The sequence below is a fragment of the Oncorhynchus masou genome, chromosome 24 (genome assembly GCF_036934945.1).
Source record: "Oncorhynchus masou masou isolate Uvic2021 chromosome 24, UVic_Omas_1.1, whole genome shotgun sequence".
NCBI classification, from domain to species: Eukaryota; Metazoa; Chordata; class Actinopteri; order Salmoniformes; family Salmonidae; genus Oncorhynchus; species Oncorhynchus masou.
The window spans coordinates 77,398,377-77,470,465 of NC_088235.1; the positions used below are offsets into that span (position 1 = coordinate 77,398,377).

General features: G+C 40.9%; 2 protein-coding genes and 1 pseudogene across 2 annotated transcripts; 1 reads left to right on the top strand and 2 right to left on the bottom strand.

Moving 5' to 3' along the window:
• The first annotated feature begins 20,567 nt into the window (after positions 1-20,567).
• Positions 20,568-27,587, top strand: LOC135511453 (disintegrin and metalloproteinase domain-containing protein 10-like; annotated as a pseudogene).
• Positions 27,588-30,913: 3,326 nt separating this feature from the next.
• Positions 30,914-37,906, bottom strand: LOC135512706 (lipoprotein lipase-like). The gene is made up of 9 exons (XM_064935004.1): positions 37,674-37,906; positions 35,053-35,249; positions 34,758-34,937; positions 34,500-34,611; positions 34,127-34,360; positions 33,172-33,535; positions 32,704-32,922; positions 32,462-32,557; positions 30,914-32,367 (listed from the first exon to the last, which is right to left on the bottom strand). Exons 1-9 carry the CDS (start codon positions 37,852-37,854, stop codon positions 32,346-32,348), a joined length of 1,605 nt encoding a protein of 534 aa, XP_064791076.1. The 5' UTR covers positions 37,855-37,906; the 3' UTR covers positions 30,914-32,345.
• Positions 37,907-46,629: 8,723 nt separating this feature from the next.
• LOC135512707 (lipoprotein lipase-like) lies at positions 46,630-56,114 on the bottom strand. The gene is made up of 10 exons (XM_064935005.1): positions 55,846-56,114; positions 54,530-54,711; positions 54,046-54,225; positions 53,261-53,372; positions 52,593-52,826; positions 52,001-52,246; positions 48,781-48,901; positions 48,350-48,532; positions 47,989-48,096; positions 46,630-47,872 (listed from the first exon to the last, which is right to left on the bottom strand). Exons 1-10 carry the CDS (start codon positions 55,937-55,939, stop codon positions 47,821-47,823), a joined length of 1,512 nt encoding a protein of 503 aa, XP_064791077.1. The 5' UTR covers positions 55,940-56,114; the 3' UTR covers positions 46,630-47,820.
• Between the last annotated feature and the right edge of the window lie 15,975 nt (positions 56,115-72,089).

The following is a 72,089-nucleotide window of genomic DNA, read 5'->3' on the forward strand; positions in this document are numbered from 1 at the left end:
AGATACAGCCAAGAGGCCCATGATCACTCTGGATGAACTGCAGAGATCTACAGCTGAGGTGGGAGACTCTGTCCATAGGACAACAATCAGTTGTATATTGCACAAATTTGGCCTTTATGGAAGAGTGGCAAGAAGAAAGCCATTTCTTAAAGATATCCATAAAAAGTGTTGTTTAAAGTTTGCCACAAGCCACCTGGGAGACACACCAAACATGTGGAAGAAGGTGCTCTGGTCAGATGAAAACAAAATTGAACTTTTTGGCAACAATGCAAAACATTATGTTTGGTGTAAAAGCAACACAGCTCATCACCCTGAACACACCATCCCCACTGTCAAACATGGTGGTGGTAGCATCATGGTTTGGGCCTGCTTTTCTTCAGCAGGGACAGGGAAGATGGTTAAAATTGATGGGAAGATGGATGGAGCCAAATACAGGACCATTCTGGAAGAAAACCTGATGGAGTCTGCAAAAGACCTGAGACTGGGACGGAGATTTGTCTTCCAACAAGACAATGATCCAAAACATAAAGCAAAATCTACATTGGAATGGTCCAAAAAATAAACATATCCAGGTGTTAGAATGGCCAAGTCAAAGTCCAGACCTGAATCCAATCGAGAATCTGTGGAAAGAACTGAAAACTACTGTTCACAAATGCTCTCCATCCAACCTCACTGAGCTCGAGCTGTTTTGCAAGAAGGAATGGGAAAAAACTTCAGTCTCTCGATGTGCAAAACTGATAGAGACATACCCCAAGCGACTTACAGCTGTAATCGCAGCAAAAGGTGGCGCTACAAAGTATTAACTTAAGGGGGCTGAATAATTTTGCACGCCCAATTTTTCAGTTTTTGATTTGTTAAAAAAGTTTGAAATATCCAATAAATGTCGTTCCACTTCATGATTGTGTCCCACTTGTTGTTGATTCTTCACAAAAAATACAGTTTTATATCTTTATGTTTGAAGCCTGAAATGTGGCAAAAGGTCGCAAAGTTCAAGGGGGCCGAATACTTTCGCAAGGCACTGTATATTGTCTATTGCTGGCAGCACCTTCTCACTTCAGCTAATTCCAGGTATGTGTAAATGTACCTGGCAAATGAAAGTGATTCTGATTCTGACAGAAGCACTCTTGTTGTTATGGGACAGAATCCCCTCAGCAGTTACAACATGGCCATAAAAATAGTCCCCCCACTACCTCTTAAACACCACTGGATTACCCACACACACAAAGCCACCCCTATCTGTGAGTTGTGGGGGGCAGTTCCCATATTTGTAACAGTTGAGCTAGCTCAGCACCTTTCAAGTGGTTGGTATTTGTCCTTTGTCCGTTTCTGGCCAGAGGTCACCCCTGGCCCCTCCCAACACCCACATTGGAAAAGTTTCCATACTAAGTCAAGGTAAATAGGGCTATTGAATATTTGACCTTCACAGCATCAACTGCAGGTGACTTTGGATAAAGAAAGTTAGCACGGCTGTCATAAGGCCGGAAAAGGGTTTAGCATAGTGCTTTTTCAAGTCCATAAACTGGGCTGTGCCAACACTCCTGTGGATGTTTTTAAGATGGTACATGTAGAATAGATATTTTTCCTGCTGGCCTGTGTCCAACGTGTGCTGAATTATTGTACTATGAGTGTGTGAGACCTGTTAGTTCTCTCTCCCTACGGCCAGAGTTCAATCACTGAATTTTGACTACACTCCAATCACAGCTGTGTGTCCAATCATAGGCAAATTACAATTGGCCCAGAACCAAGCGGCATGGCTGGCCCTTAAATTTAAATCAAATCAAATGTTATTGGTCACATACACATGGTTAGCAGATGTTATTGCGAGTGTAGCGAAATGCTTGTGTTTCTAGTTCCGACAGGGCATCAAGCAATATCTAACACGTAATCGAACAATTCCACAACTACCTAGTAGACACAAATCTAAGTAAAGGAATGGAATAAGAATATATACATATAAATATATGGATGAGCAATGACATGCACGGTGGGGTGGGGTGGGGGGAATATCAATAACAAATTGTCAATCTCTCCTGGCTCAAAAGTTGAGGAGAGATTGACTGCATCACTTTGTGAGAGGTGTTGACTTGTCCAGACAAGTCCAGAACAGTATCTGTGAAACATGCAGTACTATATAGTGCAATAACTACATGGAACTCTCTTCCACATCAAGTAACTCAAGCGAGCGGTAAAATTAGATTTTTAAAAAACCCCGGATAAAACAACACAGCACAACGCAGACTGTGAAGAGACACACAAACACGCACACTCTACACAAACACACGTTGTAATGTTGTGGTATTGTGGATTTTATATTGTAAATGTGTAATAATGTAATAATGACATGTATGATGTATTGTGTTATTTCTGATGTAAACTGTTGTTGTGTTTTGTTTTAATGTAATTGTTCTGAACCTGTTTGGAACCCAGGAAGAGTAGCTGCTGTAATGGGGATCCTAATAAATAAATACAAATGACTATATCAAAGTTGCGTGTCCAATGTATTCGCTGGAAGCCAAATTCACATCTGAACTTGTCCACATCTGATATGCATCTTATTTGACCTAACTTGACCTGTGTGAATACCCCAGGTTTGGTGGATAAAGTGTTTTTTTTTTATGGAAACTTATCATCTTTGCAAAATCACCTCCGAAATGTCATCAATAAAACACACAGCGCTGCGATTCTATGGACAATGTGACATTTCTTAATGTCAGCACGGTTTCACAGGCCGGTGACAAAGCCTTCTCTGTCTAATTATTGTTGTTTTGGAGGAAGTGGGACCTGTTCCCACAATGGGTGGAGCACTTTTTCCATCACATTGTCAGCTAGGGCCGCCTTTTGATTGGCTAATCGGAGGGGTGTGAGAGAGAGACTCTCATGGTCACACGTGACCAGAATGCTTTGAACCCTGGCTCCAGCTAACCCCCCTCACCCACCCTGAGACGCTTTAACTTCACTGAACACAGGGTGACTGCATTCCACAGCCCCATGCAGAAGCATAGTTTGGTCACCATGGTGAGGTCTCACATGAGGAGCACGCTTACACATGCAAACACACACACACACAGTCTTGATGACATTGCTGTGACATTGAATGGCTTGAACCACTGACATGTGACAATCCAAAGAATTACCACAATGTGAGAATGTTTGACCTGAGTCTAGATACAAGGCCTAAATCCACAGTATCGCCATCAGCCAAATCTTCCTAATTTATTGGTCAAGGAAGAGAGATTGGGTAACATGAACTATATGGCATGGTGCTATAAATCCAGAGACATTGGTGTCCCTGGTACCACTGGTGTCCCTGGTGTCCCTGGTGCCACTTCCTAGCCCCACACCACTACAATTAATTTTCCTTTTGATAATCTAATTGCAAAAGTATGGGTGTTCATTTTCCAGCAGCAACAATATAGGAGGTTGTTTAAATGTCTCCATAAAGGGCTGTGATAACAAAATGGTTAACTAACTGTTTATGTTTTACTGAACAACAGGGTCAATTCTATTCAGTTCGGTCAATTCAATTCAGTTCAGTCAATTCAGAAAGTAAATTGAAATTCCAATTGAAGAATTGAAAGAACATCATTGAATTTGAATGGCATTTAAAAAAATTATTGAATGGAAAGGTCAATATATCTCAAGTTGAATAAAAATGTATAGAATTCGGCATTCACAAAAAGGGTAGGCAATGGCCTTTACATGAAAACACTTTTGATAACCAGCCATAGGAAGGGAATTTCTTTGGAGTGAGGACACTATGAGCGAATCAAAACACACAAGCCTTACCCCCACTCTCAACCCAAGTCACACACACACACAAAACACTGCCCCAGTTGTTCCTCTGTTGACAATGAACTCAGTGGAAGGGTGTCCATAGTGATGAGGAGCAACAGCTTATTCCATTGGAGCTGCATCAACAATGTTTGGCACACAGAGCCTCACAGAGCTAAAACAGCATTGTCTGAGCTCGGTGAAAAACTAGCCTGACATACAGTAGGAAGCATAGCTCCAGCTTGGAACAGACTGCAACCAAACACACATCCCTGTACAAGGACTCACATGGTACGGTGGCAACTCTCGACAACCTACGCTTTTGCAGCTTAATGTGAAGTGGATAAATGATGGGAAAGTCTTGTTGTTTTGACAGTGCGGTCTAAATATAGCACAAGGTCCACTCATCTCTTTCCCGGGCGTCCTCATTCAAACGAGAGCATCACTTGAGTCAACTCCTCCTTCTACTGTTGTTTGTTTGTTTGTCCAAGACCGTGAAAGTGTAAGTGTGTGTGTGTGTGTGAGAGAGAGAGAGAGAGAGAGAGAGAGAGAGAAGACTGGTTGCCCTCTAGGTTACAGAGAGCTGGTAGTCCCAGCCACCAAACTACAAGGTGTGAAACAGGGAAGAGACTCAGGGGTATGCTAATTTGGTATAGAGCAGACCTAACCCACTCTACTAAATTACTCAAAACAGGACCATTTTACACCTGGCTAGAAATTAATAAGGAAATGATCTCAACAGAGAAAATAGGCTCAGGTGTGCTACCTATATCCCCCCAATAGAATCTCCATACTTTAATGATGACAGCCTCTCCATCCTAGAGAGGGAGATCAACCATTTCCAGGCTCAGGGACATGTACAAGTCTGTGGCAACCTAAATGCCAGAACTAATCATGAGGCATTAAATCCAAAGGAACTGAAAAATATGAAGAAATGCTATAGATGGAAGGAAAATAGTGTGGAAATCTACCAAAAGCAATTAGGAACAACAAATTCAAACCCTTCTAGACAATTTCCTGGACAAAAGGTTTCACTGTAATAGTGAAAGTGTAAACTTGGCAGTATAAAACCTAAACAGTATATTTGACCTCTCAGCTTCCCTATCAAATCTAAAAATGTCAAGCAGACAAACTGACCCTAGCCCCCCGACACATAAACTACTGCAGCATAAATACTGGAGGCTGAGACAGGAGGGGTCAGGAGACACTGTGGCCCCATCCGAGGACACCCCCGGACAGGGCCAAACAGGAAGGATATAACCCCACCCACTTTGCCAAAGCACAGCCCCCACACCACTAGAGGTATATCTTCAACCACCAACTTACCATCCTGAGACAAGCCCACAAAGATCTCCGTCACGGCACAATTTTTCTGCATCATTTTTGGACAGAAAGTTTCTGATTTTTGCAATGTTACGTAGATGGAAAAAATCTGTCCTCGAAATGGTCTTGATATGTTCTTCAAAAGAGAGATCAGGGTCCAGAGTAATGCCGAGGTCCTTCACAGTTTTATTTGAGACAGTTTTAAAACACATACATTACCGTTCAAAAGTTTGGGGTTACTTAGAAATGTCCTTGTTTTGAAAGAAAAACACATTTTTGTCTTTTAAAATAACATCAAATTGATTAGAAATACAGTGTAGACATTGTTAATGTTGTAAATTACTATTGTAGCCAGAAATGGCAGATTTTTTGTAGAATATCTACATTATCAGCAACCATCACTCCTGCGTTCCAATGGCACGTTGTGTTAGCTAATCCAAGTTTATAATTTTAAAAGGATAATTGATCATTAGTCAACCCTTTTGCAATTAAGTTAGTACAGCTGAAAACTGTTGTTCTGATTATAGAAGCAATAAAACTGGCCTTATTTAGACTAGTTGAGTATCTGGAGCATCAGCATTTGTGGGTTTGATTACAGGCTAAAAATGTCCAGAAACAAATAACTTCTGAAACTCGTCAGTCTATTCTTGCTCTGAGAAATTAAGGCTATTCCATGCAAGAAATTGCCAAGAAATTGAAGACTCCCTTCACAGAACAGCACAAACTGGCTCTAACCAGAATAGAAAGAGGAGTGGGAGGCCCGGGTGCACGACTGAGCAAGAGAACAAGAACATTAGAGTGTCTAGTTTGAGAAACAGATGCCTCACAAGTCCTCAACTGGCAGCTTCATTAAATAGTACCCGCAAAACACCAGTCTCGACGTCAACAGTGTAGAGGCGACTCTGGGATGCTGGCCTTCTAGGCAGATTTCCTCTGTCCAGTATCTGTGTTCTTTCGCCCATCTTAAGTTTTTATTTTTATTGACCAGTCTGAGATATGGCTTTTCCTTTGTAACTCTACCTAGAAGGCCAGAACACAGGAGTGATGGTTGCTGATAATGGGCCTCTGTACACATATGTAGATATTCTATAAAAAAATCTGCCGTTTCCAGCTACAATAGTCATTTACAACATTAACAACATGTCTACAATGTATTTCTGATCAATTTTATGTTATTTTAATGGACAAAAAAATGTGCTTTTCTTTCAAAAACGAGGACATTTCTAAGTGGCCACAAACTTTTGAACGGTAGTGTACATGATCAAATACAAATCGTAGAATCAACTACTAAAGACTACCAGAACCCACTGGATTCTTCAATTACATTGAATGAACTACAGGACAAAATACAACCCCTCCAACCCAAATAGGTCTTTGGGGTTGATGTTATTCTAAATTAAATGATAAAATATACCACAAATTCCAATTGGCTATACTTAAACTCTTTAACATCATCCTCAGCTCTGGCATCTTTTCCCCAATATTTGGAACCAAGGACTGATCACCCAAATCCACAAACGTGGAGACAAATTTGACCATGTACACAAACAACAAGTGTGTGGTTAAAATTGCCAAAAAACACACATTTCTTTCCACAGGGCCAGGGGTGAGACAGGGATGCAGCTTAAGCCCCACCGTCTTCAAAGTATATAATCAACGAATTGGCGAGGGCACTAGAACAGTCTGCAGCACATAGAATCTGAAGTCAAATGTCTACTATTTGCTGAGATATGGTACTTCTGTCCTCAACCAAGGAGGGCTTACAGCAGCACCTAGATCTTCTGCACAGATTCTGTCAGACCTGGGCCCTGACAGTAAATCTCAGTAAGAAAAAAATAATGGTGTTCCAAAAAAGGTCCAGTTGCCAGGACCACGAATACAAATTCTGTCTGGATACCGTTGCCCTTGAGCACACAAGAAACTATACATTAAGTTGAAGTTGGAAGTTTATATACACTTTAGCCAAATACATTTAAACTCAGTTTTTCACAATTCTTGACATTTAATCCCAGTAAAAATTCAGTTCTGCCCTTAAAGTTTCTATAGGATTGAGGTTAGGGCTTGTGATGGCCACTCCAATACCTTCACTTGCTGTTCTTAAGCCATTTTGCCACCACTTTGGAAGTATGCTTGGTGTCACTGTCCATTTGGAAGACCCATTTGCGAACATGATTTAACTTCCTGACTGATGTCTTGAGATGTTGCTTCAATATATTCACATAATTTTCCTACCTCATGATGCCATCTATTTTGTGAAGCGCACCAGTCCCTCCTGCAGCAAAACACCCCCATAACCCGATGCTGCCACCCCCGTGTTTCACAGTTGGGATGGTGTTCTTCGGCTTGCAAGCCTCCCCCTTTTTCCTCCAAGCACAACGATGGTAATTAAGAGCAAACAGTTCCGTTTTTGTTTCATCAGACCAGAGGACATTTCTCCAAAAAGTACGATCTTTGTCCCCATGTGCGGACTTTCAGGTTATGTCGATGTAGGACTCGTTTTACTGTAGATATAGATACTTTTGTACCTGTTTCCTCCAGCATCTTCACAAGGTCCTTTGCAGTTGTTCTGGAATTGATTTGCACTTTTCACACCAAAATACGTTCATCTCTAGGAGACAGAACGCATCTCCTTCCTGAGCGGTATGACGGCTGCGTGGTCCCATGGTGTTTATACTTGGGTACTATTGTTTGTACAGATGAACGTGGTACCTTCAGGTGTTTTGAAATTGCTCCCAAGGATGAACCAGACTTGTGGGGGTCTACAATTTTTTTTCTGAGGTCTTGGCTGATTTCTTTTGATTTTCCCATGATGTCAAGGAAAGAGGCACTGAGTTTGAAGGTAGGCCTTGAAATACATCCACAGGCACACCTCCAATTGACTCAAATTATGTCAATTAGCCTATCAGAAGCTTCTAATGCCATGACATAATTTTCTGGAATTGTACAAGCTGTTTAAAGGCACAGTCAACTTAGTGTATGTAAACCTCTGACCCACTGGAATTGTGATGCAGTGAATGATAAGTGAAATAATTTGTATGTAAACAATAGTTGGAAAAATTACTTGTGTCATGCACAATGTAGATGTCCTAACCGACTTGCCAAAACTATAGTTTGTTAACAAGAAATTTGTGGAGTGGTTGAAAAAAAAGAGTTTTAAAGACTCCAACCTAAGTGTATGTAAACTTCTGACTCAATTTGTACCTCTGGCCTAAACATCGGCGCCACAGGTAACTTCCACAAAGCTGTGAATGATCTGAGAGACACGCAAAGAAGGGCCTTTTATGCAATCAAAAGGAACATAAAATTCGACATACCAATTAGGACATGGCTAAAATTAATTGAAGCAGTTGTAGAACCCATTGCCCTTTATGGTTGTGAGGTCTGTGGTCCGCTCACCAACTAAGAATTCACAAAATGGGACAAACACCAACACCAGACAAATACTAACACAGACTAATGCAGAATTCTTGCAAAAATATCCTCAGTGTACAATGTGAAACACCAAATAATGCATGTTAATTATCAAAATCCAGAAAAGTTACATTCTACAACCACCTAAATGGAAGCGGTTCCCAAACCTCCCAAACCTTAACCATAACAAAGCCATCACCTACAGAGATATTAACATGGAGAAGAGCCCTCTAATGAAGCTGGTCCTGGGGCTCTGTTAACAAACACAAACAGACCCCACAGAGCCATAGGACAGCAACACAATTAGACCCAACCAAATCATGAGAAAACATAGAAAATAATTTACAAAAAAACTGAGTGACCTAGAATGCAATTTGGCCCTAAATGAAGAGTAAACAGTAGTAGAATACCTGACCACTGTGACTGACCAAAAATGAAGGAAATATTTGACTATGCACAGACTCAGTGAGCATAGCCTTGCTTTTGATAAAGGCTGTCGAAGGCAGACCTGGCTCTCAAGAGAGGACAGGCTATGTGCACACTGCTCACAAAATGAGATGGAAACTGAGCTGTGCTTCCTAACCTCATGCCAAATGTATGACCATATTAGAGACACATATTTCTCTCAGATTACACAGACCCACAACGAATTTGAAAACAAATCCAATTTTGATAAACTCCCATATGTATTGGGTGAAAAACCACAGTATACAATCACAGCCGCAAGATTTGTGACCTGTTGCCACAAGAAAAGGGCAACCAATGAAGAACAAACACCAACGTAAATACAACCTATATTTATGTTTATTTATTTTCCATTTTGTACTTTAACTATTTGCACATCACTACAACACTGTATATAGACTTAATACGACATTTGAAATGTCTTTATTCTTTTTATTGGTTATTATCTATTTCACTTGCTTTGGCAGAGTAAACATATGTTTCCCATGCTCCTTAAATTGAATTGAGAGAGAGAAAGCGAGAGATAGCGAGATAGAAAGGAGGAGAGAGAGTGCGAGAGAGAGAGCGCGAGAGAGAGAGAGAGAGAGAGAGAGAGAGAGAGAGAGAGAGAGAGAGAGAGAGCGAGAGAGAGAGCGCGAGAGAGAGAGAGAGAGAGAGAGAGAGAGAGAGAGAGAGAGAGAGAGAGAGAGAGAGAGAGAGAGAGAGAGAGAGAGAGAGAGAGAGAGAGAGAGAGAGAGAGAGAGCGAGAGAGAGAGAGAGAGAGAGAGAAGCCAGTCTGGACTGGACAGCTGGCCCTGATAACTAATCTGCCTCTCCCTGGCTTTTTGTAAAACATGAACTGGTCAACCTGATAGCATTCATTAATAAATGAAAAATGTCTCCCAATTCTCCTCCAACACTGAGCTCCCCTGAGAGAGAGAGAGTAACTGCATCAGAGTGTTAGTGTGTGGGGGCTGTGTGTTTGTGGTGAGTCTAGGAGACTAATAATAGGAGGCATTCATCAGGGCTCTTTCTAAGGCGGAAAGGGGGAGGAGGACATGATATAAACAGAGCTGATTGCAGTTGGCCAAACCACAACCTAAGATCACAACACTGGTGCCAAAGCTATGCTCTTTCTAGGAAATCCAGCCCTCTGAATAGCCCCTTTGGGTCCATTCAGTGAGGATGCGCACATCATTCTTGATTAGCCTGGAGATGTTCGTGTTGGCATGCAGCCGGCCCATGTTGTGAATTCCCCAAGCGAAGCATGCCTAGGTTGGCTATGTGTTCTCAAGCAGGGACTCCGTTTGATGGTGATTCTTAATTGCTTTTTTGATCAGCCTGAAAGGCATGGCCTTTGGGATGAACATTTTCAGATTAATGTACAGTAAAAACAGCCTCATCCACAAAGCAGCATGGATTATATGCTCAAATTAAAGGTTACCCTAACCCACAGATCTAGGATCAGATTATCATAGTTAACCTAACATAACCTTGATGAAAAAATACCTATATCAGCAATTAGGGGAAACTCCTCCCTACTTTGGGTTGGGCAGGCAGGGGAAATAGGGCAGCCTTGTTTTTGCAGCTCAACCTTCACTGTCCTCCAGTGCAGTGGTGAAAAAAGTACCCAATTGAGTAAAATTACTACTTGAGTAGAAGCAAAGATACCTTAATATAAAATGACTCAAGTAAATGTGAAAGTCACCCAGTAAAATACTACTTGAGTAAAAGTCAGAAAGTGTTTGGTTTTAAATATACTGTACTTAAATATCAAAGTAAATGTAATGGTGTAACAGAGTAGCTGGGTAAGGTAGGTTACTTTCTAAATGTAATCCGTTACAATTACTAGTTACCTGTCCAAAATTGTCATCAGTAATGTAACTTTTGGATTAACCAAACTCAGTAATGTAATCTGATTACATTCTGTTACTTTTAGATTACTTTCCCCTTAAGAGGCATTAGAAGAAGACAAAAATGTATGTTACCAATTGAACGACATCTATTCCAGTATAAATCAATGTTAAAGTTTACATAGCTGGTCATAAAACAGGTTCAGCCCCTGGTTTGACCATGATCTGGCAGAGTTACTCTACCTCAAGAATTCCATTTGGCAAATTGCTTGGCACACCCATACTCGTTCAGGCAAATTGAAATAAGTGCACTCAGGCTATCCGGAAGGCCAAAGTTAGTTACTTTATGGAGCAGTTCTCTCTCTGTGGGTTTAATCCCAAGGAAACCGGTTAAAGACCTGGAGAATAAACCCTCCTCCTCACAGCTGGCCATGTCCCTTAATATTGATGATGTGGTTGTTACTGACAAGGAGCACATGGCTGAGCTCTTTAATCACCACTTCATTAAGTCAGGATTCCTATTTGAATCTGCCATGCCTCCTTGCCTGTCCAACATTTCCTCATCTCTCACCCCTTCAAATGCAACTATCCCCGATGCTCCTCCCTCTTTTTCCCCTGCAATGATACAAAGTTTCTCCCTGCAGGCGGTCACTGAGTCGAGGTGCTAAATGAGCTCCTGAAACTTGACCCCAAAAAAACATCTGGGTCAGATGGTTTAGACACAGTTCGTCCTTTATTGAGAGGGGGAGATCAACCCAATTTCGATTTTGCACTGTTAATCAAAAGTGTTGGAAAAACTTAATCAACTGACTGGTTTTCTTGACATCTGTAGTATTCTCTCTGGTATGCAATCTGGTTTCCGCTCAGGTTATGGATGTGTCACTGCAACCTTAAAGGTTCTATTTTATGACACCATTGCCCTTGATTCTAAGCAATGTTGTGCTTCTATATTTTTGACTTGGCCAATGCTTTGATATGTTAGACCATTCCATTCTTTTTAAATAGCACCCGCAAAACACCAGTCCCAACGTCAACAGTGAAAAGGCATCTCCGGGATGCTGGCCTTCTAGGCAGAGTTGCAAAGAAAAAGCCATATCTCAGACTGGCCAATAAAAAGATTAAGATGGGCAAAAGAACACAGATGCTGGACAGAGGAACTCTGCCTAGAAGGCCAGCATCCCGGAGTCGCCTCTTCACTGTTGACGTCGAGACTGGTGTTTTGCTGGTACTATTTAATGAAGCTGCCAGTTGAGGACATGTGAGGCATCTGTTTCTCAAACTAGACACTCTAATGTACTTGTCCTCTTGTTCAGTTGTGCACTGGGGCTTCCCACTCCTCTTTCTATTCTGGTTAAAGCCAGTTTGCGCTGTTCTGTGAAGGGAGTGGTACACAGCATTGTACGAGATCTTCAGTTTCTTGACAGTTTCTTGCATGGAATATCCTTCATTTCTCAGAACAATAATAGACTGATGAGTTTCAGAAGAAAGTTATTTGTTTCTGGACATTTCTAGCCTGAATTCGACCCCACAAATGCTGATGCTCCAGATACTCAACTAGTCTAAAGATGGCCACTTTTATTGCTTCTTTAATCAGCACAACAGTTTTTAGATATGCTAACATAATTGCAAAATAATTTTCTAATGATCAATTAGCCTTTTAAAATGATAAACTTGGATTAGCTAGCACAACGTGCCATTGGAACACAGGAGTGATGGTTGCTGATAATGGGCCTTTGTACGCCATAAAAAATCAGCCATTTCCAGCTACAATAGTCATTTACAACATTAACAATGTCTACACTGTATTTCAGATCGATTTGATGTTATTTTAATGGACAAAAAAAGTGTTTTTCTTTCAAAAACAAGGACTTTTCTAAGTGACCCCAAACTTTTGAACGGTAATGTTTATATAATTTACAAGTCAAAAATGGATGCAGCTACTACAGATTGCCACTTTAAGTCTATCAAAAGTGTGCACGTTTGAGCATGTGTCCATTAGGCCTATGGAGTTTACATTTTTTTATCAGCATGAATTAGATTGAACGATAAAAGCCCCACTTTTATTCCATAGTCTGGGATCTGCACTACGCAGCTGTTGCAAGAGCGCATTTTTCACTGGCTGTCCACTGGTTTCAAAAGCAATGATTGATAGGCAGCTGAAACTTCTTGAATTCAACTATTATTGGGTTCAAATACACATTTAGATTTGTGAACTGCCATCCACAACAACCCCAATCCGTAAGCCGCAGATATCTAATTGATAGAGCAGCAGCTTGATTCAATGCGCTATGTAGATTACATTTTTTATTTAACCTTAATTTAACTAGGTAAATCAGTTAAGAATAAAATCTTAATTACAATGACCCCGGCCAAACCCTAACAACACTGGGCCAATTGTGTCACCCTATCACAGCTGGTTGTGATACTGCCTGGAATTGAACCAGAGTTTGTAGTTTTTTTGTAGTTTCTTGCACTGAGATGCAGTGCCTTAGACTACTGCGCAACTTGGGAACCCAAGACATCAATAATAAGTGATGACTGTTATGCCGTAGAGTACACCACTGCTGTCATCCTTCCTTCCAAGTGTTTATTCAAGTTGGATAATCTTCGAATGCCGACAGCAGTCGCACCATTGGAAGACATAGCTTGGACTGGAGCCTACAAAAGTCTATTCCTACCCTTTTCCCGCGATCCATCAAGCACATTTGGTGTGTCATCATGTGGTCTCTGACTTGTGGTCAGACTCGCACAGGTGGAACAAACTTAAACTTGTGCCTTTTTTCAATGCTGATTTGAAGTGGAAAGATTTTTTTCCGCAAACATCCTTTCTGAATTAAATGTAATCCTCAAAGTAATCATCTAGTTTTTAAAGTATCTGTAATCTGATTGCATTCTTTTTTGCTTGTAACAGATTACAGTTACAGTTTTTTTGTAATCTCTTACATGTAACGGATTACATGTCGTCCACTACTCCCCAACCCAGCAGAGTGGTTATATAAAAGACATAGGTAGCACTTGCATGTGCTGGACAGGCCCTGTTACCCAAAGCATACACATCAGGCATGGGTCTGAAATACCGGAAAAGGGACAGACTTGGGGGTAGGGGTGTATATGTGTGCGAGGGGAGTTCCTTGTTCTTGTTTATTATTAGCTACATTTATACAATAGTCAAATGAGACATTGTTCTTCATTGTTGTTGTTGGTGGTGCTGGTGTTGATGATGATGACTATAGTTGTTCTGCAGTGGTAGCCGAGGTTTATTGCTAGTAGCGGTTATTTCCTGGAGAACATCATAATACGTGCTTTCCTCACTATTTGCTTGTATAAATTGCAAATATCCTTTGTCTGAGACAGGTAGAAGAGGCTAAATGCCACCCCCACATGCCCTGACCACATGACCTGAATTCCCGAACAGTATTCACAGATGTGGTAAAGAAATCAACCGAACTCGACCAAAACATTGGAATTGCCAGGTAAGAAGAATTTATGCAGCAGTTAAGGATAACTAACGTGGCAGGTTAGGAGACTTATGTTAAGGTTAGGAAAAGGGTTAGGGTTAGCTAAAATTCTCTCCTAAACTGCTGCGAAAAGTTACTTCTGGTCATAGCTGTACTCCCTCTACTCAAAACCTCAGAATCTCTTAATTTCCCAGCATCAAAATTATCCTACATTTAGGCTATTGTTTGTATGTGTATTGCACACTATGTTGGGGTAAAAATCTGAGTGTAATAGGTTTATGGATGTCAACCCCAATACATGTTCATGTCATCGTCCCCAAACAACTGCATTACACTTTTAAAAAATGTCTATGCTACCAGCTTATATAAATGGGAGTTAGCATTTAGCAGACATTTTTTTCTAACCCCAAAAAAGGACTATTTCTAAATATTATGCAGCAAAAACAGACAAATATATCCACATCGGATTTTAGTAACCACATTGTGGGCCTGTTAGAACTCAAAAATCATGACTGATTTAACAAATATATCCACTTTGTAAAAAAAAAAAAATGTAGGTCACCAATGACTGCGTCCTTGTTCTTTCCTCAATGGTCTGCATTCCATTGATCTCTTTACCTCATGTATCTAATCAATAAGTATCTGTCAGTGGCCCCCGAGAAGCAGAGCTGATCCGCAGGAGCATTATATAAGGTGGTCACCGATACAGATCCAACTGGCTGTGAGGCTTTCATCTGCCACAGTGAGACTTAAGCCTGCCTGCTGGCCTGTCCACACCTCCACTAATATGCAGGGGGCTGGGGACAACCACTATAAAACTCTGGGGGGAAAAAATGCCCTGTTTTGTAAAAGTATTTACTGAAAGGATGTGCTAGGGTCAAGGTCACAGTGGTCATTGATGCAACCTAGAATGCAAACAATATACTGTAGGATGGAAAAAAGTCCCTGTGGACGTCTGGCGGACTGCTTTAACACGGCTATTCAAGTAGAATATACAGTACCAGTCTGCTTCACAGAGTTCAAGTAACAGACACATCTCAACATCAACTGTTCAGAGGAGACTGCATGAATCAGGCCTTCGTGGTCGAATTGCTGCAAAGAATCCACTACTAAAAGACACCAATAAGAAGAAGAGACTTGGTTGGGTCAAGAAACACAAGCAATGGACATTAGACTGATGGAAATCTGTACTTTAGTCTGATGAGTCCAAATGTTAGATATTTGGTTCCAATCGCCATGTCGTTGTGAGACGCAGAGTTGGTGAACAGATGATCTCCGCATGTGTGGTTCCCATCGTGAAGCATGGACGAGGAGGTGTGATGATGTGGGGGTGCGTTGCTGGTGACACTGTCAGTGACTTATTTAGAATTCAAGGCACACTTAACCAGCATGGCTACCACAGCATTCTGCAGCGATACGCCATCCCATCTGATTTGCGCTTTGTGGGACTATCATTTGTTTTTCAACAGGACAATGACCCAACACACCAGGCTGTGTAATGACTATTTGACTAAGAATGAGAGTGATGGAGTGCTGCATCAGATGACCTGGCCTCGACAATCACCCAACCTCAACCCAATTGAGATGGTTTGAGATGGAGTTGGACCGCAGAGTGAAGGAAACGCAGCCAACAAGTGCTCAGCATATGTGGGAACTCCTTCCAGACTGTTGGAAAAGCATTCCAGGTGAAGCTGGTTGTAAGAATGCTCAGAGTGTGCAAAGCTGCCATCAAGGCAAAAGGTGGCTACTTTGAAGAATTTTAAATATAAAATAGATTTTTGTTATGGCTTTCTAGGTGTGAAGGAGAGTCGGACCAAAATGCGGCGTGTAGATTGCGATCCATGTTTACTAAACTGAAGCAACACAAATCTAAATACAAACACTACAAAACAATAAACATAACGAAAACCGAAACAGCCTAATACTGGTGCAAATAAACACAGAACAAGGACATCATGACACTAAGGACAATCACCCACGAAACACTCAAAGAATATGGCTGCCTAAATATGGTTCCCAATCAGAGACAACGATAAACACCTGCCTCTGATTGAGAACCACTTCGGACAGCCATAGACTTAACTAGAACACCCCACTAAGCTACAATCCCAATACAAACACACCACATACAAAAACCCATGCCACACCCTGGCCTGACCAAATAAATGAAGACAAAAACAAAATACTTCGACCAGGGCGTGACAATTTTGATTTGTTTAACACTTTTTTTGTTTACTCCATGATTACATATGTGTTATTTCATAGTTTTATTATTCTACAATATAGAAAATAGTAAACAATAAAGAAAAACCCTTTAATGAGTAGGTGTTTCCAAACTTTTGACTGGTACTGTCTAAGTAGAGTTACAGTACAGTATATACCGCTCCTGCACTAACACCTAACACGTTCATGAGGTTAAGTAACCCACTGCAGCTGAGGTTTCACCCGCTCTATTGACACTGTTCAGGGCATGTTGTTGTCTACTGTACACATTATGCCAAGCAAATTGCCCTTTCACCTAAATTATAGTCTCAAGACTTAATACCTTACCTTTGCTCTACTTACCTTTCCCTTATATTTTAGGGAACTGGGGAGGGATTTGTTCAAGACACACGCTGCAGAACTACACCCAGTACCGCCCCCTTCAACATGTTAAGGTCACCGTGGCCCACGAGCTCTGCCACAGCCTGGGTACCACTGTGAGTACTGGACAATGTCATCCTTGCCTATTGTTATTGTTTTTCCCCATTGGTGTTCCAACACATACTTTTATTTGTTATTTCACTGATATTTGATGTTTGATATATCATTATGTGCCATTTGATTATATTACTTATTTTGTTGTACAGGTCTTGTTGCAGCTCTCTGTGTTAATTCATTGTCACGTTCTGACCTTAGTTCCTTTGTTTTGTCTTTGTTTTAGTATGGTCGGGGCGTGAGTTGGGGTGGGCAGTCTATGTTCTTTTTTCTAGAATTTGGGATTTCTGTGTTTGGCCTGGTATGGTTCTCAGTCAGAGGCAGCTGTCAATCTGATTGAGAACCATACTTAGGTAACCTGGTTTCACCTTTGAGTTGTGGGTGATTATTTTCCTGTTTAGTGTTTTTTGTCATTCACCTTACGGGACTGTTCGCTGGTCGTTTATTGTTTTTGTTCAGTGTTCTATTACTTCATTAAAAGATATGGACACTTACCACGCTGCGCATCGGTCCTCTTCTTCTTCCACCAACAACGGCCGTTACATTCATTGCAGGACTTGAACACTATGGGCAGATCTGTTCTTATCTCTTGAAACTTGTACAGTATTGCACACAACATCTAACTATTACAAAGGAAAACATTAGGCCATAGGGTTAGATAAGATCATGTCCTGGCTTGTTGTCATGCAGGATTTGTTTTGATTGTGTAATCCAAAATCAAATCTAATCAAATGTTATATGTCACCTGCGTCGAATACAACAGGTGTAGAACTTACTGTGAAACGCTTACTTACAAGCCCTTAACCAACAATGCCGTTCAAGAAATAGAGTTAAGAAAATATTGACAAAATAAACAAAAGTAAAAAATGTAATAAAAAGTAACACAATAAAATAACAATAACGAGGCCATAATACAAGGGTACCGAGCCAATGTACGGGGGTACAAGTTAGTTGAGGAAATTTGTACATGTAGGTAGGGGTAAAGTGACTATGCATAGATAGTAAACGGTGAGTAGCAGCAGTGTAAAAATAATGTGGGGGTGGGGTGTCAATGTAGATAGTCCGGGGGGCCACTTGAGGGAGAGGTTGTTGTCCTGGCACCACACTGCCAGATCTCTGGCCTCCTCCTTATAGGCTGTCTCATCGTTGTCGGTGATCAGGCCTACCACTGTTGTGTCTTCAGCAAACTTAATGATGGTGTTGGAGTCGTGCTTAGCCACGCAGTCGTGGGTGAACAGGGAGTACAGGAGGAGACTAAGCATGCACCCCTGATAGGCCACCGTATTGAAGATCAGCGTGGCAGATGTGTTATTGCCTACCGTGACCACCTGGGGGGTGGCCTGTCAAGATGTCCAGGATTCAGTTTGAGAGGGAGGTGTTTGGTCCCAGGGTCTTTTCCCAAGTGATTTGTGGGCACTATGGTGTTGAACGCTTAGCTGTAGTCAATGAACAGCATTCTCACATACAGTCTCTTTGGAAAGTATTCAGACTCCTTGACATTTTCCACATTTTGTTAAGTTACAGCGTTGTTCTAAAATGGATTTAATATTTTTTTTTCAGCAATCTACTCACAATACACAATACATAATGACAAAGTGAAAACAGGTTTTTAGAAATTGTTGCCAACGTATTAAAAATGAAAAACAGAAAAACCTTATTTACAAAAGTTTTCAGACCCTTTGAAATGAGACTCGAAATTGAGCTCTGGTGCATCCTGTTTCCATTGATCATCCTTGCAATCTTACTACGTCTTGATTGGAGTCCACCTGTGGTAAATTCAATTGATTGGACATGATTTGGAAAGGCATACATCAGTCTATAGAAGGTCCTTCAGTTGACAGTGCATGTCAGAGCAAAAAGCAAGCCATGAGGTCAAAATAATTGGCCGTAGAACTCCGAGACAGGATTGTGTCGAAGCACAGATCGGGGGGAGGGTACCAAAAAATGTCTGCAGCATTGAAGGTCCCCAAGAACACAGTGACCTCCATCATTCTTAAAGTGAAGAAGCCTGGAACCACCAAGACGCTTCCTATTGCTGGCCGCCAGGCCAAACTGAGCAAACGGGGGAGAAGAGCCTTGGTCAGGGAGGTGATGGTCAATCTGACAGAGCTCTAGAGTTCCTCTATGGAGATGGCAGAAACTTCCAGAAGAACAAACATCTCTGCAGCACTCCACCAATCAGGCCTTTATGGTAGTGTGTCCAGATGGAAGCCACTCCTCAGTAAAAGGCACATGACAGCCCACTTGGAGTTTGCCAAAGTCACCTAAAGACTCTCAGACCATGAGAAACAAGATTCTCTGGTCTGATGAAACCAAGATTGAACGCTTTGGCCTGAATGCCAAGCATCACGTCTGGAGGAAACCGGGCATCATCCCTACAGTGAAGCATGGTAGTGGCAGCATCATGAAGTGTTGAGGTTTTTCAGCAGCAGGGACTGGAAGACTAGTCAGGGATGAGGAAAAGATGAATGGAGCAAAGTACAGAAAGATCCTTGATGAAAACCTCATGCATGCTTCAGTGTTGCTTGCCTCAAAGAGAGCAAAAAAGACATTTAGCTCGTCTGGTAGGCTCGCTCCACTGGGCAGCTCGCTGCTGGGTTTCCCTTTGTAGTCAGTAATGGTTTGCAAGCCCTGCCACATGTCCCACGCATTGGACACCCTAAAACCTACATGGCTATTTGCCTTGTTGGAGAACGAATCAATCTGTGAATGATTCACTTCACTTTGCCAGATGTTAAAAAGAGTGAACTTTAGTGACTAACGTACACTGAGTGTAAAAAAACATTAGGAACACCTCCCTAATATAGTTGCACCCTCTTTTGCCCTCAGAACATCCTCAGTTTGTATATTGGCCCATATTGACTCCAATGCTTCCCACAGTTGTGTCAAGATGGCTGAATGTCCTTTGGGTGGTGGATCATTCATCCTCGCTCTTTTGTTTGGGTTTCTACCCTGTGTTTTGTATAGTGTTTGTTTGGTCTTTGTCCTGGTCTTTACAAGGCACACCGTCATTTTTGTATAATAAAAAACCCTATTACGCATTCCTGCGCCTGTCTCCCGAATCATTCATACCAAAGTGACAGCATGTTAAATATGCAACCAGTATGGAAAAAAACTCATAACCACCTTTACTCCACACACAGAGACGCATACAAAGCTCTCCCTCCATTTGGCAAATCTGACCATAATTCTATATTCCTGATTCCTGCTTACAAGCAAAAATTAAAACCGGAAGCACCAGTGACTAGATTAATAAAAAAGTGGTCAGATGAAGCAGATGCTAAGCTACAGGACTGTTTTGCTAGCACAGACTGGAACATGTTCCGGCATTCCTCTGATGGCATTGAGGAGTACACCACATCAGTCGTTGGCTTCATCAATAAGTGCATCGATGACCTCGTCCCCACAGTGACCGTACGTACATAACCCAACCAGAAGCGATGGAATACAGACAACATCCGCACGGAGCTAAGGGCTAGAGCTGCCGCTTTAAAGGAGCGGCACTCTAACCCGGAAGCTTATAAGATATCCAGCTATGTCCTCTGACGAACCGTCATACAGGCAAAGCGTCAATACAGGACGAAGATCGAATCATACTACATCGGCTCTGATGTGGCAGGGCTTGCAAACCATTACAGACTACAAAGGGAAGCCCAGCCGAGATCTGCCCGGTGACACTAGCCTACCAGGCGAGCTAAACTACTTCTATGCTCTCTTTGAGGAAAATACCACTGAAACATGCATGAGAGCACCAGATGTTCCGGAAGACTGTGTGATCACACTCTCTGCAGTTGATGTGAGTAAGACCTTTGAACAGGTCAACTTTCACAATGCCGCAGGGCTTGTGAATGTGTACTGTTAGTGTGTACTATGACGTGTACTATCAGCATGGGCTGACCAACTGGCAAGTGTCTTCACTGACATTTTCAACCTCTCCCTGTCGGAGTCTGTAATACCAACACATTTTAAGCAGACCACCATAGTGCCTGGGCCCAAGAACACTAAGCTAACCTACCTAAATGACTAGCATAGTAGCATTCACGTCTGTAGCCATGAAGTGCTTTGAAAGGTTGGTCATGGCTCACATCAACATCATTATACCAGAAACCCTAGTCCCACTCCAATTTGCATACCGCCCCAACAGATCCACAGATGATGCAATCTCTATTGCACTCCACACTGCCCCTTCCCACCTGGACAAAAGGAACACCTACATGAGAATTCATTGACTACAGCTCAGAATTCAACAGCATAGTGCTCTCAAAGCTCATCACTAAGCTAAGGACCCTGGGACTTAACACCTCCTTCTGCAACTGGATCCTGGACTTCCTGACGGGCCGCCCCCCAGGTGGTAAGGGTAGGTAACAACACATCCGCCACGCTGATCCTCAACACAGGGACCCCTCAGGGGTGCGTGCTTAGTCCCCTCCTGTACTCTCTGTTCACTCATGACTGCATGGCCAGGCACGACTCCAACACCATCATTAAGTTTGCAGATGACACAACAGTGGTAGGCCTGATAACGATGAGACAGCCTATAGGGGGGAGGCCAGGACAACAACCTCTCCCTCAACGTGATCAAGACAAAGGAGATAATTGTGTACTACAGGAAAAAGAGGACTAAGCATGCCCCCATTCTAATTGACGGGGCTGCATTGGAGATGGTTGAGAGCTTCAAGTTCCTTGGTGTCCACATCACCAACAAACTAACATGGTCCAAGCACCCGAAGACAGTTGTGTAGAGAGCACGACAAAACCTATTCCCCCTCAGGAGACTGAAAAGATTTGTTATGGGTCCTCAGATCCTCATAACGTTCTACAGCTGCACCATCGAGAGCATCCTGACTGGTTGCATCACTGCCTGATATGGCAACTGCTCGGCCTCTGACCGCAAGGCACTACAGAGGGTAGTGTGAACGGCCCAGTACATCACTGGGACCAAGCTTCCTGCCATCCAGGACCTCTATTCCAGGCGGTGTCAGAGGAAGGCCCTAAAAATTGTCAAAGACTCCAGCCACCCTAGTCATAGACTGTTCTCTTTGCTACCGCATGGCAAGCGGTACCAGAATGTCAAGTCTAGGTCCAAGAGGCTTCTAAACAGCTTCTACCCCCAAGCCATAAGACTCCTGAACGTCTAATCAAATGGCTACCCAGACTATTGCCCCCCACCCTCCCCATCTTTTACGCCGCTGCTACTCTCTGTTGTTATCATCTTTGCATATTCACTTTAATAACTCTACCTACATGTACATATTACCTCAACTAACCGGTGCCCCCGCACATTGACTCTGTACCGGTACCCCCCTGTATATAGTCTCGCTATAGTTATTTTACTGCTGCTCTTTAATTACTTGTTACTTTTATTATCTGTATTTAAAATAAAATAAAATGTAACTGCATTGCTGGTTAGGCGCTCGTAAGTAAGAAATACTGTAATACCTGTTGTATTCGGCGCATGTGACTAATATAATTTGATTTGATTTGATTTGAGCTTCATAAATGCCTGGAATTACTCCGTTGCAGAGAGAGAAAGAGAGAGAGAGAGAGAGAGAGAGAGAGAGAGAGAGAGAGACATAGGAGGTATTTTTTGTTCAGACCTGTAGCGCCTCACCCACGAAGCAGTCATCCTTTTTGACCGTCAGGACTCGGCTGATACACTTGATGCTGCAGTGAGAGAACTTATCGTTGTTCTCCCAGACCTCGTTAGTGGTGTGAGGGAACATCAGGAACCTGCCTTTCACTCCAAAAGAACTAAGGTTCCAATTTTGGGAAAGCAACTACTTTTTAATATAGTTAATTCCCCTCAAGATCACACAGGCTGAAGACTAAAACCAGGTCTCTTTATTGATAGACACAAATGCTTGTTAACTTAGGTGAAGGTCATTTGACACGAAAGACAAAAGTGCTGTGTTACTGATGTCCATAGTTCTGGAAGAGGAATACATTGTTTTCATAACAAACAACACACCAAGGACAGCACAGATATATGGTGCTGCAAGGACAGCACAGATATATGTTTGGTGTACTGTATATGAGTCAGCAGTGTTTGATGAAATAATGTGTGTGAGTATACATGCCCTGTCAGCAATTGATCAGCCAATCTGTGGGAACCAGATCATGGAGTAGGGGGAGGAGTGTGATCTGGGCCATAACAAGACAGATGTCTGCTGCACAGAGAACAAGGAACCCATGGGAACCCAGTGTTGCCTGAAACCTGGCAACATTGCAGGTAACTTCTGGTCAAAAGTTTGCTGTAGGATCAAATCAAAATCAAATCAAATAGTATTTTTACCTGCTCCAAATACAACTTACAAGCCCTTAACCAACAATACAGTTTTAAGAAAAATAAGTGTTAAGGAAGTATTTACTCAAATAAACTGAAGTAAAAAATGGAGGTAATATGTACATGTAGGTAGAGGTAAAGTGACTATGCATAGATAATAAACAGAGTAGCAGCAGCTTAGAAATGGGGGGGACAATGCAAATAGTCCAGGTAGCCATTTGATTAGCTGTTCAGGAGTAGGATGAAAAAAGCCCTTTGTGATTTGCTGGTCCTAGATCTGTTTCTATGGGTAATTACTCATTTCTGTCCAAAGTTTACATAACATCTCCCATGGAGCTCTTAATAAGAAGATTAACATGTTTGACAAAGCAGAGTTGTGGTTGTGGCTAAAGGGATAATTACTGCATTTCATACCATTCAAAACAAAATAGTAAACAACACCCATATTAGGAAATTGTCTCTGCCTGTCTGCCCACCCACCTGTTTCTTTCTTTCCTTCTGTCCCCTCAGTCCCAGTCAGGGACTGTGCTGTGGCCAAGAGTGTATCATAAGCTGTCAGGGGACAGATGTGAGGAGGAGTCGGACTGTCAGCTGGAGAGTGTGTGCTCTGGTCTCTCCCTCATCTGCCCTGAGCCTACAGCCAAGGCCAACATGACCGTATGTAGTCGGGGCACTCGGGTGTGTCTCAAAGGAGGGCCAGATAATGACTCAACATTTTCAGTCCCTGTACCCACTGTCTCAATGTGATGACATTCCAACGTCAGCAGTATCCACTTTAACAGGATATGTTGTCCTTGGTTGCCATCTTGAGTGAATTTCCTCCATTATTTTACCCTTTCAGATGATAAATGTGGTTCTGGTTTGGAGAGTCGTTCTGGTTGGGAAGATTTCAATGTAAATTCCATATGTATGGCTCTCTATGGGGGCATACATCCTGAAATATTAGATTGGGGCCAGAACCCATTTCTGATGCAGCCTGGATCAGGGAACAAGTTAACTGAACACGGATGTTTAGGATTTGTGAGAATGAGTAGGCCTGTCTGGCACTATCTAGCAAACATTTTTTTCTGTGAGACTTTGGTGTTCTTTTTCTTGTGTTCTCCTTTCATTCTCTCTATGTCCTCTCCCCTCTCTCCTGTATTGTATTTCACCCTCCCTCTTTTCCTCTCTCTCACTATCCTTCCCTCCTCTTACCCTGTCCTTTTCCCTTTCTCCATCTCTCTCACCCTTTCTCCCTCCTTCCCTCTTGCCTATCCTTCTCTCTCTGTCCATTTCTCCATCTATTTCTCAGAATTGTCACTTTGAGTCACAGTGTGTGAGTTACAGCCTGGAGCAGTGTGACTGTCTGTGAGAGTCCAAGAAAGGGAAGTGCCACATGCTGCCAGCAGCCAGGTAACCACAATCCCTCTTCTCCTCCCTCACCCCTGACTCCTCCGTCACCCTCTTCTCCTCCCTCACCCCCGTCTCCTCCCCTGCTGCGCTTAAATCTGGGGAATGTGTTTACGATTTGGGGACAAACAAGACCGTGTACATTTGCTTAGTCTTTCCCTTAACAACCAAAAGGGCATCTGATGTGGTGTGCTGTGTAAAAGCAGAATTTAGCAAGGATAAGGAGCTTGGTTACCAATGTGTGCATGTGCTTTTTCCCTCGGTAAACTCAATCTTTCACCGTTAACAAAACCTGTATTTCCCATGCATTTCTTCACCTTAGACATGCCTGCGACCTGCGACCTGCACCACTTCCTCTGTCCTGACTAAGCAGTTCCAGGTTAAGCGTGTAGCCTTGTTTGCCGGGGAGCCGTGTTCAGCCAAGCAGGTCTACTGCGACAAGTTCCTGGTGTTCTAGGCATCCTGAATACTGACAGGCCCATCGCCAGGCTGAAGAACTCCTTCCTCCACCTGGTAGACCTGGATGAGTTTGACAACCTGGCTGAGTGGATGAAGGTTTGTTTTATGGGGGTCGGCTATCTATCTACCCTATGATGTATTCAGGTTGTTAATTTACAACAGGCCAGAGGATCCTAGAAGATGTAGTGTGTTGAGATGCGTGTTGAGCTCAGTGTGTATATGGAAAGCTTCCTGTTTTGATGTTCTTGATGTTCCAGCTTGATGTTCCAGCCTCAGTTGGTATTGAGCTTTGGCCACGCTGGGAAGTGCGGTGAATCAGGAATGCCCACAGGGATTTAAAAGAGCTACTTGGGTCACACGTCAGGTTGAGTTAGCGAGAAGGTGACCCCTACTCAGGGTTGGGGAGCAAGGGATTACAAAACAACGGTTACAGTAATCAGTCACGTTACAAGCAAAAATATTGTAATCAGATTACAGATTATTTTGAAAAACTATGTGATTACTTTGAGGATTACTTTTAAATTCAGAAAGGATGTTTGCGGAAAGAAATATTTGACACTTCTCTGTTTTTGTCAATGATATTCAAATTAGCATTGAAAAAAGGCACAAGTTTAAGTTTGTTCCACCTGAGCGAGTCTGACCACAAGTCAGAGACCACTATGATGACACACTAAATGTGTTTGATGGATTGCGTGAAAAGAGTTGGAATAGGCTTTTGTTGGACTGCTGTCGGCATCCAAAGATTATCCAACTTGAATAAATGCTTGGAGGTAAGGATGACAGCAGGGGTGTAGTCTACGGCAATACGGATATCACTTATTATTGATATTTACATAGTGCATTGATGTGACTCATACTGTTGCTCTCTCATTTAGCTATTTGCGCCTTACGGATTGTGGTTGTTGTGGATGGCTGTCCACAAATCTAAATGTATATTTGAACCCAATAATGGATGAATTCAAGAAGTTTAAAGCTGCCTATCAATCATTGTTTTTGAAACCAGTGGACAGCCAGTGAAAAATGCGCTCTTGCAACAGCTACATAGTGCAGATCCAAGCCTATGGAATAAAAGTGGGGCTTTTATTTCTCAATCTAATTCATGCTGATAAAAAAATGACATCCATTTGCCTAATGGACACATGCTCAAACTCGCACACTTTTGATAAAGGGCAATCTGTAGTTGCTACATCCATTTTTGGACAAATTATATATATTGATGTAAAGATATAATTTATTAGTATTATTATATGTAGTAGAAAGTGAATGGTTAGAAGAATCCTCTATAACCAACCCATAAAGTAAAATGTAACATTCATGTACAGTATGGCCAGCTATGTAAACTTTAACATTAATTTATCCTTCAATAGATGTCATTCAATTGGTAACATACATTTTTGTCTTCTTCTAATGCCTCTTAAGGATGAAAGTAATCTAAAAGTAACAGAATGTAATCAGATTATGTTACTGAGTTTGGGTAATCCTCCCCAACCCAGCCCCTACTTGCGCTTAGATGTACCGTTCACTCCCTATGACCAGGGCTTTTTAGTGTTAATGGATTTTCTATTGTCCGTATCTGTGCATCCATACCCCCTTCCAGCTCAAAGAAAATATGTATTTATTTTTTTTCTCCCCAATTGGCAGTGACAGTCTTGTCCCCTCAATGCAACTACTGTACGGACTCGCGAGAGGCGAAGTTCGAGAGCCATGCATCTGCACTGCTTCTTGACACACTGCCCGTTTAACCCGGAAGCCAGCTGCACCAATGTGTCAGAAGAAACACTGTACACCTGGTGACCGAAGTCAGCATGCATGCGCCTGGACTGCCACAGGAATCACTAGAGTGCAATGGGATAAGGACATCCCGGCAGGCCAAACCCTCCCCTAACCCGGACAACGCTGGGCCAATTGTGCGCTGCCTCATGGTTCTCCCGATTGTGGCCGGCTGCGATATAGCCTGGGATCGAACCCGGGCTGTAGTGATGCCTCTAGCACTGCACTCAGGAGGCCCCCAGCTCAAAGTTGATGTCTTATCTTTTCTTTGATTTGAGGACAGTACTACACATGACTGGTTTAGGAGCTATGCCAGCTATGGTTAAGGTTATTAGGCTGTGATATGGCAACAGTAGTGTTTCCCCACCACAGCTGAACCGCTAATGCATGCCCATTGGTTCCATCCAAATCAGTGTGTCACATTTGGAATATTAACTGACTAACGTCCTGTAGCAAATGGCTTCTTGAGGAAAAGACCTCAAGTCAATGTGAATGAAAGTAAATGGAATTGGAGGTGTTTTGGCTATTAAACAGCTAACTATAGCAGACTTGAACTAAAGTGGGCGAATGTTTGACTTGTTGTGCTCTTGTCGTCCGCAGGCTCACTGGTAGGCTATTCTCCTGGCTATCATGACTCTGTCTGCCGTGATGGTCAGCACCGTGTGTCTGTGTGAATGCACCCTGTAGCTCCATTTCTGTCTCTGACTAGGACAAAGACTATAACCGTCAACTAGCTATCTATGTTAACAAGTACGTCATAACTCTGTGCCACGTTCCTCAATGCATGTGTGGTGGAAAAGGGGGCGTCGCCAAGTTTGTTTTTGCCCTCACTGATCTACGAGTGGGATGTTCTTTTTTACATCCACCATTCCATTCATGCACTTAATGTACCATTCTTCCTTCCGTCCATGGCCTTCCATCAGTGTCCTTCGCTTAGCAATTTGAACCTGAAGGCTAATTTGATCCTTGACAATCATCCAGTTTTCCACCGTAGTGGCATTGTCTCATTTGACGCAATGGACCAGCTTGAACCAGTTTGAAGGACACGAGGATTACCTCTAGTCACCTGTATTGTGTATGTCTGTCCACTGGAGTACTGAGGTATCTAGATGAGGTGAGGACTAAAATAAGCTGTGTAGACAGACATGGTACACCAGGCAGAATAGTTCAGTTTTACTCAGAACTGTTGCTGTTCATCAGCCATTGTACTGGAGCTTGAAAAGAGAGTGCCACTGAAAAACATGAGACCAAAAGATATTGGTGGGTCAGCCAAATGGAAAGGCATCAGAATCTAAGGGACAGGACAGTATTCATTCCCCTTGACTTATGCCACATTTTGTTGTCTTGTTGTCTTGAATTTAAAATGCACTAAATACATTTAGTTGCTCACCCATTTACACACAACACCCCACACAACACCCCATAATGACAAAGTGAAATTTTTGCACATTTATCGAAAATGAAATACAAAAATATCTCATTTAAATAAATATTCACACCCCTGAGTCAATACATGTTAGAATCCCTTTTGACAAGATTACAGTTGTGAGTCTTTCTGGATAGGTCTGTAAGAACTTATTTTCATATTATTGTTGTATAAAAAAATGTGGTTGATGATCATTGCTACGCATCAATTTTCAAGTCTTGCCATAGATTTCCATGCCGATTTAAGCCAAAACTGTAACTAGGCCATTCAGGAACATTCAATGTCGTCTTGGTAAGCAACACCAGTGTATATTTGGCATTGTGTTTTAGGTTATTGTCCTGCTGAAAGGTGGATTTGTCTCCTAGTTTCTGTTGGAAAGGAGACTGAACCATGTTTTCCTCTAGGATTTAGACTGGCTTAGCTCTATTCCACTTATTTGTATCCCAAAAAAACTCCCTATTTCTTGCTGGTGACAAGCATACCCATAACATGATGCAGCCATGATGCATGCTTGAAAATATGAAGAGTGGTACTCAGTGATGTGTTGTGTTGGATTTTCCCCGAACATAATGCTTTCTATTCAGGACAGGGGCGCAACTTTTGCTGGGGATGGGGGGGACATGTCCCCACCAGTGTTATCATTGGAATGTGTTACAAAAAGAGGCAACTGTGTGCTTTAGGACAGTGTTTATCCGACAAAAAAATCAATTATACAGTGGGGCAAAAAAGTATTTAGTCAGCCACCAATTGTGCAAGTTCTCCCACTTAAAAAGATGAGAGAGGCCTGTAATTTTCATCATAGGTACACTTCAACTATGACAGACAAAATGAGAAAAAAAATCCTGAAAATCACATTGTAGGATTTTTAATGAATTTATTTGCAAATTATGGTGTAAAATAAGTATTTGGTCAATAACAAAAGTTGTTATTGTTGTTATATACCATTTGTTTGCAATGACAGAGGTCAAACATTTTCTGTAAGTCTTCACAAGGTTTTCACACACTGTTGCTGGTATTTTGGCCCATTCCTCCATGCAGATCTCCTCTAGAGCAGTGATGTTTTGGGGCTGTTGCTGGGCAACACGGACTTTCAACTCCCTCCAAAGATTTTCTATGGGGTTGAGATCTGGAGACTGACTAGGCCACTCCAGGACCTTGAAATGCTTCTTACGAAGCACTCCGGGCGATGTGTTTGAGATCATTGTCATGCTGGAAGACCCAGCCACGTTTCATCTTCAATGCCCTTGCTGATGGAAGGAGGTTTTCACTCAAAATCTCACGATACATGGCCCTATTCATTCTTTCCTTTACATGGATCAGTCGTCCTGGTCCCTTTGCAGAAAAACATGCTTCACAGTAGGTATGGTGTTCTTTGGATGCAACTCAGCATTCTTTGTTCTCCAAACACGACGAGTTGAGTTTTTACCAAAAAGTTATATTTTGGTTTCATCTGACCATATGGCATTCTCTCAATCTTCTTCTGGATCATCCAAATGCTCTCTAGCAAACTTCAGACGGGCCTGGACATGTACTGGCTTAAGCAGGGGGACAAGTCTGGCACTGCAGGATTTGAGTCCCTGGCGGCGTAGTGTGTTACTGATGTTAGGCTTTGTTACTTTGGTCCCAGCTCTCTGCAGGTCATTCACTAGGTCCCCCCGTGTGGTTCTGGGATTTTTGCTTGCACAATTGGTGGCTGACTAAATACTTTTTTGCCCCACTGTATATATATCCCCCCCACTTCTAAAGCCAAAGTTGCATCCCTGATTCAAGACAAAAAGTTCATTTCTTTGCCAGATTTTTTTGCAGTTTTACTTAGTGCCTTATTGCAAACAGGATACGTTTTGGAATATTTTTATTCTGTGCAGTCTTCCTTGTATTCACTCTGTAATTTAGGTTAGTATTGTGGAGTGTTGTTGATCCATCATCATTTTTCTCCTATCACAGCCATTAAAAACTGTTTTAAAGTCACCATTGGCCTCATGTTAGGAAGGATACCTGTATATTTGTAGTGGCTGGGTGTATCGATACACCATCCAAAGTGTAATTAATAACTTCACCACGCTCAAAGGGATATTCAATGTCTGTCCTTTGCAAGGCATTGGAAAACCTCCCTAGTCTTTGTTGAATCTGTGTTTGAAATTCACTGCTCAACTGAGGGCCCTTAGAGATGTGGTCATTCAAAAATCATGTTAACCACTATTATTGCACAGTGTGTCCAGTCAACTTATTGTGACTTGTTAAGCACATTTTTACTCCTGAACTTATTGAAGCTTGCCACAACAAAAGGGTTGAATACTTCTTGACTCAAGACATTAAGGCTTCTCATTTGTAATTTATTTTGAATGTTCTAAAAACATAATTCCAATTTGACATTATGGGGTATTGTGTGTAGGCCAGTGACACAAATCAAAATGGAATCCATTTAAACTTAGGCTGTAGCACAACAAAATGGTAAAAAAGTTAAGTGGTGTGAATACTTTGAAGGCACTCAGTTCTAAAATGGAATGTAGATAATACATTGCTGAGTTGGTCTCTGCTTGGATGTCTGGATGGGTTTAGATTTTATAGTATATCTAAGCACGATCCTGGACAATTGTACAACCTTGTTTCCATTAAAACACACTCCAACTTCAAAATAGCAGTTCCAATTTATTAAAGTATGTATATGGTCACATATTTACAGGTATATACAGTATACAGATATAATTTAAAAGGTTAAGACGGTAAAAAATATATCTAGTAATATTTTACCATAGAATCTAACATGCTAACATGATATTTACACATGGTGCACTTAGTAAGTAACTGGTATAGTAACCCTTTCCTCTGGTTTTCAGTGCAAAAGCTTTATACCACCACCACTTTGACAGGCTCAATGGAACAGGCAGAAATTAAATAAGTCACAATGATTACAATACCAGTCTCTAAATGTATAATATTAGTTATAAATAGCCTACTCAGTGGTGTTAAAAAAAAAAAAAGTCTGACAATGAGATATTATTACGAGCCAATTCTTAACTGTAACTTGAACTATGATGCAGAGTCCACTGTGCACAGTCTACCGAGGAAGGCCGTCATGTTTCTATTGCCGATGTCAGCGCACTTCACAATAACCACTCATTGACTTCTTTGAGTTTAGTTACAACTATGAGTTTAGTTACCTGGTCACAACTATATGGCATACACAGCTAAATGAGTATTATTTGTGTCATAGTTTAGCAGCAACCATGGATATGTTAGTCAAAATACGTTGCATAAGCACGTGCTCGAGGTAATAGTTCCATATGAATCATTGGGGGAAAAAAAAAAAATGGAAAAAAAGCTATAATTGTATAACATTATAATAACTACAAAAATAATGGTTCTCACTGATATGTACCGTATTTTGCTGCAAAGGACTCACTATTGCTGGTTTCAAATGAATATACTGTATAAAAATAGCAGCCATTGCATTATCGCTCAAGTGCTTGACTAAATTCAATGTTCTCAGAATAATGTGCATTTCAGACCTCATGAATATTAGTCTCAAAGACCAGATAAAAGGAACAACTCACTAGAAGTAAAAAATAAATAAAAAGTACACCATTAACAAAAAAATACATACAGTAGGTTAAGACAAGTTATTTTAAGGCACACTTAGTCCGATCCTACAATCACATAGTATTGAGGACGACAATGGTGAATGCTTTAAGCATAAATTAAGGAAACACATGGGGTTTGAACTGCAGGTTCCTCAAGGCCTCTACTCAGCTGGTCAATGGGTCTCTCTCAATCAGAGGCACCAAAGACTTTGTATATGAGCCATCTCTTTGGGGTTGCCAGAAAATCAGCAAAGATGATGGCATTTACTATCTTTCAGCACCACACCGTAGTTGACGCACCACAAAAGCAGTGCTTACAAAAAAATACTTCACATACATTTTTAAATAACACACAGTTCTAGTTCTGGACACAATGTGATAATGTGTTTGTATGGTTTGAAAGACAAAATAAATTACAGCTGTATAAATAATTTCTCTAAGAGCTGCGGAAGGAGGACAGTCGTCTGTTGCTCCATACATTCAGTGCTTCCCCAGGTTCACTCTGTAAAACAAACAGGGTTAATATTTGTCTAATCAATGGACCCCTGACTGGCAATAATTCAGGAAAAAAAATTGATTAGATCAAAAGAAAATACCTTTTTGAAGTTGTCCTCCATTCGTCCTTGCATTTTACAAACGTAACTTCCTGTTGTAAGCTCAGAGCATGAGGATCTTTAATGCAGAATACCATCCTGGAAAAGGGTCAAACAAGAATAGCACATTAAAAAAAAAAAAAAAAATAGTTTTGCACCCTTTCAAAACGATTATATTTCTGATATTTGTATGACAATTGTCTCCATTTCATGATTTTAAAGAAATAAGGCCTCTTAAAACTAACTTTTTTTGCGTCTCTCCGACTCTGATGCGTATTTTGTGGACCTCCACTTCATACTCCGCAGAGTCACCTGACCACCAGGAAGACACCATGTTGAGCATGAACGAGGGAGACCAGCTAGTAGACTCCTCCCACTTGAACTTCACCATCAGGAGGTCACCAATGTCTTTCTCTGCTACCAGCAGGAAGGAATGGGTCTTATTGGATGTCATCTTCTCCTTTCTGCCAATGAGAAAGAGCATAGAGGCACAACTGATTATTGTCAACTCACTTCACAAGAACAAATAATTGACCTTTGAGTGAAGGTGTCATGTCTAAGCACAGACCACAGTAGCACTAGAACTTTAACTATAGACCATAAAGATTAATGTTATCGTAAACATGAGAAATGGTGTCGGGTGTCTTATCATGTTGATGTACTAGCATGTGCTTTGTTGTATGGTTTAACCGCTTGTTGGACCAGGTACTCACAGTGTCAGTTTGAGGTCTTCAACCTCTCCTTTGGTTCCAATCAGGGAGACTGTCAGTGAAGGCTCCATCTCAGACCTGTTCACCTTGCTGAAGAAGTGGATCTTCAACTGGTAGTGATAGACTCTGAACGGCATGGAGGCCCTGGTCTTGGTGTACAGTTTGACGCTACGGGTCTTGCGAACCTTGCTGATATCGTAGCCCACGGTGTTACAGTGGTTCTTGCGGCAGCGGAGGCACATTCCACGGTCGAACATATCGTTGCTCCCGCAGCGGTACGCCATGCTGGCCTCCTGCTCGTTAACCAGGGAGTCGATGAACAGGTGGATGGAGCGCTCGTGGGAACACCTGGGAACATCATTGATAGCTAGGAACATAAAGGGGATAGTTGCATCACTGGTCCACATTAAAAACCTGAGTTGAGATTCTCAATTGGAGGACAGGCAATCAAATGATAACAAGTAACAAGTAGATGCAAGTAGATACATCTAGTAGTATATCACTAATCCTGAGAAAGTGTCATTCCCTAACATTACCATTGTAGATAGAGTTATATCAACCTTCATTTTGGGGAGCTACAATAGGAGTGATGTTGTTGGTGACCTTCTGAAGGGATTTTCGCTAGTCGTGATGTTTGCGGTCCTCTGTTTTTAATGAATAGGCCTTTGTCAGGCTGATGGCTACAATGTTAGTCGTAAAGACAGATTAGTGACCAGTTGCAGTAACTGTGCAGCTAATGTCATGATGTACGTCAGGTTGTACGGACTTCGCCACCCTATTGTTCCTGGTTCACAAGCCTTACCATCTTCCAATAAGTTACAAGCTGACAATTACATGTCTGATTTAGCCAATGATAACACAGTAACCAGATTGTGTGGAAAGTGATTGTAAATGTTATATGTCGAATATTTGACCAATTGTATAGAATGACACTAAAATATCAAGATGCGATTCTCACCAAAGAGGCCAAGTTTGGATATTGTTTCCAGAGGGCTTTGCAGATTGCAGCCTGGCTGGAAGCTGCCTCCATTGGGGTAGATGTCCACATGGCCTACAGGCTGCTGGATGCCGATGCTTAAGCCCAGAGAGCCCCGCGTGAACGTGTGGAGAACATCCACAAAGTGGGCATCATCTGGGGACAGGCGGCGGTGAGCGTGCTCCCCCTCGAAGTCTGGACCAGCTGGGTCAAGACCTGTAAAGAGAAGGGAGCAATCAGTAAGGTGTGGAACAAGCCAAAGACCAATTAATTAAAGTTGGTACAGGCCAGAGCCAATCAATGATTAGCAACAGTGCATTCATCCTGTCTATGTTTCTGAAGAATACATATTTACCAGTTATTCTGCCCACTTTATTGGAGGCGTGGCTCCCAGCGAATCCTGCAACATGAGCACCCAGACTGTAGCCAATGAGATGGAGGTTTTCAAGAGGGATGTTTGTTGCCTCCTTGGAAACATATTGCAGTAAAGTGTCAAGTTCATTCCCATGGAAACAATGTACAATAACTCTTTATACCTTTTGTTTAAAATATGTTATTCATTATTTATCTGAGAAACAGGGCAGTGTCTTAGATGTTGAATCATCGTACAAACCTCCAGCCAGTCAATGAAGCGAGCAATCTCTTGTCCCACCATCTTGGTGTTCTGGGCAGCTACTGGATAGTGGTTCTGGGCTGTGTACAGCCAGTCCACCACGATCACATTGGCTTCCTGCTCTCTTTTGTACAGTGCCGAAACCAGCTTGGCCACCCAGCTCTCAAACAAGCCGCTCACCTATTGAGGCAGATGGAAAGAACGAATGGTGTTATTGATGGGGTAATCCAAGTCCATGAGCAATAGTTAAGGATTTAATGTCACAGACATGCTGCTACAGATTGGAAGGGCTTACTGTCCAGCCGTGGATCACCAGGAAGGTTTTGGATGTGCTGTTGAAAGTGCATTCTTTGAGAGATTCCGGGTTGCCGGGGATGATGTAGCAGATGTCATCTTCCGGCATCAAAGGCTTCCGGAGGGAGAATTTGGCGTAGGCATGAGGGGTGGCATCGTTGTTTCGGATCAAGTCCTTGAAGTTGTCCATGAAATTATCTGAGGATAATGTAAACACAAAACATCTGCTTAAGACAATTTGGAAAAGTCATTACTAAATGTTTGAAGATACCATTGCAGTAAAGAGAATGGAAGCTTTAGAGCCATCTCGGCTGTTTCGAATCTTTAACCACATTGGTGGGAACTTCTGACTGCACAGTCCCCTCAGTGCCTGGGGGGCTACTAGCAAGGCCAGATTAACAAATCATATACATTTCCGGGACATGGGCCCCGGGGTTTCAGCCCCCGTATTAATCAGGCCCTGGCTACTAGGGTTCAGTCGGTCAGACAGACCCTATAGAAACCACAGCTTTGTCCCTCTAGCTCAGAAAATTCCCAAAGGGTTTCAAAGCAGCTGTGTTCCCAGTAGTTCAGCTGACTCTTCAGCCAAGGCTACTGCACTGATTGGATATTGCATATTCCAGACACAATAAATACATTATATTTCTAATAATGAAAATAAACAATATACTAAGTGTTCATATGCATCAACTGACTATATCTACATCCTACTTCAGCATCGCCGAAGACAACCTATAATTTTTTATTTTTAAGGGGGGGAAAAAAATGTACAGTACCAGGCAAACGTTTGGACACCTACTCATTCAAGGTTCTTTATTTTTTTTAACTATTCTCTACATTGTAGAATAATAGTGGAAGACAATGATGAAATAACATATGAAATTATGCAGTAACCAAAAAAAATTTAAACTATCATTTATAATTGAGATTATTCAAAGTAGCCACACTTTGCCTTGATGACAGCTTTGCACACTCTTGGCATTCTCTCAACCAGCTTCATGAGGTAGTCACCTGGAATGAATTTCAATTAACAGGTGTGCCTTGTTAAAAGTTCATGTTGTGGAATTTATTTCCTTCTTAACACGTTTGAGCCAATCAGTTGTGTTGTGACAAGATAGCTCTATTTGGTAAAAGACCAAGTCCATATTACGGCAAGAACAGCGCAAATAAGCAAAGAGAAACAGTCCATCATTACTTTAAGACATGAAGGTCAGTCAATGTAGAAAATTAAGAACTTTCAAAGTTTCCTCAAGTGCAGTCACAAAAACCATCAAGCGCTATGATGAAACTGGCTCTCATGAGGACCGCCACAGGAAAGGAAGACCCAGAGTTACCTCTGCTGCAGAGGATAAGCATATTAGAGTTACCAGCCTCAGAAATTGCAGGCCAAATAAATGCTTCAGAGTTCAAGTAACAGACATCTCATTATCAACTGTTCAGAGGAGACTACGTGAATCAGGCCTTCGTGGTCGAATTGCTGCAAAAGAAAACTACTAACAGACACCAATAATAAGAAGATACTTGCTTGAGCCAAGAAACATGAGCAATGGACATTAGAACAGTGGAAATCTGTCCTTTTGTTAAATTAGTACAAATGTTTGATTTTTGGTTCCAACCGCCATCTCTTCATGAGACGCAGAGTAGGTGAACAGATGATTTCTGATGTGTGGTTCCCACAGTGAAGCATGGAGGTGTGATGGTGCTTTGCTGGTGACATTGTCAGTGATTTATTTAGAATTCAAGGCACACTTAACCAGCATGGCTACCACAGCATTCTGCAGCAATACACCATCCCATCTAGTTTGTGCTTAGTGGGACTATCATTTGTTTTTCAACAGGACAATGACCCAACACACCTCCAGGTTGTGTAAGGGCTATTTGACCAAGAAGGAGAGTGACGGAGTGCTGCATCAGATGACCTGGCCTCCACAATCACCTAACCGCAACCCAATTGAGGTGGTTTGGGATGAGTATGACTACAGAGTGAAGGAAAAGCAGCCAACAAGTGCTCAGCATATGTGGGAACTCCTTCAAGACTATTGGAAAATCATTCCAGGTGAAGCTGGTTGAGAGAATGCCAAGAGTGTGCAAAGCTGTCATCAATGCAAAGGGTTGCTACTTTGAAGAATCTAAACTATATGTTGATTTGTTTAACACATGATTCCATGTGTTCTTTCATAGTTGAGGTCTACAATGTAAAAAATGGTAAAAATAAAGAAAAACCCTTGAATAAGTAGGTGTCCAAACTTTGACTGGTACTGTATATTTGAGATTATGTAGCCTATCAATTCTGTATCAACACTAGAACAACGTTTTTTCAATCCCTATGGTACAATTACTCAGTGTATGAATAGGTGTTCAGCTTTATACTTGTCATCATGTCCTATAAACTATTTATTCTAAGTCATCAAACTCATTCGTAGTATATTATTGCACCTCCTGATAATGTATATAGTAGCCTTATTATAAGTGACAGTATCTGTAGGCTGTCAATAACATGAATTAATTATAAGAGATTAAATTCTTCAAATAATATTTCACTTAAGCAGCACAAATTAAATTCTTTTATCAGGACTGCAAAACAAGGTTGAAACATATTTTTCCTCAATATTGGCTACTCACCAAGTGTAGAAATGGAGTCACCCTCTTCCAAAGACGCCACATAAAATACTGCATTTAACACCAGAAAGTAAAGACAATGCACTTGCAATCCTTTCATTTCTTTGCAGCCTAATAATTCGTATTTTGGGGAAATGTATGTTAAAGTCTGCAATCTCAGCACAGGGGGGGAAAAATGTAACATAAAACCGTGACAATTTTCCACCGGTTAGAATATTTCCCGTGCGATCTCTGGCGCGTAGTGTTGATATCTGAACCTTGAACTGCCCAGTTCTTAAATAGTACCTCTCCCTCTGTTGCAAACCCATTGGTTGCTTTTCCCTCTCCCCAGGAGGAAGGGGGGGTATAGTAAATTATAATACAAAATCACGTTGATAACTGGCAATGACGTTTTAATAATAATAGTTGCATTCAAGTTATTAGTGTTATTTGTTTACAGTGTGTGAGATAGAACACTCAGGCCTGGATTCAATCAGATCAAGAGCGTAACCAATACCTGCAAAGCTGATGTTTTGTCGATCGGAGGTGGAACTGCATTGGAGCTGTCAAATCGGTGAGCAGCTGCTCCTGTGATCATTGTCTTGAAGCCACACCCATCCCACTCGCATTAGAAGTTCAGAATGAGAAATTGTTGTCGGCTATATAGGAATAATGATCCTCAAATTTAAAATCATTAAACGAAATAATGAGGATTTCTATCAACCTAATCAAGCTGTAGATTACATCTCGTATTCCAGTGACTGAATTTGTGAACAAGGCTGAATGGGATTTCTCTTAATGCGATTTCGGGTTTCCGCTAGTTACCATAGCCACAAAGTCTAAATTGGCTAATAGTAAGAATTCATGAAAACAAACAACAATTTGCTTTTTGGCCTTAATTTAAGGTTATGGTTAGGCACAAGGTTAGCAGTGTGGTTAAGGTTAGGTATAAAATCACATTTTAAGAAGATAAATTGTAGAAATAGGGGGGTTTTATGATTTTGTTGCTGTGCACATTGATTCATGGAGCTGCTTGTGAATTAGACAGGGGCGCAACTTTCACTGGGGATGGGGGACAAGTCCCTCCCACATTATGAAATTGCATTTTGCCCCCCCCCCTAAAAAAACGATGCACCGGTGTGCTTTAGGATCATGCGGGCGATTCCGAGTGGTTGGTAGGCTGTTTGTAGTGTTTATCTAAAAAAATATGTTAGAAAAAAGTTATGTTCCCCCACTTCTAAAACCAAAGTTGTGCCCCTGGAATTTGACAACACAGTTCCACCTCTGACTCCATGAAAACTATGTGGATTTCAGCTGAAGCGGATCTGATTGAATCTGCCCTCAAATTCAACCTGGACTCAGGGGTATACCTAACATAGAAAACTTACATCTGTCTCCTTCCATTTATATGTTATGTTTCGTATGGCAGGTATTAATTTGTGGATGTCCATCATCCATTTTGTATGACATGTTATGAATTACAATTAAATATTTGCTTTATACGCCTACCCATCGACTCCAACTAACCACCTTACTTTCACATTTGCTTTAAGTAACCTTCTGTCTTATGTGACCATACCAAACGTAACATCCCGGATCTAAGTTTACTATGTTACGGCTAGTCTATGAGACCAGGCTGTCAAATGTTGATTCTGATCTGGCTCGATTGATTTTCTTGTGGCCTATCACTACTACCTTGCTCTTGAATGCATGAGTGAGGGCGATTTAAGCATAAAGGTTTTTTAGCATGCCTACATTACATTATGTTAACTTAACATTTGCATTATTTGTTCAATTCATATATATATAGGCTATTAGAATTATAGTAGTTGTAGCCAGAATGCAAAGTAACTCAGTGGCCTACTGCTACAAGACCTTGAAATTGATACATTGATGACATGATAACATGACACAATAATTATTGGACATATGATCATGTTTTTCTTCTTGTACAACATATCACAACATATCACAGTTCAGAGGTTTTTATGATGTTTGCCAGCCAGGGACACCTCAGCCCACCTAAGGTCTGCTTGAGGGGACGGTTTCTCACAGCAGGTACAGAATGTGTTAAGTGGGCCTTGTGGAGTTTAGGAGTACAACTAGAGTGGAACATAATGTTATGAGCAGCTGCGTACGAACCTGTAATGTCATCAACGTTACTGGCTTTAGTTCTAGAAGACTGCCCTGAGTGGAGGTGGCCAGATGGGCCAGTATAAATCAAAGTCCAAATCCTAACCAACCACCCCTCTACCCCCTTTTCCCAAGCCCCTTCCCCTAGCCACCATTCACCACTCTATACATCCATAGACCCTTCCCCCTAGACCTAGAGAGAGATTGTGGTCTAGCAATTATGCAAGATTTTATCAATAACATTTCTCCCCAGTTTTCTAAGAAAAGCTGTATTTAACCTGATCCAACCTTGCTTTCTGTAGCAATGCAAATATTAACTGGATTTTTAGTATTTGTCTTGTTCTACCAGCACTGCCTTTGCTGATTAATACTTTGTTGAGGGAAAATGTACGTGATACGATAGTGATGTGTTGTTGTACCACCTAGCTATCTGATGATAAATGCACTAATTGCCAGTCATTCTGGAATAGCGGGTCTGTTAAATTAATGAAATGTCAACTGTAAATCTAGTTTGATCATTTGTTTCGGTACATTGAGTGATGTACCCATCCTGTGATCTCTGTGGGTGCACGTGAATAATAAATGCATGCTTTAAGTTTGTTGTTGCTTGACTCTTTGCACTGGGACTTCCATTGCAGTGGCGGCCGGTGCCGTTTAAGATAAGTGAGGACACTTTTTTTTTATGAGCATGGCCTTATTAATATTACAGCATATTGGATGACTGTCATTCATATTGCATTCACCCAGTTCAATGTAACATGGATAGGTTTAGGCTACTACATGATACTCACATTTTCACCATACCCATCATGAGGTTGCGATAACCTAGCCTATGAATGAAAGTTTACAACGTAGGTGCACAGGTTGAGAGGAATTTGAGTAATCAGGGTGACAGACATTGACACATTCAATACCGCCTTGTCCAATCCTGCCTGCATCTAACTGATATAGGGTGTAATCATTAGTCCAATAGCTGCAAACCAGAGTTTCTATTGAACAAATTCAGGTATGTTTATCTCCGTTTCGTTTGCTTCCATTTAAGAACTATTGTCTTTCTCTCTCTTTGAGTCAACTACTCACCACATGTTATGCACTGCAGTGCTAGCTAGCTGTAGTGTATGCTTTCAGTACTAGATTCATTCGGATCCTTTGATTGGGTGGACAAAATGTCAGTTCATGCTGCAAGAGCTCTGATAGGTTGGAGGACATCCTCCGGAAGTTGTCCTAATTACTGTGTAAGTTTATGGAAGGGGGTGAGAAACACGAGCCTCCTACAGTAAGTTTTGTATTGAAGTCAATGTACCCAGACGAGGACGGAAGCTAGTTGTCCTCCGGCTACACCATGGTGCTGCTCTACAGAGTGCTGTTGAGGCTACTGTAGACCTTCTTTGCAAAACAATGTGTTATAATCAATTATTTGGTGACGTGAATATATTTAGTGTAGTTTTATTTAAGAATTAATTTTCTTTTCTGAAATTCACTGAGGAGGATGGTCCTCCCCTTCCTCCTCTGAGGACCCTCCACTGATCCATTAGTATTACTACTGAGGGAGGAATAGGTCTAGTTTACCCTCTTCCTCACTTAAGATCATTGATCTTCCCAACAATTACATATAAAAAAAGATATAGTTTTTTGTAATTTAACAGACCCTTTATCCAGAGAAGCTTACAGTGGTGAATGCATATATTTTCATACCTGTCCCCTGTGGGAATCAAACCCGGAACCCTGGCATTGTAAGTGGCATTGTAAGCATACTCTTCAAACTGAGCCACACCGGACACACTGTATCAGTCAGTAGGGATCTGGAGTTTGCGTGAGTTGTGATTGGTCAGCCGCAGAGAATTGTCGGACCAGATTTGTTGGACCAGTTTGTTGGACCAAACCTGTGTTTCCATTATCTAAGCAGTGCTCCATTGTGTGTGAAGGACTAAGAATAATGTCACCTGCTACGGTCACATGCTTTCCTTCAGGAATGTGCACATGTCAAGTGTGTCTAGCCTTTATGGTTGACTATTGTTGTCAAACGTCAACCTATCAGAGGCCCCTGGTACCCCTGGTTGCTCGGAATGAGATGGAAACAAAGTTTGGCTCCAATGCTGGTATTTGTCGCTGTTGTTATGTGACAGGTGGAACACAAGGAGGGGAGGGGGGGGGGGCATAGCAGAAGTTGTCTTATTGTACTGTTGCCAGATTCAACACACACATCCCTCCTGCTGCATGTCCCTGAAGCAACTCTTGTAGCGGTCCAGTTGGCATCGAATTTAATGTTGCTTTCCTAGGAACATAACATAGTTTCTCTGTAAAGCAGGAACAGCAGTATTAGATAAACAGATTCATCGCTACGGTGCTGCCATTCTCTTTGCTTTTGTAAGGGAAACTGAATCGCTTCTGAAGGGAAGCGTCTCAATAAGTGGGATTTTGAGGCAGTTTGCTTTGATAAGAGAAACTTTAAAGTTGTGCTGTAGAGATTTGCAAGAACCAGTGGTTTAGTTTGGAAGCCAACTTAACAACAGCTGTTCCCCAATGTTTTGAAGGTGACAAATTGTTCTGGAATGTTTTTTTCCATGGGTTTCCCAGGCTTCTTTTTAGAGTTCTTTCTAAGAAAAACATGCGTGGTTCTGAAGGTTTCAGGAACTTCTTACTACGTGAACCAAAAATATATCTTAGCTTATTTATCATGCATGTGATGTACAGAGTGTGTTGTGTAACTAATTTACCAGGAAGTGGAGCTTTCTCCCATTAGGAACATAATGTAATTATTCTGAACTATTCTATCCTCACTGCCAAATTCATCTCATGTTGTTTGTTTTGTTTTGTGAGCTTTCCATATGATTTCTTATGGAAAATTACAACATCTTAGAGAGGCATTCTAGGGACATCAGGTTTGGGTCAATTGCGCCAGTGAACAGTACAGTTTTAAAGGTTATCTCTGTGGGGTCATCTCTCACCCATCAACACAATAAGGGAGTATTTCCATGACCGAAAGGGAGGGGAGAAGTTCACCCGCAAGTTCATTACCCTTTCACTGTCAGGCAACACTCACCCCACCAACACACCCAACATATATCTGTCCAGAACTTACTTAGACCCATCACCCCTGGTCTAAGTTAAAAATCTGTCATCCCCATTCAGCAAGTTACAGGCAATTGAGGACCAAATTGCTGAAACACAGTGTATTTCCTCATTCCTCACATTACCCGATTGACTGTAACTTTCTGAATGGGGACGACAGATAGTTTTCTTGTTTTTCCCCTAATACTTTTAAGATATATGTTATTAATCGATGAAAAATAATTATAAATGAATGAATTAAAGTTGACCAACTTGAATTAATGTTGACAAAATGTCTCTCATGTATTTTTGTACAGAAATGATCCTATGATTACAATAGTGAGTAATAGGAAAAAATACCTTTCCTGTCATGTTTCCTTACTCTTGTTTTGACACTCCAAATTCCAAGAATTACTCAATAACCCCACAGTTTTTTTTTTTTTTTTTTTTTTTTACAATCTATGGGATTATTCCATGTATTTCCAGCTAAGAAAATGTTGGGTCCAAAGCTATGTGTTATCTTGTGTATTGCCATTGTGGGTTACAAAACTTGTTTTGGTATGTTAGTGTACTGGGCTTGGTGATGATAGGCTCTAATGTGGATGTTGTGCTACTAGCATGAGTCAGATAAGGTTTAAAGAGCCACAGGTGTCAGATTAGGAACAATGAGACCACTGTGTGTAAAGCACAGCAGGAATAATAATGTTATGAGCTATGCCAGCAATTCACCAGTCAGGGGCAGAACAGCACTAGCCATTCATGTCAAACTATATTAGTGTTACAGTATGTGTCTCTTACACAAGTAGGCAAATGTTGATGAGACCTGTGAATGACAACTGTCTCTGTATTGATGGCATGTTGCAAAGTATGAGGTCATATGGTTATGGTTGTCAAATAGATGTAGGACTATTTCCAACGATTATATACAATATTGAACAGAGTGCGAATTACAGGGGTCTGGGGTCTCTGTATTTTTTTCGGCTTAATAATAAAGACGTAATTTGAACGGTAAAAACGTATTATCTTTTAATGTGGCATGAACCCAAACGGTCATAATATTTTCATCTGATTGTCGAACAAGTCATTTCAAAAGTAGGCATGTTTGTCAATTGAAAAATAAAACAGAAATAAATGAAGGGCAGCTAGTTTGCAGTCTTTCCAGCTTCAGTTTGAAGTGATTGTGTTAGCTCGGTGGTTGGCTAGCTCCTCTAAACAACAGTGTCCTGACGAGAAAGCACATTTTCTATGCCAGGTTAAATCGAGCATCATTAGCTCCAAATAAATGTCACTAAAAAACAGCTTAAACAAATGCAAATGCAGCTACTGTTCTGGCTGTATTGTTTGACGTGACTTTGCGTTAGCCATAGTTGACTAGCTAGCAAGCAAGGGATAAGAACGTTGCCAGACAGTATGGCAATAGAACATTTAAAACGAACGACTGGGTCCATAGATAAAGAACAAAAAGACTGAACGACTGGGTCGAGTCTCTGGCAACCAAACCAATAGAATGAACGACCAGCCGGCTTGGGTAGCAACCCTAAATTTATGTCGGGAATATATCTTGTGGAAGGATGAAATAGTATGAATAAATTCACCAAAATCTATTTTTTTTATGAAAATATCATATCATTATTTGAATATGATGTGATAATGCCCTCGAAGCCGGTGTTTGGAGGATACTGTATATAACAACATCTGTGTCAATATATAGGGACAAAAAGCACAATGGGGGCATCTACTGACCAAAACCCGGAACAACCCTGGCCAAATCCTGACAATAACAACATCTGTGTCAATATAACCTCCAAACACCGGCTTCTCGGGCATTATCACTTAATTAGTAAGCATTTAACAATCGAATTAGAACATTGAACTTAAACCCTGTAGAATCATGGACCTTGTCTAACTACTCCTACATAACATTGGATAAACTATTGATAGAAAACAATAAAGCTAAATAAATAGTCTACTACTTTTGGCACAGAGAACTCCCGTACCTGCACAAACAACTGACTGACAAAAGCAAACAATGATAAATCAACGGATAAATCTAATGCATTGGAAAAAAGGCTGTTTTTATCAAGGACAAACAAATGGCAAAAATTAGGAAGTGCCAAGGAAAATCTATGCATAAAGGAGCTCATCGGAGGCCATAATTCAACACTACTGGGTGGACAGTACTACCACATAGAAATAAATGGGTTCAACCATGACAGAGAGGTGGGGGTGTTCGTTTCATTGGAATATTTTATTTTCATATTTACCACTGTAAAACATATTTAACACTGCATTTTAAACGGTTAGGAGAATGGTTGAATTAGCATTATTTAGAGACCCCTTAAAGTTAGACTTTTGTTGCATTTAGGGGAGCTAACATCTCAATCAGGGGAGCTGAATTTATAGTCCCGTACCCTTTCAAACATTCAACCTCCAGCTGCGTACCGCCTCTAGCACCAGGGCCAGCACACTCTCAAATGTTGTTTTTTTGCCATCATTGTAAACCTGCCAGGCACACACTATACGATACATTTATTAAACACAAGAATGAGTGCGAGTTTTTATCACAATCTGGTTCGTGGAAAGTGACAAAGAGATCTTATAGAACCAGGGCCCAAAACCAGGGCCATAATATAATAGTCAATAATTTTTCTCTTTATTTAACCATCGTACATATAAAACCTTATTTGTTAATTGAAAATTGTGAATAACTCACCACAGGTTAATGAGAAGGGTGTGCTTGAAAGGATGCACATAACTCTGCAATGTTGGATTGTATTGGAGATTCTCAGTCTTAAATCACATTCCACACAGTCTGTACCTGTATTTAGTTTTCATGCTAGCGAGGGCCGAGAATCCACTCTCACATATATGCACATTGAATATAGTTGCGGAGAGTCCCTGTAATCCTAGATTCAGATCATTCAGGTGAGGAAAAACATCACCTAGATAGGCCGTGTGAGAAACTCGTCATCATGCAAGCGGTCAGACAAGTGAAAATTATGGTCAGTAAAGACAACTTTAAGCTCGTCTCTCAATTAAAAAAAATGTGTCAATATTTTGCCCCTTGATAACCAGCGCACTTCTGTATGTTGTAAAAGCGTTACATGGTCACTACCCATATCATTGCAAAGTGCAGAAAATACACGAGAGTTCAGGGGCCTTGTTTTAGCAAAGTTAACCATTTTTACTGTAGTGTCCAAAACACCTTTCAAGCTGTCAGGCATTCCCTTGGCAGCAAGAGCCTCTCAGTGGATGCTGCAGTTTACCCAAGTGGCGTCGGGAGCAACTGCTTGGACTCGCGTTACCACTCCACTGTGTCTCCCTGTCATGGCTTTTGCGCTATCAGTACAGATACCAACATGAGCAGCAGCTACATTTGGCTACAGACGGACCGTTAGTGGAATTCCCGTGAGAGAGTAATGGTTAATGTGATTGGGTGTTAATTATTTGACTAGGCTACCTGTATTTGACATTGTGTTGTTATTTTGCTGAACACTAGATGGTTTCATTAGATTTTTGGCAGTGAAACGAGGCTACTTAAGTGAGAGAAAAAAAACTCACCCAAATGTATAGCCCCATTGGAAAATATAAACGGACTTTCAAAATGTGAAGATTTTCTTTCTTTTTTTTACAAAAATGAAATAAAACAGTTAAATAAAACAACAGAATACCCCCGACGGCACTGCGCGTACCCCTGGTTTGTGAATACCTGTTCTAGGGTTAGAATAATATCTAAGGAATTCAAGAACAGAATATGTAGTTCAGGGTACTAAAAAAATCCAAGAATACCAAAATATATAATGTTTTCACTTTATTAAAGTATCACATTCTGTCTTCATAGAGCACACTGCATTTCAGTTCAGAAAAATAAATGCGCTCATCAGCCGGCATGGAGACCAATTTGATCAGTCTGTCCAAAGCCACTCACATAAAATCACACCGCTTCATCTAGAAAAACAGCGACATCTATGGAAATCTGCCCAAATATATTACAGCTTAAATATACAAATATATACAGGTACATTCAATAAATAGAATATTAAACATTCTTGGGATGTTTATGGTTATTATGTAGGGCTACCCACCCATGTTGGCAAAGTCTCACATATATGTTATACATTTAGTGTAGCATTTTGTTTGATCTATTTAAAGAAAATGGAATGTTTTAGAGGGCATGCTTGACCAATAGGGTTAAGGTAAGTGTTTCTACATGATTTTTGACCTATAAAGGAAGTAATAGAAGTACTAAGGCCATACCTCTATTCTTCAGAAGTCCAGTGGCCAATTAAAGAATGAACTGAACATAATCCATTTCAACTCGTTGATGAATGATCGAATTGACTGGACCTACGCCCTTAAAGTGACCAGTGCCAAACACAATAACCAAATGCACACAAAGAACAAGCAGGGAATTCATCTACAATGATAACGCATATATATAATAGTGATTGAAAAGCTATTTACACGGGTCACTGCAATATTCAATTCAGTGAACAATGTCACCATCTTTGGTCCCTGTGATGGTGGCAATTAGTGGTTTAGGCATGACATTAGTGACATGATTATTATAGTGTGCACACTGAATGTGGCAAAAAACAAGTGGAAGCTATGTCAATCTCTTTGAATCGGAACTACCTAGTATGGCGTTAGAAATTAATTTATTTGATTTAGTAGGTATACATAAACACAGTTGAGATGAAAGGATTAAAAAGATAATGTAGCAACGTAAGACCAAGTCAAAATCATAAAAAAAAGCAATCGTAACACTCTCCATGATGACGGTTAATAGGAGAAAAAGCACGTAAGCCGACACCCAGCACAGTGGGATGAAGTGATTGCGGGTGGAGATGAGATGACACAGGTTGGGAGGCAGAACATACAGCACAGGTCAAAGACTAACATCCCCTATCTTCTCTCCAGTGTATTCTCCCAAGCTCCATCCAGCTTTGGCTGTGTGGTTCAGTGTGCACTCTACTCAAGTGTTGCTTCATGCAATCTTATTCTTGAAGTGGCTTCCCTGCATCTTGAGTCTGTGCATCCTGAAGATAAATCAAAATCAAAAGAAGAACATGAGGAAATACGTTTTGAATCCCATCTTTGGTTATGATTGATTTTTCTATATTCAAATGACCAAAGTTTCACAAAGTTTTCTTACGTTTTCTCTTTCCGGCTCATGTTGTCCTCTTTTGATTTGACAAAGACTACGTCGTCTTTTCCTCTGATGAGGTAGGCATACTCTCCATCTTTAGCGCTGAAGATCACCCTGGAGTCAGAGAGTCAAGACGATCAATAAAGCCTTCTTGACGCCTTTAGCATTATAACCCCAAAGACTGGCAATGTGAAAGGCGATGTGCTGTGTCAAAGGTATTCAAATACTGTCCACAGTACTGGGGTTTAATTCATGTAATTAATTGGCCTTAGAGCGAAACCAGCAATGCTACTGACCTTAAGGTCTGTGAATTTGAATACCCCTTCTACATATAGATATACAGCTCATCATTACTATCATAACTTACCTGGATTGAGTCTCCCCTGCCTTGACACGTATTTTGCGGATGTGGAAGTTTTTCTTGCCCCAAATGTCAGACCAGCTGAAATAGGCATCTTTCTCCCAGCGCAGCTTGACCATAAGCAGCTCCCCAACGTCCACGTCAGTGGTCAGCAGGAATGACACAGTGCTGTTGGTGTTCAGGAAGGGCCTGAGGGGTCACACACAGATCAAAGGTGAGTGGATCAGTTCATCTTCTGTACTGTATATAGTAACCAGCTGAGGTGGGGTGGTGAGGTGACCGGGTTAATTATGAGCTACAATGTCAGTGTTTTATATTCGTAAGTTTGGACTTGTTTAAATATTATATCAAGCATTTCTGGACAACTAAGTGTTGCGCAAAATGTTTTTGTATTTCCTGTAATTTCCTTATTTTATTTCATACCAAACCATACATACATGGTATAAGGTATGTCAGTCTTCTCATCATGGGTTCCGTACAGAGAGATTTTCATGGGCTGCTCAGTGTAGGCCAGTTTCTCACTGCTGAAGAAATGCACCTTCACTTGGTAATGGAAAACTGTGGAAAGAATGACAGAGACCTTCATTTAGAACCATGCCACATATAGACGAGTGTCACAGAGAAAACTGTGGAAAGAATGACAGAGACCTTCATTTAGAACCATGCCACATACAGACGAGTGTCACAGAGAAAACTGTGGAAAGAATGACAGAGACCTTCATTTAGAACCATGCCACATACAGACGAGTGTCACAGAGAAATCTGTGGAAAGAATGACAGAGACCTTCATTTAGAACCATGCCACATACAGAGTGTCACAGAGAAGGTTTTGCCCTCTGAAACCCTGAGTCTGTTTTCTCTTATGGAAACAACTGCAGTCTGCCCAGTTAAGACACATTCTCCGACAGTTTGAAGTGTTTGTGGCATGTGGACATAATCCCATCATTGATGCCCACAGTTTGAGCTAAAGATCCCCACTCACACACTATTGTAGTATCTCAGTGCTTAAGACCTGTCTTTACATAACCATATTATTGATCCACTTACTGCCTTTGTGTGAATAAGGGAAATAAAATGCAGTGTTCAGCTTCAGATTAAATTGTCCAACCTTCCACTGTAAAACCAAGTGTGTAGGATCTGAACGCATAACTTAACACCTTTCTGTAACACTTTTTAAATGCGTCAAGGCATTTAGAATTCAAAATGAAAATGTGTCACAGTGTTTAGATTGTAAACACCAGAACATGTTTATTCGCTGTAACACTTTTAACAAACATGAACATATTTATTCAGCGCAGGGTTTTTAGGTTTTGAACACTAAACACTGGGGGTGTTGTTTTAACACTGTAGGGTGTAAAGCCATATTTGCATATTCCCCAGCATGCCTTTCACGTGATTGTGAGGGATACCCACCCATGTCTGTGTTTGTAACAGAGACATTGTTGTTGCATTCAATAACATCTATTCCTGAAGCCTTCAGCAAGTGACTGCCTAAGTGAATGTGTTTCCATAAAATACAACCCTTTATAACCACATATTACACATTTCCTAAGGCCTTCAGTTATGGCCTACATTGTGGTCTGAACATCCTGGCTCATCAGACCTGCAAGTCACAATACACTGGTTTATGAAGTGATTAGCAATTCCTATCAGAATCCAGCCAGAGGGAGTATAGCCAACAAATCAGACTATTTTATCACCCACAACCTGCACTAAAAATGTCTGCTATGGTGGAGAACTTAATAACAACCAAGACTAGCTAAACCATCTAAACGAGAAAGAATTTAACAACTAAGACTAGCTAAAGCATCTAAACTAGAACAACCAACTCAGTAACGGGTGCAAAAAGTCCAACCCCTACAGATTGGATTAGTTTAGAAACATTTAAGTTATTTATATGTGTATACTATGAGCTCAATAAATCAATGTGAATGAGAAAACAAAGATTTTAAAACAAACTATTCTAAACAAATCAACCTGCAACAAAGCATGCTGGGAAATATGATGAGGCCCCTCCCACATATTTTTCACTCTGAGAGAGAAATGGACTCAAGACAGTTGAGTAACAACAACATCACGCAATTGAAGATAAATGTCCTGTTCAGTTGTGCTGAAATGTAAGTAAGGTGACAAACATTCCTAACACTGATCTGAATAAAAGGCATGGAAAGTCACATACATTTTTGAATGACTAAATGCACACTAAACATGATGACGGGAAAGTAAATACTAGTGTTTAAAATCTGAACACTAAGGAGATATAGGTGTTCTCTTGGTTAGAAACTGACTGGAAAAGCTGGCTATCTTGTTTAATCTTGCATTCTAAACACCTGTGTTTAAGATGAGAACCCTTATTGGCTAATCTAAATGCCTAATGTTTAAGTTTTAAACACTGACGTTTAGGTTATAAAAGTGTCACTTGCGTCATAGTTTTACAGTGTACTACAGAGATGTTATTGTGTGCCTAAACTCAAAGCCAGTGCCAGAAGCATTTCAATTGGTGTGGAAAGTTTCCTCTAACTTTCCATCGTAAGAATTCACGTGCAGTGGTTTCCAGTTACCAAACCACAGCCACTACTCATGTGACCTTCATGGCTTGCGCCATGAACCTTGTTTTATTCCCCTTGCTTGTTTTTGTTTGTCCCTGACACCACTACCTTATCAGATGTCAGACTGTGCCAATCCTAGAGTAGTGGGGTGAGGAGGGAGGAAAATGGACGCAGGCTGGGCGGATGTTATAGAATCTTTTATGGATAGTGGGTCAGGTGACTAATAAGGGAGGGACTTGTGTAGACTACAGTAGTTGTTCTCTCAGGGTGGTACAGTATCAATACAGTATGTACACAGTTGGGGCCTGTTGTACTAATGTAACATGCACAGGATGGTAAAGAGACTTAGTGTTCAGGATCCGCCCCTTTTTTTCAATTTTCGTTTAAAATGACATACCCAAATCTAACTGCCTGTAGCTCAGGCCCTGAAGCAAGGATATGCATATTCTTGGTACCATTTAAAAGGAAACACTTTGACGTTTGTGGAAATGTGAAAGGAATGTAGGAGAATATAACTCAATAGCTCTGGTTAAAGATAATACAAAGATGGCAGCAGCGTATGTGCAACGTTTTAGACTGATCCAATGAACAATTGCATTTATGTTCAAAATGTTGTATCAAGACTGCTCAAATGTGCCCAATTTGTTTATTAATAACTTTTCATGATCAAAACTGTGCACTCTCCTCAAACAATAGCACGGTATTATTTCACTGTCGTAGCTTTTGTAATTTGGACAGTGCAGTTAGATTAACAAGATTTTAAGATTTCTGCCAATATCAGATGTGTTTATGTCCCGGGAAATGTTATTGTTACTTACAACCACATGCTAATCGCATTAGCCTACGTTAGCTCAACCGTCCTGTGGAGAGACACCGATCCCGAAGACGTTTTTAAAGTTCTCAAGGCCAGCTTGAGCCAGCTCCTAGCCACCACTACAATAACTACATTCAGCCATCCGGACCGATACATTGAGGATTTGGCAATTAATGTACGTCAGGTAACTAAATCTATTTTAGTGCCAGGAAATTAACTTCCTGTTGTGAAGAAGAGTGTTGCTTTGTGCATGCATGCATTCTTGTCTTAAAGCAATTCCTCTCTCATCCTTACGTTTGAAGGGCATCATCTCGCGGGTCTTGAGGTACATCTTGGTGTTCCGGGGCAGGCGGACCTTGTTGACACCGTAGCCCACCTTGTTGCAGCGGTTCTTACGGCAGTTGAGGCACATGCCCTTCATGAAGGCCTCCTTGGAGCTGCAGCGGTAGGCCATGGTCTGATGCTCTGCTGCATTCACCAGTGAGTCGATAAACAGGTGGATGGAGCGCTCATGGGAGCACTTCACAAGCTGGTCCATATCTGCATAGGACAGGCGTAAAACAAGACCATTAGGTCCATGAAGTCTAAATCAATGGCTGATTCTCTAATATACACCAGACTAACAATGTGACTATGTCTGTGAAATGTGCTTATTCTGGCTTATGACGTATGGCTTTCAGTGTTATGGTTAGAAAACTGAGGCCTTGTCAAAGTACTTGTTGCAGGTGTTTAAACTTCAAGAAACACTCCCAATGAAGATTTACTACAGTATAATAACAGACTTTGATGTTACACTATCCTCTACTATATGTCAGACAGCAGAAATATGAAGAAGCTAGAATAGTAGAAGGCATTCTACAGTACAGTGTCTAGTTACAGTACGTACTACGGATGCCGGTGGTGGCGATCATCATCATGGTGTTCTGCAGATCACAGCCTGGCTGGAAGGTTCCTCCGTTGGGGTAGATGTCCACGTGGCCCACGGGTCTCTGGATGCCGATGCTGCGGTCTGGGGAGCCCCGGGTGTTGGTGTGCAGGACGTCCACGAAGAGAGCATCGTCGGGGGACAGGGTGCTCTGGGCGTCAGCAAACTCAAAGGTCGGGCCGGCCGGGTCCAAACCTGGGAGACAGATGGATAGATAGAGAGAGAGAGAGAGAGAGAGAGAGAGAGAGAGAGAGAGAGAGAGAGAGAGAGAGAGAGAGAAAAGGGGGAGGATGAGAGAGAGGGAGAGGGATGGAGAGAGAGAGAGAAGGGGGAGGAAGAGAGAGAGGGGTAGAAGTAGTGACAGAGATGGAGAGGGAGGGAGAGAGAGAGAAGGGGGAGGATAAGAGAGAGGGGTAGAAGCCCACAATGTGCTTTTGTGATGATTTGATTATGGTTTTCAATGGCCTCGATATGTAATAGTTGGGTAAACTTTATGGAGACAAATGGGAGGGATACTGAGGCTAAAGCATTGAGATAGAACTTGCATATGTAGGCCTATGCATCTACATAGCGACAGACTGATAGATAAACATTAAAACCTCTTCAGCAGAGAAGGGCTGTCTGCTCACCTGTGATCCTGCTGACTTTGTGGTTGGTGAGGAGACCAGCGATGCCGGCTACATGAGCACCCAGACTGTAGCCCAGCAGATGTATCTTCTCCCAGGGGTAGTCGAGTGTTTTCTGACAACAGGGGCAAGCAGAAATGGTTTTATTTATATTTTCCATTCTTGTGACTGTGTAAAGTATTGGCTGTAAAACTTGTTATGCCATCCTAACACCCTCTCAAGTATATTCTGTTCTGTCAGTTATACTGTACGCTTACACATGTAATCATTTCAGGTAGTGTATCATACCAATGTCTCCTAGACCTTTTTTCTAGCAGAGGATATGCTTCACTAGCTCCACCTGCTGCTTCTATCAATAATGAGCTGTGTAATGAGTGGTTGATGTGGATCAACAACATGGCTGTAAAAAGCTTTTAGGTGTACTAAATCATAGCCAGGAGTAAAATACAACCACAGCATTGACTTCGAAATTATTGTATCATCACCAGTCACATATTGCTTATTTCAAATACGTTTCTGCATTGTCAACATGAAAGTCTGTTCTTGTGTGAACCATGTATTCTATTATGTTTCGGCGGTGCTGAAATCATTTTTTAGCCCATGCGACAGACGGCTGTATCTGTCCATTAATACAGGACTAGTAAAGGCCCAGTGCACTACTTTTGTAAAAAACAATATATATATATATTAATATATTTGTTTTAATTCACGTGGTGCTGTAGCACCCTCAGCACCCCTACTTCCTGTGGCTATGTTCCTATCTACCCAGTGTCCTGGAGATCACCCACCTGCAGCCAATTAACAAACTTGGCCACGTCTTTGCCCACCAGCTTGGTGTTGGCAGCGGAGGTGAGGTAGTGCTGCTGCGCCCGTGTCAACCAGTCCACCACAATCACGTTGGCCTTGGGCTCCCTCTTGTACAGCGCTGTCACCAGTTTAGGGACCCAGCTCTCAAACAGCCCCGTGACCTGGACAAACACATTTTCGGGGTCAGTGGCTGGCCTGACTCACTGTGAACCTAGCCCTCATTGTTTACTCACAGCACTGATTGAAGACGAGCCAAGTGTCAGCACTTTTACACATGAATGAGCACCACAACATTATGCCTAGGGACAGCGGGGGGGGGCTTCTCATCATGCATCTAGTTATCAATGCTGAATATATTTTTAGGATCAACATTGTTGAGTTATTTCCCTAATTATGCTCGACAAGCGTCATTGAAAGGATGATCAACAACTTCTGCTTAATCATGACAGTGTCGAAGCTTTTTACCGTCCATCCATGAATGACCACGAACGTCTTATACCCAGGGTTGAATTCACACTTTGGGATGGTTAAGGGCTGGCCGGGAACGATGTAGCACAAGTCATCATCCGGTATCTCAGCAGTTCTCAGGGAGAACTTGGATACAATGTCTGTGTAGTCCTCAAGCCATTCAGTGGAGTTGCTGTTACCTGCACAGACACAGTGATGATGTTAAACTGGCTTCATCAGTCATCTCGTCACTCACCTACTAGTCCATGATCCCGCATGTAAACACTTTGAACAGCTCTCATGGCATACAGGTTACCATTGTGCACAATGCAGGGGAGTCTATAGGAATCTGCCTTATTCATTACACCATTGTTTACATTTTTAACCAGATACATATTAAAACCTAGTCTAGATGTCCGATTATTTCAGACTTTTTTCATTATCATGATTGTACAGGGAGGTCACTAGCATTTCAAACACTTTACCACAACCAAAATGTATCTCCTTATTTGCATGACAAGCATCTAAAATGTGTCTAAAATTGCTGTATTTATCATTACATCACTGGCAATTCAGCTTTTTTTTATTTTTTTATCTTCAAACACTATCTATTTTGGAAGAAAGTAATTACAAAGCCACAATCTGCAGAATCTATCAGTTTATCAATTGGTGTAATCTAATCCAATTACCAGCATGACAAAAAGATAGCGATAGTTGTACCGGTCCAATGTCGCCCCCTTTTGCATATTTTGAAATTCTACCAAACAAACATTGTAGTAATAACATTATAAACCTTTTTAAATTACGTTTTTTTGTGATATCACAAACATACACAAATAGGCCACATTAAATATCGAACATAATGTCAATAATAATGATAATATATCATGCATATGCATTATGCATTACGTGTAAAACAACGGGAAAATTGTTATTACACATCAATTAAAAATAGAACAAATATCACATTTTCGTTTTCAAAATATTATTTTAAGTGCACTTGAACATGCAAATAATGTCGTGTCCTTAAAATGCACAATTTGAATTATGTTGATCAGATTAATTATATATATTTTTGTAACGATTGAAAAGATTATTCATGAGAGAGGTGCGCACCCTGACAAAATGCACTCGAGTGGGGTACGTCTGACTGAACTGAGGTTACTCTCGGTCACTTGGAGGAGGCTGCATCAATCTTACTGCCTCCCGTTGGCTCTAGTGTTTATTTTATGGGAGAGAATCAACATTGAGTCAAAGAATGTGTTTATTTAACATATCTCTAACAAAGCCAAAGTCAGCCCCACAAACAGCTAGGTTAAATATCCCTTACTTACCAAAAAGTGTTTGTTCTGGTGTACTTGAAAAAGATACACAGATATTTGCCAGAATTATCCAAACGGTGACCAAAAAGGTATTTTCTTTTCCCATATTATTGTTGATCCAGAGGTTTCTCCGTCAAGTCCCGAATGGAAATGTTCTTGTATGTTGGTTTAGGAGTGGTAGATCCAATTGTATAGGTCAGTAGGACCACTGCTCTGGTCTAAAAGTAAATCTGATTTGTGATAAGAGTGGAGTTTCTTATGAAGTCTGCCACAATTGCCGCTCCAAGTTGTCTTTATGAGTGGCTCATTTGAATAAACAAACTCCATTGGTCGGAAGTGAGTGGGCTGGGCTTGAACTGGTTCCAAATGCAAAATTGCCCAAAAATCATTCACAACTCTCTCTGCCCCTTCACCGCTGTGCTTCACAAAAAGACATGTTATGCGATGTTGCTGTTTTAGCTTTCCTTTATAGTGATACCTTATTTGTTTATTCAATTCAGAATGTCTTGGTAAAAAAAACATGTGAGATGCTCACCATTCGGTTTACTTGCTATTTAGAGTTTAAATGATATAGCCAAATGTTTAAAAATATATATATATATTCAAGTTATATTCTCGTTAAAAAAAAACTTTTATTCGAAATGGGCTTCTATATAGGTGTTTGAGTTATGCACAAACCTGTCTGTACAAACCTCATGCTCCAGTTTTGGCTCTTCTGTGATTTACCATGCTGTATAACTGGAGCGTTTCATAAGACATGTGGCTTGATAAATGTAATTCGAAAACTAGTGTTAAGTAACAATACACGTGTTCTATATTTAGGAATCTTAATATAGGCCTATGTCTATACAAATATATGTCCACAAAGCGAAACGTGCACGTTTTTGCGTCATATTCTGCTAAATGCATGGCCACTATTGGTGCTGAAAGAACTATTCTACAGCCTAATAATATTTATTCAATAAAATGTGTCGATTTAATTTTGAATCAACTTGCGTAATGTCACCCATGAGGGAGAGGAGCAATGGGTGTGTTGAGTAAGCCCCTTCTCTCATAGCTCGATCTTTGCTAAACAATTACTTTCAGCTGAATTTGGAAATGACTGAGCTCGATTGACTCACAGATGATTGTTCTCTGTTGAAATTCAGAAGGACATATTTTAATGCGTTATGTTAACATGTGCAGAGACTGCACAAACAGTCTCTTGGCATACTCAAATAAATGAATCATTTAATGGGACTATGAAAACCAGATGTTTAAAACACAATTCATATAGTATGTTGGCAGCTAAACCGTTTTAAGGTTCTGTTAACTTGAATCTCTCTTGCAAATAGTTCAAAATATATATTTTTATAGTTGAAGTTACACTGGTGGAGCTGGAGTGGTGTGGGTGTGAATTTACTGTGACCATATCACTGGTTTTATGAACAGTGAAGTATAACACTGACTCATGTCTTGACAGAGAGTGATGCATTCCAATATCTTAGTCATGGGCTTGTTTTCCCCTCCACGTTTGTCTTCTACTTCGGGCAAAACATAGAGTAACCTGAAGGTCAACATGACATAGCTTGATGAGAGAGCAATAACATGTACTGTTTGATTGAGGATAGAATGTCATTGGTCTATAAGCATAATGCATATCCAAATTTCTGACTAAATCCTGTGATGGATCTTTAGTAAATATCCTGTCCTCCGACTATAGAACATTCCAAACATATATCTTACACTGCAGTAATATTGTTTCACTAAATCTCATCATCTGTAGAAACAAACTCTCCAAAATAAGCAAAAACCAAGGTCAGGGGAGCATGTAACAACTTAGTGTTATTTGTCAGGGAGGACTTGTTCTTTGCCCTCGCTAAGAAATTACCCACAGATCTGAGTTGTTGTTTAAAAGTTTCTGTGTATCTAATATGTACAGTAACTTATGCAGGTCCCCGTAAACCTGAGATTTGTGGAGAAATTACAACTCTGTATCTTTTCCGAGTGCAGATGCAGCATTGTTGGCCAAATAAAAACAAAAAAATGTTTGGTAATCATTCAACTAAGCTTTCCCATTCCTAATATAGCATTTTGTTTTTTAATGTTTTCCAGTGATGTGCATAAAACTAAAAGAATTGATGCTTAGCGAGACCAAAGTGACAACCCGGTATTTAAGATGGTAATGACACCTAACCTTGGTCTGTGATATCTAAACCAGTGAAGGCACATTCTAATTAAGAAGAAAGATGCCTATTGGCTGTGCTCCCGCTGTATCTCCCTTATCTCAGACAGACTATCCAATGAGGTTGACATAATTGGCCCAAGGGGGAACCATTATGGTAGAAGAAATGTAAGCCTGACTCTGCAATCCACAATACACACCTGTGGGCTTTCCTGACAACATTGAGGAAAAGTCCACTTGACTCTTCAATTGGTATGGTTTATTAATAAACAGAACCACAGACTAACGTTTCCCAACAAACACTTCAGAGAGGAGATTTAAAGAACGGTAGTCACACCATGAGGAGACAGCTGGACATGCATAGGATGACCACCCACTGGGGAGCCAGGCCCAGCCAATCAGAATTAGTTTTTCCCCACAAAAGGGCTTTATTACAGACAGAAATACTCCTCAGTTTCATCAGCTGTCCGGTTGGCTGGTCTCAGACGATCCTGCAGGTGAAGAAGCCAGATGTGGAGGTCCTTTTCTTGTCCCCAGCACAAGGTGCACCTGTGTAATGATCATGCCGTTTACCTGTCAGGTGGCTGGATTATCTTGGCAAAGGAGAAATGCTCACTAACAGGGATGTAAACAAATTTGTGCACACAATTTGAGAGAAAAGTGCTTTATGTGCATATGGAACACTTCTGGGATCTTTTATTTCAGTTCACACCTTACATGTTGCGTTCATATTTTTGTTCAGTATACTTAATTATAAACATGCATATGTAGTAAATACTACTCCAGCTGGTCTCCTCACTCTCTCTGCATCACACAAACTCACACAGGTCCTTTAGCTGAGTCTGCAGTCAGTCCATTGTTTATTAGAACTCTTCAACCCTCTTCAAAAGGGCCCATATCTGCATCAAACAACCACACTGCCAAGGTCCCCAGTGTTCTCACTCCAAACCCCCATTTGATTACTCACAGAGTGGAAACGCTGTCGGAAAACTGTAAACGAGCATAAACTTAACTTATATATGTTTCATGAGGAAGCCAGCAGTGAATCCATGTGTACAGTGCTGTATATCTGCAGGACTTTGGCTTGTGGCTTCCTCATTCAGGGGAGTGTGTGTTCTTTGCTTTAGCTGTAGGCCAAGCTGGACGTCCATGCCCTTTGGTCTTGCGGTGTGTATATTGTCTGTGTACACTGTCTGTGATGTACAGCAATGGATTCAGCACTTTTTCACTATAATCCACCAAAAGTGTTTTGCTTGTGACATACCAAGTCAACACAAAACAAATGTTTCTAGATAGGATCCTGTCTTCAGTTGCAATCGTCCAGTGGGTCTCAGCTCATCATTTGGGAAACACTGTCTATCATAGAACCTCCTCTCCTCTCCTCCCCTCGTCTAATCCTACTCTCCTCTTTTGCTCATCTGGGAGACTGTTCCCAGAGGCCTTTGGTAATGCTGTCTACAGCTGTGCCTTTTCCGACACCGCCTACAGTAAACTCGCTACCTCAGCCTAGCCCCAAACCTATATCTCCATCTATGTCAAGGACCCCCTGCCGGCCTGTCCTAGCACGCACATGTTGACCCTCTGCCCTGGACCTTGTGCTTGGGGAGGGAGGGGAGGGAGGGAGGGAGGGAGGAGGGAGGGAGGGAGGGAGGGAGGGAGGGGGAGGGAGGGAGGGAGGGAGGGAGGGAGGGAGGGAGGGAGGGAGGGAGGGAGGGAGGGAGGGAGGGAGAAGAGCAACTCTCCTAGAAACTGTAGAATTTATTGTTGATTGAAAAAGGTCACATAGCACTGTTGTTTGCATACCAAGCTCTTTATCTGAAAGGGGATTTGTTGTATTTCCAGTCGTTCCCCCTATCGTCATGTCCTAGACACAACTAGAGAAGACCAAGGTGCTGCTAAAGGCCTCGAGGCCAGCTCAGCCGAGCTGAAATGTAAAAAACACACATTTAGCCATTAAAACCATTAAAACAACCCACATGGCTTATTTCAGTGGGACATTTAAGAGCTAAAGAAAGCAATAATTTGTGACAACACACAAGATGTTGTCGCCATATTTGTAAGTCCCATTAAATAATTCACTATGAGAGGCGGTGGATGTTTGGGGCAGTAAATTGGAAAGAATGAACCCAGAAAGGGTTGAGTTTTATGACTTTCCTCATTACAGTAAAAAGCCCAGAGTCAAAAAGTAATGGAGAAACACTGGAGAGAGAAAGAAAGAAAACCCTCTCCTGCTTCATCCCTCCGTCCTGACGTGACATGAAGGAAGTGACCTTGTTCTGTCCTCAGGCTGTGAGCTGTATGGTGTGTGTGTGTCTGTGTGTGTCTGTGTGTGTTTGTGTGTGTTTGTGTGTTTGTGTGTTTGTGTCTGTCTGTCTGTCTGTCTGTCTGTCCGTCTGTCCGTCTGTCCGTCTGTCCGTCTGTCTGTCTGTCTGTCTGTCTGTCTGTCTGTCTGTCTGTCTGTCTGTCTGTCTGTCTGTCTGTCTGTCTGTCTGTGTACATGCATGCTTGTATAAACGTACATATGTGTGTGTGTGTGTGTGTGTGTGTGTGTGTGTGTGTGTGTGTGTGTGTGTGTGTGTGTGTGTGTGTGTGTGTGTGTGTGTGTGTGTGTGTGTGTGTGTGTGTGTGTGTGTGTGTGTGTGTGTGTGTAAGAGCTAAGAGTAAATTAGTCAATTAACTAATTTCACCTGCCTAATTTCACCTGCTCTTGGCTAAGAAGCCATGTTTGATTATTTTTGACTATTTTAATTGACAACAACCACAGTGAGGTACTTAATTGTTACCCAGAAAGGATTTGATATTGAGATGGAAACGGCTGCATTGGACCTTAACAGCACAGGGACATGGAGCCTTGCAGGGGAGAACCAGTTTGGCCTCTAATAAGAATCAGACTGTTGTAAGTCTACTCCTCCTCCTCATTCTACTTACACAATCATATTTGGAGACATTCCCATCTATCTAAACCAGTGGTGTGTTCAGTCCACTCTGACCTGAATGAACAATCCTTAGGGGTTTAGTTATGACTGATTAGACAGCTGCAGTACAGCTACAGTTATATATGGTGAAACCTTATTCTATATTATACATGACGATGTCTGCTACTGGACCTCCCCTACTCATAGGTGTGCTGTGTCAGTGTATGTACCCCCCCCTTTCATAATTCATGAAAATAAAACACTAATATATCTTGATAAGATAAGTATTCAACCCTATGAGTCAATACATGTTAGAATCAACTTTGGCAGCGATTACAGCTGTAAGTCTTTCTGGGTACGTCTCAAAGAGATTTCCACTCCGGGATTGTGCAACATTTAAACATTACAATTTTAAAAATTCTTCAAGCTCTGTCATGTGGTTGTTGATCATTGCTAGACAACCATTTTTAGCTCTTACCATAGATTTTCAAGCAGATTTGAATCAAAACTGTAACTCGGCCGATCAGGAACATTCACTGTCTTCTTGGTAAGCGATTCCAGTGTAGATTTGTCCTTGTGTTTTAGATTATTGTCCTGCTGAAAGATGAATTCATCTCCCAGTGTCTGGTGGAAAGCAAACTGAACCAGGTTTTCCTCAAGGATTTTGCCTGTACTTAGCTCCATTCTGTTTCTTTTTTATCCTGAAAAACTCCCCAGTCCTTAAGGATTACAAGCATACCCATAACATGATGCAGCCACCATTTATTTCTTTACTTACCTATTGTTCTCCTAACACCTTTTTTTGCACTATTGGTTAGAGCCTGTGAGTAAGCATTTCACTGTAAGGTCTACACCTGACAAATAAACTTGGATTTGATTTGATTATGCTTGTTAATATGGAGAATGTCACTGAGTAATGTGTTGTGTTGGATTTTCCCCATAACACTTTCTATTCAGGACAAAAAGTGCATTTCTTTGCCACATTTCTTTTGCAGATTTACTTTAGTGCCTTGTTGCAAAAAGGATGCATGTTTTGGAATATATTTTTATTCTGTACAGGCTTCCTTCTTTTCACTTTATCAATTAGGTTAGTATTGTGGAGAAACTACAATGTTGTTGATCTATGCTCAGTTTTCTCCTATCACAGCCATTAAACTCTGTAATTGTTTTTAAGTCACCATTGGCCTCATAGTGAAATCCCTGAGCCGTTCTCCTTTTTAAATGTTTAAATTTAACCTTTATTTAACTAGGCAAGTCTTTCCTCTCCGGCAACTGAGTTAGGAAGGACGTAATTAAGTGTAATTAAGTGTAATTAATTAATTTCACCATGCTCAAAGGGATATTCAATGTCTTTTTTTAGGTGCGCATCTATAGGTGCCCTTCTTTGCAAGGCATTGGAAAACCTCCCTGGTCTTTGTGGTTGAATCTGTGTTTGAAATTCAATGCTCGACTGAGGGGCCTTACAGATCATTGTATGTGTGGGGTACAGAGATAATGGAGTCCTTCAAAAATCATGTTAAACACTATTATTGAACATCGAGTGAGATTTTGTGACTTGTTAAACACATTCTTACTCCTGAACTTATTCAGGCCTGCCATAACGAAGGGGTTGAATACTTATTGAATACTTTCAACATTTCAGCTTCTTATTTTGAATTACATTTGTAAACATTTCGAAAAACACAATTCCACTTTGACATTATGGAGTATTGCGTGTAGATCAGTGACAAAACATCTCCTTGTAATACATGATCAATTCAGGCTGTCACACAACAGAATGTGGACAAAGGCAAGGTGCGTGAATACTTTCTGAAGGCAATAATACATCATGCATATAGATACACACACATTCACATCACACACATTCTTAGAAATGGGAAACGTATATGCTGAATGCCACATGTTTTTCCACATGATGCCCCCTCTGTGGAGGAGACTTGCATTCGTAACTGGTATAAAACAAAGAGGGACTTCATGAAAGCAAGGATACTCCATGTCCTTTTACTAATGCTTTTCTCAAATCTACAGATCCCAGGTCCCGTCCCACACATCTACGAGGATCAAGATCAGGTCCTACATTGTATTTGCCCCTTTACTTTTGACACATTTTTTTATGTTACGGCCTCTAAAATGGATTAAATACATTTTCTTCTGCATCAATCTACACACAATACCCCATAATGACAAAGTGAAAACACGTTTTTAGAAATTATGTTCAGTGTACCATAAACAATGAATGAACATGCACCTGTGGAACGGTCGTTAAGAAACTAACAGATTGCAGACGGTAGGCAATTAAGGTCACAGTTATGAAAACTTAGGACTAACTTTCTACTGACTCTGAAAACCACCAAAAGAAAGATGTCCAGGATCCCTGCTCATCTATGTGAACGTGCCTTAGGCACGAGCGGGATCGATTTGGAGGTGGATGGTCCGTCATGGTCTGGGGCGGTGTGTCACAGCATCATCGGACTGAGCTTGTTGTCATTGCAGGCAATCTCAACGCTGTGCATTACAGGGAAGACATCCTCCTCCCTCATGTGGTACCCTTCTTACAGGTTCATCTGACATGACCCTCCAGCATGACAATGCCACCAGACATACTGCTGTTCTGTGAGTGATTTCGTGCGAGACAGGAATATCAGTGTTCTGCCATGGCCAGCAAAGAGCCCGGATCTCAATCCCATTGAGCACATCTGGGACCGGTTGGATCGGAGGGTGAGGGCTAGGGCCATTCCCACCAGAAATGTCTGGGAACTTGCAGGTTCCTTGATGGAAGAGTGGGGTAACATCTCACAGAAAGAACGGGCAAATCTAGTGTAGTCCATGAAGAGGAGAAGCACTGCAGTACTTTAATGCAGCGTGTGGCCACACCAGATACTGACTGTTACTTTTGATTTTGACTCCCCTTTGTTCAGGGACACATTATTCCATTTCTGTTAGTCAAGTCTGTGTAACTTGTTCAGTTTATGTCTTAGTTGTTGAATCCTGTTATGTTCATACAAATATTTACACATGATAAGTTTGCTGAAAATTAACGCAGTTGACAGTGAGAGGACGTTTATTTTTTCTGAGTTTATGGGAAGCAAGATCCTTTGTTCTGGTGAAACCAAGATTGAACTTTTGGCCTGACTGCAAGCGTCAACCTCACTGGAGGAAACCTGGTACCATCCCTACGGGGAAGCACGGTGGTGGGGATGTTTTTCAGAAGCATCACTGGAAGTCATCAGGACCTTAGACTGGGGTGAAGGTTCACCTTCCAACAGGACAATGACCCTAAGTACACAGCCAAGACAACGCAGGAGTGGCTTCAGGACAAGTCTCTGAATGTCCTTGAGTGGCCAGCCAGAGTCCGGACTTGAACCCGATCAAACATCCCTGGAGAGACCAAATATTTGTGCAATGACACTCCCCGTCCAACCTGACAGAGCTTGAGAGGATCTGCCGAGAAGAATGAGAGAAACTCCCCAAATACTGGTGAGCCAAGCTTTGTGTTTTTTATTTAACCTTTATTTAACTAGGCAAGTCATTTAAGAACCAATTCTTATTGACAATGATGGCCTACACCGGCCAAACCCGGACGATGCTGGGCCAATCACGGTCAGTTGTGATACTCCCAATCACGGCCAGATGTGATACAACCTAGATACGAACCAGGGTGTCTGTAGTGATGCCTTAAGCACTGAGATGCAGTGCCTTAGACCGCTGCACCACTCCAAAGAAGACTCAAGTCTGTAATCACTGTCAAAGGTGCTTCAAAAAAGTACTGAGTAAAGGGTCTGAATATTTATGAACATTTCTGTACATTTGCAAAAATGTTTAAAAAAAATGTTTTTGCTTAGTCATTATGGGGTATTGTGTGTCGATTGATGAGAAAAGTAGTCCATTTTTTAATTAGGCTGTAATGTAACAAAATGTGGGAAAAAGTCAAGGGATCTGAATACTGTGAATCGATCAGTGGTTCACCAATCAAGGTCTTGATGGACTTGGCAACTTTAACAAGGCGTGATGGGAAAATATGATTTTTTTAATGTTTCTTTGGGACCATCAGGCGATGTCCTCACAACTGATACAATGACATGTACTTGCAATGTTCCCATGAAATGTGTCTAGAATATAAGATATCTTATATTCTGAGAACATTGTAACCACCTTTTAGATAAGTTCTGCTTGACATTAAGGGAATGTTCTTGTAACTTTAACACCGGTTCTCAGAAGAGTTTTGATAACATTCAGTGTATTCTGTTGGCAAGGGAAAATCACACATTCTCTTAACATACAGTGTTTTCAACTTGCATATTTGACACTCATGATTACATTGTATATGTTCATTTATATAGTAATTATTACTCAACATGTTCTCACCTGGGATTTGAACTCCCAAACTCTTGGTTCACAGCATTCAGATCCTCCTGCTATGCCTGTGTGTCTGTGTCAATGAGCATTGTTTAAGGGCTTTCTGTATAGTTGTCTAATGTTTAACCTGTTTAAATAATATTCCTGAATCACGCTGGTCAATATATGTTTTTCTTGAGTGTACTTTTAACAGAGCTGAGATTTACTTCAAAGTGCATTCACTGTAATCCTTACATCTACAGAGCTGTTTCAGATTCACACAAGTGCCTAGGGAGGAAAGGTGAGTTTTTTTGTGTGTGATAACGGCCTAACTATACTGGCCCAATAAGAACATGCCCTAGAGATATCCCTTATTGGGTTAGTGCTTAGGGTGTTCGTCATTGATGCTGGTGACTTGGGTTTGAGAACCACTAGCGGAGTCACCCTACTCTCACATTTTTAGCAATATACAGGTATGTTAATGTCATTATTTGGCAACAGTTACAACACACCTATCTGACCTAATAAAACGTTCTCATTGAAAGACGGTAAGCAGTAGAATTCTAGATAGCTGAGCATCTCAAAGAGAACACTCTTTTGTCTTTTTGAAATTCACAGCACCATGTCGAACAAGCGTGTCTCTGATAATGAAACACATCAGCTCTCGTCACTGCATTTCTATCTGTAACATTCCGAATTTGTTGCCGACACATGGCCCAGGTGGTGGTGTTGCTTCTGATAGAAATATACGTAGAACATGGTTGCCATAATTCTCAGAATATCATAAATGTGTATATTTACAGTAGCATGTCTGTACTTTCTCACATTTGCCAATTAAGCAATGATGATGCCAGTTATACCAAAGCCATACACAACACCAGAGTTCCATCTCCAAGTTTTAATGTGGACAAATTGACAAATTGCAACAGAATCACTTGGGATCAGTGTTGTAGTCCAGTGGATAAGAACCAAATACACTTTACCCGAGATCGTTTCACTTTATGATACAAGTATCAAACTTGGTACACTGATACTAGATACCTTAAGAAACATTTTAAGGATTGCAAGCAGTCTGGGAAGCATGTCAGTCAACCAGGGCGACCATTTCAATAAAATGGCTACCATTTGGATATCCTGTTAGAATAAAATCATTCCAAACAATAACTTACTTTGTAATGTTATCTACCCACTAAATACACCCCACAGATAATACAGACAATCATTCTGATCATAAAATACTCTTAAGACCTTCATGAGGTTCATACTTTGTCCATAATCCAAATATTGACTTTGTGACAGAGCCACCAAACTTTACACACAGCTGACGTATTTCTAAAGAAGTATGGCAATATTATAATTTCTAATATGGCCACCAACCATCTGCATGAGTCCATATTGGACCAGATTCACTTGACCACATATCCATAAATAATTGGTACATACAGCCCAATGATGGCTTAAAATGTTTGAGTGTGTCTGGAAAACACACTAAAATGACCTAAAGATGCCATATATACATATCCTTTAAACTTTTAGTTATAAAAATTTGTAAAAACAAGTGCCAAATTACTGTTTTTTGTGAATGTTTTCATGACTAGTTACAATAGATTACATGTGAACACTCGAAAAAGTAATATATTTGGGTGTTCCCTGCCCTGTACATGTCACTTTTGGTCAAATCCTATAGGAATGTACAGCAGAATGACAGGTTACCCATTTTAACAAAATCATTTTATGATGAGACCTTCCAGCCTTTACACAAAATAAGTAATTTATTATACTCAGTGGTTGGTGCAGTGCAATTCTTTTGCTGCCAGAGTACAAAAATAAGGAAATTATGTTTATGTTTCTCAATCAACGTAGCCTGTTGAATAATATCATTTTATATGCATATAACAAATCATCCAAATGCAATGTCTGCCTACGCCTACACACATTGCCTTGAATACATTTTTGTATTTTTAATACCCTCAAACACCAAATTAGGCCTACCTAATATCAAAATAAGTCATCATCACTGTCAATCGTGAATGATAATTCTTCTCATTTTACAAATGAAACGTCCAAGCTGCATCTGAATGCCAACCCTAACCATGTGATCTCTCTCAGTTTCATGAAAATATGCATTTAGATCTTCTTTCGTGATGTGAGTAAATATTCTTTGAGTTGAGTTCCGAGCACACGATACTAACAAACGGACTAGCCCCTCGGTGTTGTTTTCATCAGAGCACATTTCTCCTTAAATCGCATAAGAAATTATGTGGTGTTTTTGGTCTTTCAGTAACATTATAGTGTGCTATTATATTCAGGCTACTATGCAGAATACTAATTCATCATTAATTAAGTGATCTTACGAGACATTGATAAGCCTCTCCAGTGCACTCCGGCAGCACTACACACAAAGCTATACTTAGTTTTCAAAGATGAAACCCAACCACCAATAGGGCCATAATGGACAGGACTCACATGGCCATATCTCCATTAATAATTGGTACATACAGCCCAATGATGGCTTAAAATGATTGAGTGGGTCGGGCGAGCAGAATCAAATGCCCCAAAGATGCCATATATACAGTGCTTTCGGAAAGTATTCAGACCCTTTGACTTTTTCCACATTTTGTTACATTATAGCCTTTTTCTAAAATTGATCAAATCATTTTTTTCCATCATCAATCTACACACAATACCTCATAATGATAAAGGGAAAACAGGTTTTTAGTTTTTTTTTGCAAATATATTTCAAATATTCAGACTCTTTGCTATGAGACTCAAAATTGAGCTCAGGTGCATCCTGTTCCATTGATCATCCTTGAGATGTTTTTACAACTTGATTGGAGTCCATCTGTGGTAAATTGAATTTATTGGACATGATATGGAAAGTCACAAACCTGTCTATATAATGTCTGACAGTGCATGTCAGAGCAAAAACCAAGCCAGGAGGTCGAAGGAATTGTCAGTAGAGCGCCGAGACATGATTGTGTAGATGCCCAGATCTGGGGAAGGGTACCCACAAATTTGTGCAGCATTGAAGTTCCCCTACGGTAAAGCATTGGGGGTGGCAGCATCATATTGTGGGGATGATTTTCAGTGGCAGTGACTGGAACATTTTCTAAAAACTGTTTGTGTAGATTGATAAGGAAATATATATATCTAGTACCAGTAAATTTTGGGTTGGAACCAAAAATCTCAAATTTGGACTCATCAGATCAAAGGACAGATTTCCATTGGTCAAATGTCCATTGTGCGTGTATCTTGACCCAAGCAAGTCTCTTCTTCTTATTGGTGTCGTTTAGTGGTTTCTTTGCAGCAATTTGACCATAAAGGTCTGATTCAACCAGTTTCCTCTGAGCAGTTGATGTTGAGATGTGTCTGTTACTAGAACTCTGTGAATCATTTATTTGGGCTGCAATTTCTGAGGTACAGTTAACTCTAATGAATTTATCCTCTGCAGCAAAGGTAACTCTGGGTCTTCCCTTTTTGTGGCGGTCTTCATGAGAGCCAATTTAACCATAGCGCTTGATGTTTTTTGCGACTGCACTTGAGAAACTTTTAAAGTTCTTGAAATGTTCCTCATTGACTAACCTTCATGTCTTAAAGTAATTATGGACTGTCGTTTCTCTTTGCATATTTGAGCTGTTCTTGCCATAATATGGACTTAAATAGGGCTATCTTTTGTATACTACCCCTACCTTGTCACAACACAACTGATTGGCTCAAAGGCATTAAGAAGGGGGAAAAATCCAGAAATTAACTTTTAACAAGGCACACCTGTTAACTGAATGAAATGCATTCCAGGTAACTACCTTAGGAAGCTGGTTGAGAGAATGCCAAGAGTGTGCAAAGCTGTCATCAAGGCAAAGGGTGGCTACTTTGAAGAATCTCAAATATAACAGATATTTAGATTTAACACTTTTGATTACTACATGATTCCATGTGTTATTCCATAGTTTTGATGTCCTCACTATTATTCTACAATGTCGAAAATAGTACAAATAAAAACACTTGACTGAGTAGGTCTGTCCAAACTTTTGACTGCTAAATATGTTGTACAAAAGTGGTGAAAAAGTACCCAACAATCTACCAAAATGACTGATTCTTTAACATACTTTCGTTCTCATTTTCAGTCTTTTGTCTGAAACTGTCAAATGGGTGTTCCCTAAAGTCTATTACAATGACAATTTCAAGAAATATGACAAGAAACCTTCCCTGTATTTAATTCACTGTACTTAGAATGCTGATAATGGAACCAAGGACATGAAGCCATTCCCACAGAACTCTACCTTATTGAATTGAATGCATGGTACATGATACTAATTACTTATTATGCAAGTACTGTTTTGGTACATGTTAAATATCATTCTAATCCACAGATATCATACAATATTTTTTCATCATTACCAGCATGCTGAAGTTTGATCCTCTCATTTGAGGGATCAAAATATTTTAGTACTATTTTTGAAAACATCAACAAAAAACATACATGATCTATTTGATTGTATTTTGCCATCATTAGGCTTAATATGCTACATACTAATGACGTTATGGTGAATTCAAATGACAGAACAGTAATTTTAGGGGACATTTCCACCACATTTCTGCATAAAGATTAAAGGACACGTACATAAGGCATTCTTGGGTCAATGTATTGTGTTCTCCACACCACCTCAAACATTAAAGCCATCATTGTACCAATTATTTATGGAGATATGGCCATGTGAATGCTGTCCAATTAGAGCCAATGTAGCTGGTTGGCAGTCATTTTGGAAAACGGGTCTTTTGGAGTATAATAGGTTATTCAATCTGCAATAGCACCATCGCTAGACATTGTTATGTTGTAATTTAATGTCTCTCTGCAGGACATAATACATTCCTATGGGATTTGACCTAAAGTGACATGTACAAGGCAGGTTTCCTGTCACATTTCTTAAAAGTGACACAAGACAGAATATCCCATTATATATAATTTCAATCAGTAGACGTCAGGGAACACCCATATATGTTTTTAGAGTGTTTACTTGCAAACTGTTGGAACTAGCCATGAAAGCATTTACAAAAAACAGTAAGTTGGCACATGTTTTCACCACTTTCCTACGAAACATTCTAAGGATACGTATATATGGCATCTTTGGGGCATTTTATTGTGTTTTCCAGACGCCCTCAAACATTTTAAGCCATCATTGGGCTGTATGTACCAATTCTTTATGGATATGTGGCCATGAGAATAGTGTCCAGTACGGCTCCATGCAGCTGGTTACCCTCAGAGTGGAGCAGCACACTGCTGAGATGAACTTGATCAACCAAGTAATTTCACCTGTTGACTCTCTCTCAATGCCACACACCTGTCATTAATAATCAGGACTGCCCTGATAGGCTCATTCACACCTTTAGTTTGTATTTAAGTCCTTTCAAGCCATTTCTCTCCAGTTGTGTGGATTCAAGTTAAGCGTACTGTAAGTTTGTATTATTTTCCATGTACTGTATATTATAGTTAAGTCATAACATTGTCAAAATTGTCAAAGACTCCAGTCACCCAAGTCAGACTGTTCTCTGTTACCGCATGGCAAGCGGTACCAGAGCCCCAAATCTAGGTCCAAAAGGCTCTTCAACAGCTTCTACTCCCAAGCCCATAAGCTTGCTGAATGATTAATCAAATGGCCACTCGCACTATTTACATTGACCCCACCCTCCATTGTTTTTACACTGCTGTTACTCGCTGTTTCTCGTTATTGAATATTTTCTTAACTCGATCTCTTGAACTGCATTGTGTAAGGGCTTGTCAGTAAGCATTTCACGGTGAGGTCTACGCGTGTTGTATTCGGCGCATGTGACAAATACAATTTTATTTGAGCATTAAGATGTCATGTACAGAAAGTATTCATACCTCAACTTCTATGTTTTATTGTTACAGCCTGAATTAAGATGGATTGCAGATTCCTCCCCTGATTCATTGTTAATCACTGTTAGCTATTACAGCTGTGAGTCTTTCTGGTTCAGTCTCTAAGAGCTTTGCACACCTGGATTGTATTGCTAGACAGCCATTCAAATCTTGTTATAGATGTTCAAGCTGATTTTAAATCAACTGTGATTAAGCCACTCAGAAACATGCAATGTTGTCTTGGTAAGCAACTCCAGTGTGTTATAGGTTATTGTCCTGCTGAAAGGTGAATTCATCTCCCAGTGTCTGTTGGAAAGCAGACTGAACCAGGTTTTCCTCTAGGATTTTGCCTGTGTTTAGCTCCATCCATTCTCTATTCCATTCCCTGGTCTTCGTGGTTTAATCTGTTTATAATTCACTGTTTGACTGAGGGACCTTACAGATAATTGTATGTGGGGTACAGAGATTAAATAGTCAATATATTGTTTTAAACACTATTGCACAGTGAGTCCACGCCACATTGTGATCTGTTAAGCACATTTTTGCTCCTAAGATTTAGGCTTGCTATAACGAAGAAATTTCAGCTTTTCATTTTATTAATTTGAAAAATGTCAACATAATTCCACTTTGACATAATGGGGTATTGTGTGTAGGTCAGTGACACCATGCCAATTTAATCCATTTTAAGTTCAGGCTGTAACAACAAAATGGAAAAAGTCAAGTGGTGTGATTGTTTCTGAAGGCACTAACTTATAATCCTTATTTCAGATATATTGGTTTAATAGATTCATCCTAATGCAACCTGCTTATGTCTCTCCTTAGTTGCAGAACCACATGAATTCAAGTTTACCATGTCCAACCATAAGTCCTTAAACATGGGAACTTTGGCGCTGGCTCTGTCTATTTGCTCTCTGACCTGATTGGCGTACCCCCGGTGACATCTAACCAACCAGTTACCAATTTGGGT

Coding starts and splice junctions, on each gene's coding strand:
- LOC135512706 (XM_064935004.1), bottom strand. CDS start 37,854: ATGTTACATTTTTCCCCCCCTGTGCTGAGATTGCAGACTTTAACATAC. Junction 34,612..34,757: donor GCTTCATTGACTGGCTGGAG/GTTTGTACGATG, acceptor TATGTTTCCAAG/GAGGCAACAAACATCCCTCT. Junction 33,536..34,126: donor ATCCAAACTTGGCCTCTTTG/GTGAGAATCGCA, acceptor TTATGTTCCTAG/CTATCAATGATGTTCCCAGG.
- LOC135512707 (XM_064935005.1), bottom strand. CDS start 55,939: ATGGGAAAAGAAAATACCTTTTTGGTCACCGTTTGGATAATTCTGGCA. Junction 53,373..54,045: donor AGTTTGTTAATTGGCTGCAG/GTGGGTGATCTC, acceptor CCCTGTTGTCAG/AAAACACTCGACTACCCCTG. Junction 48,902..52,000: donor CGAGATGATGCCCTTCAAAC/GTAAGGATGAGA, acceptor TTCTTTCCACAG/TTTTCCATTACCAAGTGAAG.